The sequence below is a fragment of the Triticum aestivum genome, chromosome 5A (genome assembly GCF_018294505.1).
Source record: "Triticum aestivum cultivar Chinese Spring chromosome 5A, IWGSC CS RefSeq v2.1, whole genome shotgun sequence".
Lineage (NCBI taxonomy): Eukaryota > Viridiplantae > Streptophyta > Magnoliopsida > Poales > Poaceae > Triticum > Triticum aestivum.
In genome coordinates, this window is record NC_057806.1 from 593180765 (window position 1) to 593252853 (window position 72089).

The window sequence follows — 72089 nt, forward strand, 5'->3', positions numbered from 1 at the left end:
CAATGGAAAGCACTTGGAAAGCTCAGGCAGCTTGCTGGGAGCCATCGGTACCAACCCAACCCCTTGTCCAGGCGAAAAGGGCACACCCTCGTGGCACGCCCAATCCAACAGCCAAAAAATATAAACCCATTACGCGTCATGGAACTCTTCTGGAAGGATGGCTTGATGGGCCATGCAAACTTCACACCACGTCGGACACTGTATCAACCCACAGCCTTAGAGCATGCTGGATACTCCGGCAAGTAGCCAAAAGCGGTGAGGATATTCTCACCAAAAACACCGCCGAGCAACACCCTCCAGAAGACGACGACCCCAGAGTATTGACGGTCTTCGAGACATTCGCTTCAAACAATAAGCGTAAAAGGGCACTCCACGGCCTTGCCGAAGTCTGCCAGATCGCCGCGATAGGCCCTTGGAACAACACGACTATAACCTTTAATGCCAGCGACGAACCTATATACAAAACAGTCCGATCTCCAGCCACATTGGTCCTCAGTCCCATCATGGATGGTTTTCGACTTACTAAAGTCCTCATGGACGGCGGCAGCGGGCTAAACCTCATCTATGAGGACACACTCCATAAAATGGAAATAGACAGGAGCCACATTGAGCAAAGCAGCACGACCTTCCGAGGAATCATTCTTAGTTAGGAGACGCGATATGCGGGAAAAATCACACTGGATGTGGTATTCGGCACGCCGGAGAATTATCGGTCCGAAGAAATAACCTTCCAAGTGCCCCCTTTCAATAGTGGATATCACGTCTTGTTGGGGTGAGAGGCCTTTACACGCTTTCAAGTTGTACCTCATTACGGGTATATGAAGCTAAAAATGCCCGGGCCCAACGGAATAATCACTCTCGTCGGCGATCCGGACATAGCACCCCGTGCCGAAAACAAAACTGCATCCCTCGCCCTCGAGGCACTATCCGAAGCCCTCGCGGCCGAGGAATTAACCGCACTACGCTCCACTATGGACAGGGATGATGTGATCCTAGACAAACGACCCAAATCCACCTCCTTCAAACTAGCAGAAGAAATAGTAAAATTTCAGGTCCATCCAACAGACCCCAAGAAGACAGCATCCATTGGAGCGCAACTCAGCCCCATAGTTGACGCCGCGCTACGAGAATTCTTGCGCGAAAACTGGGATATATTTGCCTGGCACCCTTCAGACATGCCAGGAATCCCTCACAAGTTGGTCGAACACAACCTCGGTATACTGAAGGGATACAAACCGTCAAGCAAACACTGCGGTGCTTTTTCGAACCCAAATGACAAGCTATGCGGGAGGAGCCGGCCAAGCTTATTGAGGTCGGATTCATTAGAGAAATAAAACGTCTGGACTGGCTGGCGAACCTGGTGATGGTACCAAAGAAGGACAAATCCTGGCGCCTGTGCGTCGATTTCAAAGACCTCAATAAGGCTTTCCCTAAGGATCCCTTCCCCCTCACTCGCATTGCTCAAATCATTGATGCCACCACAGGAAACGATTCACTGTGCTTTCTTGATGCATATTCCGGATACCATCAAATCAAAATGAAGGAGTCCGATCAAGCCGCAACAGCATTCATCACCCCGTATGGGCCATTTTGCTTCAACACCATGCCTTTCGGGCTCAAGAACGCTGGCGCCACCTACCAACACATGATTCGAACATGCCTAGAGAAACAGATTGGCAAGATAGTTGAGGCTTATGTGGACGACATTGTCATTAAAACTAGGCAAGTCAAAACACTAATAGACGATTTGCGTCTCACATTCGACAACCTCCGCGCGTATGACATCAAGCTCAATCTGGAAAAGTGTGTCTTTGGCGTCCCCGCCGGCAAACAGCTAGGCTTCATCGCTTCCAATAGAGGAATTGAAGCAAATCCAGCCAAAATCCGAGCTCTGTCACAATTGGCTACGCCAACTGACCTCAAACAAGTCCAAAAACTAACGGGTTGTGTGGCAGCTTTAAGCCACTTTATCTCCAGATTGGGGGAAAAGGCGTTGCCACGTTATCGCCTCCTACCGCGCATCGATAACTTCGAGTGGACGGACGTGGCAATGGCCGGATTGGAAGAAATAAAAGCCATGCTAGCAAGCAACCCATTCCTGGCCGCGCCAAGTGTCGGCGAACCAATGATATTATATATATCGGCAACACACCAGGTAGTGAGCGCCGTACTCGTCGTCGAGCGAGAACAGGACAGACATAAATTTCCGCTCCAAAAACCACTATACTATGTATCTACTGTCCTCACACCATGCAAATACCAGTACCCACACTATCAAAAGATAGCATATGCAGTCTTCATGGCATCCCGAAAATTATGACACTACTTCTAGGAGTGTTCGATTACGGTGGCTTCTGAAGTGCCACTCAATGACATAATAAACAATCGTGACGCCACGAGCCAGATTGCCAAATGGGCCATCGAGCTCCTTCCATTTGATATAACATACAAACCACGTCGAGCCATTAAATCCCAAGTATTGGCTAACTTCGTCCCCGAATGGACAGAGGCCGAACTCCCTAAAGAGTACGGCACATATTCCAATTGGGTCATGTATTTTGACGGCTCCAAAATGTTGGTGGGGTTAGGAGCGGGCGTCGCGTTGACGTCCCCTACTGGAGATGTCGTCCAGTACATACTCCAAATTTTATACACAAACTCCAACAACGCGGCCGAATACGAGGCCTTATTGGATGGTCTTCGGATGGCCGTATCCATGGGCATACAACGCCTGGAGGTGCGCGGGGACTCAAACCTCGCAATATGTCAAATAAATGGAGACTTTGATGCCAAAGATCCAAAGATGGCAGCCTATCGCAATGTCGTCTTAAATATGTCGGCCCGGTTCGAGGGGCTTGAATTTCATCACGTCGCCCGAGAAGGTAATCAGGCGGCGGACGTCCTTGCTCGCATTGGCGCTAAGCGCGACCCCGTCCCACCTAACATCTTCCTGGAAAGGCTTTTTAAGCCATCCATGGTGTGGCAAGGGGGAGACAGCAACGACAGTCCCATTCCGAACACACACACAGATGGCGAACACACCGATATCATCGGAGGCTCAGCCACCGAAATAACACCGTCAGCCCACCTCATCATGGCAGTCATTCCCCCATGGACCGAGCCATTCTTGGCCTACCTTAATAGGAAGGAGCTCCTAGAAGATCAGAAGAGGCTCACCGCATTGTCCGGCGTTCGAAGGCCTATAAAGTTCACGAAGGAGAGCTCTACAAGAAAAGTACTACCGGAGTCCTTCAAAGGTGTATCTCCGAGGAGGTGGGGCGGCAAATTTTGGCAGAAATTCACGCCGGTCTCGGCGGGCACCATGACGTAGCCCGGGCACTTGTCAGCAAGGCCTTCCGTATAGGATTTTATTGGCCGATGGCCCGAGCAGACGCACAGGACCTCGTCCAACGCTGCATCGGATGCCAACTCTTCGCCAACCAAAGCCATATGCTCCCAACCGCCCTACAAACAATCCCCATTACATGGCCTTTTGCGGTCTGGGGCTTAGACATGGTTGGACCCCTTAAAGGGGGAAGCCATAAGAAAAAATATTTGCTGGTCATGGTGGACAAATTCACCAAGTGGATAGAGGCTAGACCAGCCAAAACGGCCGAGTCCGGGCTGGTGATAGCATTCATATCCGATGTGGTGCACCGTTATGGTGTCCCGCATAGCATCATCACTGACAACGGCTCCAATTTCACAGCTGGTGAGGTGAAAATATGGTGTGTCAAACTGGGCATTAATCTCGATTACGCCTCTGTCTACCACCCGCAAACAAACAGTCAAGTTGAACGAGCCAATGGTCTTATTATGAGCGGCATCAAACCCAGACTAGTGCGGTCTTTGAAGGAGTTAGACAAGCACTGGGTCGAGGAGCTCGACTCCGTACTCTGGGGGTTGCGAACCACGCCTAACCGCACTACCGGATACACACCCTTTTTCATGGTGTACGGCACAGAGGCTGTGTTACCTTGCGATATTATTCATGACTCACCCAGATTCCGCATGTATGAAGAGAGAGAAGCCGAGTTAGATCGGCAGGACAGCCTAGATGCCTTGGAGGAGGAGCGCGATGTTGCAAAAGCTCGTTCAACATTTTATCAACAGCAGGACCGAAGATATCAAAGCAGAGAAGTACGGGCCAAGACTTACAACGTTGGTGAACTTGTTCTACGCCTACTGGAGAAGAAAAAGGACAAGCTCAAGCCCAAATGGGAGGGTCCCTTCATAATTGACGAAGTTCTTACCGGAGGAGCGTACCGCCTTCGTGATGCATCAGACAATCGCCTCGAGCCGAACCCTTGGAACACAGCCAGACTCCGATTCTATGCCTAGCGCCGAACTCTTTGTGTGTTCCCTTCTCCCCTTTAGTTTCCATTATTTTTCTCTCTTTTTCGGTCATTTTCCCTTTCTTGCTTTAAAGCTCTCATACGGTTAGACCGCACACTACGGACTCATACATCTTCGAATATGTACGTCCATTATGCCTGGGGGCTTCTTCGACAAAAGCTTGTTATTATTCTTTGAGCATCAAGCTCTTCACATATGCGTCCTTTTCCATATGTACCTTTTCTTTGCCATTATATGCATCGACATGACTTAAGTTTTGGCCAAGCTAGGTTGCCTGGCTCCTGTGCTTATGCCCTACGTTCCCGTTAGTTCGGCTAGGGCGGGAGCACCTCTGCGATTGCTACTGCCGGGTCATCCGGATGTGTACCTCAGGCTGGGTGAAGCCGAAATCTCGCGTTCTTAAGGGAATATTCGGTCGGTGAATTGAAGATGCCTTTTGCACTGACTTCATTGTGAACCCCCAGAAGTTGCATATATTGTGATTCTCTCATCACAATTAAGACATGTACACTAATGCATGCACACCCAGGGAAAGGAACCCTTAACGGAACTATTCTCCCTGGAAGATGTTTCTTACAATCCAAATGTAATATAACATAACTAGCTGGATACAACTTGTCTATTGAAGCAACCATGACCCCTACGCCTAGTTTCCACGCAGCCCATGAATGGACAGTTGAAGTTTGCATACATGTTTTAGCATCCTTATGATCAACACAACCTTTTGGTGTACAACTACAACTCTTCCTTAATGTTTCCATTAGGGAACACAGTTTCTTTGTCCATCTAACAATTTCTCAAATTGTAGCAACTGCTAGAACAATCCTAAATGGACTTAAGCTTTGCCACCTGAGATGAAATCTCATTGTGGTCAACTCTTTGAATTTGTCGAAAAACTTTGCGACAAACTAAACTTTATAAACGGTTGCTATTCCGTTAGTGTCTATTTTCTTATAAAATTCCATTTTCTAACAATGACCTGTAGGCCATCGAGGAAAAATTACCCAAGTCACACTTGGTAATCATACATGGATTTTATCTAGGATTATATATAGCTCATAGACATTTATCAGACATAGGTTCACCATCGCTTCTTTGCAGTTCGTAGGTTTTTCATGTTTCACTAACATGACGTCCATCACAAGATTGTCGTACCACACACTGCGGAACGTATTCTCATATGCCCACGATCTTAGTAGGAGCTTGGATCAGAGTTATGATCATAACCATGAACTTTCTTCCAGAGGACGGTTACAGAACGACTTCCGTTGCGCCACACTGATGCCCGGTGAGAAATTTCATGAACTCTGTCTTACTCTACCTTTTCTTTCACTTATACCTTTGCAAGATACGAATTCTTGAGAAAGGTATGCTTCAACAACAATTGCTTTTGTCGTGAAAGATGTATCCAGTTACTTTACCGAATATTCTACAAAGATGAATTTATCCGCTTTAGGTTCGAGAACATCGAAAACCTAAATTATATAAACGACAATCTAGGCCAAAAGCCATGCCATAAAGCATATGGTATTGTCTCCATGGATTAGATGGTTTCCCTATAATTTAAAGTGAATGTTTTGATTCTAACATATAGCTCAAATGATAACAATAATTCGATAAGAGATATTATTGACCACACATTATCCAATGGATTATGGTCACAATGTACAAACACACATAGCACCATGGTTTTCTATGCAACGTAATTAGTGAAAACCCCTTTTCACAAGTCTTCTGATGATATGCCAAAATCATAACTCAAATCATTGTCTCCTCGATCAGCATTACGGGGAATTGATTTTCTTGCTAAGTCTACTTCACTCTGAACTTGTCAAACCCTTCAGACCAACGTTTCATTAAGTTGATATACACATATCAACTCAAATCATCGTTGAAGTTTTACTTTACTCTGAACTTGTTTGAATTCATCAAACCTTTTCAGATCAATGTTTCACTAAGTAGATATACACATATCAACTCAAATCATCGTTGAAAACTAAATAATGATTTCCACTACTTGGTTGAAGTACTCATTGATCCTCGCACATCAACATGCATGTTTCTCAACAAGTTAAAATTCCGTTTTCCTAGACGGAGTCTTTAGTTATCTCTATCCAGGAAGGACAATTTGCACGTGTCAAAAGATCAAAATCTAAAGACTCAAAGGTCCAACATGGTGGAGCCTTTTCATGCATATAATGTTGACTTGACTTACTAAGTTTATGTTTTTGGCATTAATGTTATGGATGCAGGAACTACTACCAAAAATAAGAACAATCCATTCATAACTAGTGCATGATCATTAATAGATATCACTCATAAATATAGGACAATGATTTGTCACTAACACATATGAATAATTGGCTCGCTTGTGGCAAGACACACTTATAACGATCACACTAACAAGTGATTACAAAATATCTTATTCAAATGGTAGATCCAGAGGGAGAGTGTTGACGGTCATCACAACATCTTGCTTGCCATCATTGACACGCATCGTCTCCTCGTCTTTCTATGCTACTCAAGCAGGCAAATTGTTTTCATAAAACATGACCAGTGTCATAACTCAGTCACTACAACCACCATCGGTTTAGGTAAAACATTCACAACGTGTACATCATATATACCATCATCATTGATGACTTCCTGGTAGTCTATTTCATCTTCTTGGTTTTCAACACAACCAAGTATTCATGAAGGTGAACAATTCCCTTTGCATTATATCGTCCATGACAAAATATCTGCAACTAGGGTGGGCGGCAATTGCAGCACCCCTTTGCAAGCAGAACTATATGTCATCCAGTAATTAGGCTCAACGCGGTGTTTCAGTGTCATCAATCATGACTACCACATTTTCTGAGTGTTCTTCTCCATTTTGTTTGAGAAGAAAACCTAACTTACGGTGCATGCAGAGCATTAAGCTCAGTGATCATTCCGAATGTTCACAATGCACTAGCAGCTCATTCTCCATGATAGAGAACATAGCATATTGGACTATGATGAAATTACCCACATAAACTTGATAATCAAATTATCTATTTGTTAGAGGAATCTCCAAGTTTAATTTCCGAATTATCCGCATGAACTTGATAAATCAAATTATCTCTTCATCAGCGGATTCTCCAGACTTATCTCCTAACGGGTATCATATAGAAGTAAAATTTTGAACATGGAGTATCCTCAAGCTACGGTATAAAACTATGAAGTTGGACCCACCTTTTAAGTTTCTCAATCATAGGAATTTGTCTAAGTTTAAGAGGGCTACAGAACATGTTATTGTCTACAAAGGTTTTGCAAAGACATTCAAGACTATGTTCATAATAATGGGTTCGTGTGTTCAAATATAGGACCTTTTGTTCATAAATTTGAATTCATGTTTTCAAATTGAAATATATGACACACATAAACTCCCACTCAAACGAACATCCCTCACTTCGTTAGAGTGATCACACGGCCCCCATCCACCACACCTCCCCCGATCGTCATGGCCATCAGTGTAGCTTCACAAGTGGACAAAACATGTCGGTTGCATCGCACATAAAACTCGTGCTCGACCTTTCGGTCATCCATGTTCCGAGGCCATGTCTGTACATGCTAGACTCACCAAGTTAACCTTAGTGCATCAGGCTGTGCATACATGGCTTACACCCAATGTATGCGAACGCAGAGGAGAGCACCCGGTCGTCACGGCCCACCCTCAACTGCAGACTTTCTTGTCGGTGCCGCACTAAGGGAGAACACCAGCAGTAGAATTTTAAGAGGGATCATCCTATATAGCTACCGCTGAATATAACATATTATATAGCTATACAGATGTATATATATCTATATAGTCACACAATGACATCAAATGAAAAAGTGTAACATGATATGATATGGTTGTTGCTCCTTCATCTCCATCGTGCGCTTCGAAACAGCCCCATGTCCACGATGCCTCCACATGAAAAGGTTAGTCCGAACAATTCCTTGCCCCCTGCAACATAAAGTTAGACGCCTCTACTTTATCTCTATGCAAGTTTTACGTGGCTCATGGGGCTGGCGTGAAAGAACTGCTTCTTACCTACGAACCTGCAGCCACACCATCGATAGAGCATTGGTTTGTTGCAAGTCCCTTTCGGGCCTCCCATTGTAAATACCATGATATCTATTGTATGAGAAACTACACCCTGTTCTGCGTATACAGTACAAGTCGTATGTCAATTACAGGCCGGTCTCGCGCACGAAGTGCGCGTAAAGTTGGCATATAGGGCAGCTAATAATCACACAATGCCGGTAGCATGAATAAGTACACGCGAGGAGGTAACCGCTGCAATATCGATGCCCTCATTCAATATGAGTCTAACCGTACTACTATATCTACGCATAGCTCGGCTCTGATACCACTGAAAGGGTTTTGTAGCGGAAATACAAAAAAATTCCTAGCAACGATAACCGAAAACATGCCAAGATCTATGACTATGCAGATATATAGTAACGGAGAAGGATCGGAAATCATACCCTCGAAGACTGATAGCGTGGATTACCCTCCCGCATGCAAGGGTTGCTGATGAAGACGACAACGCCGACCTCAGGGTCGTGTAGAGGTTCTCACGACTAGTGCTTCAAGTGTAGCACCTCGCGGGATTACACACGTACGGTGTAGTCGATGACTTCCGGTCTCCGGCCCAGTGCAGAGGTGGCGAAAGTAGAGAGATGGGCCGAAGACTATGAACACAACGGTGTATTATAGTGGAGAATTCTCAACTCGTTGCGCAGCTCCGAAGGGAACCACGGTTGGAGAAGAGAAGAGAAGAGAGAGAGAGAGAGAGAGAGAGAGAGAGAGAGAGAAAATTGGATGGAGAAAAGGGGAGGGGTGCCTCACTTTATATAGTGGGAAGGGGGAGGCTTTCCCCTTGGCCAAGGGGAGGCAGCCGCACCCCCACATGGGCCCCAAGTGACCCATGTGGGCTGCCCCCGTTTTTCCTTTTTCTTTTTCCCACTTTTTCCCTAATGGGCCAAATCTGCCCGGAAGGCCCATTAGTGGAATAAATGCATTTTAAAATGAAATAAAATGCTATTTAATTATTAATTACCCTAATTAATAATAAATACACATTACTTATTCTTTTCGAGTCCCGGAAACACTTCCGGCACTCTCCGATCACTATCGGGCATTTCTCCTTTATTCCGATACTCCTTCGGAACTCTCCGATCACCATCAGATAAATCCTGGGACGATTCCGGCTCTCTTTATTCATTCTCTTCAGTACTAAGATCTCTCTCAGCCATCGTCTACCCTTAAGCGTGACACCCAACGGTCCGGAACACACCAGACATGGCGAGACACTTCTCAACTAATGACCATTAAGTGAACTGGAACGCCCTTAATGGCCCCTGGGCATCCATCGAAGTTTTTGCATCGTTTGAACCGTAAACATCAAGTTCCTATGCATCTTGCCTTGGCGATACTCTGTTAGTCCGAGACTTGATCTTCCGGTATCTCATACCCCGTTCTGTCTCGTTACCGACATAACAATTCAGCTCGTTCCCGTGTTGTTGCATCTCCCGTGAGCCGGTCACATGCTTGCAAGCTAATTGATGCAACTCCACTGAGTAGGCCCAGAAGTATCTATTCGTCATTAAGATTGGCAAGGCCTGCTCTTGATGGTTCTCCTTAACATATCCCTCCCATTACCCAAAAGTCACCGTTATAATCATCCTTTTACGGTGTGACGTTTGATGCAATCAAAGTAACTTCCAGGATAGCAACTAGATACCATCTCACAGTCTAAGGCTAAGGTACTACATTTTCCGTTATCATAACTTTGAACTTTAAATGACTCGATCTCGTTATGATAAACATAAAGGGGTGTGTCCATCATATCATTCTCTAATGACATGACTTCGATGTCAATGGTATAAATACCCATGATCAGAAAACCTTGATCATCTGTTGCCCTACGAACTAGTATGACTAGAGGCTACTAGGACCTGGTTTGTTTAAATATCACACGTGCATTAATGTTTCCGCTTAATACAGTTATAGCATGATATAAAACATTATGAACATATGAGTTATGATAATAAAATCTCCTTTATTATTTGCCTCTAGGTCATAACTCCTTCACGTCAGTCGGGCCATGAAGAGCCGCACAACCTTTGTAAGTATTGCGCCACCAAGTAGAGATCATCATCTCTCTCTTTAGCTCTCTAAGAATTGTGTCCTTTACTGTTGTTGTAGATTTTCTTTCCATCAGCTTTACTACCTCTGGTGCATTAACCGTTGGGGTTTGTGAATTGAATTTTCTTTTCATGGGGCCGAGATCATAGGGAAATAGATGCACGCGATCCCCTACAGGGGCAACGGCATTTGGGATGTGTGGATCTGGTCAGTAGAATGTTTCCGCAAATTCCTCATCAGATTAAAATAATTTCAACATATTAATTTCTAAATATCTAGCACAATATTCTTACCAAGGGTTGGTGTGTTTCTGTATGTCGTGAAGTTCTATTTTCTTTTACTGTTTGGCGATGCTTGTATGACCTATTTTTTTACAATTTTTGTAATTGGGTAGAGCCCTCCCTGTTTTTACAGTGATCCATGATTTATTAATAACTAGCAAGCGTGCCTGTGCGTTGCAACGGGAAGAAAAAATCTTTATTAGAGAGACGTACAACTATGTCTTCTGCGGAACCATAATCATGATCAACTTTTACAGAAAACACCATAGTTTAGATTAATTAGTTGCAAATAACACAATTTTTTTATTAACAGTTTTTAGGCAGCAGTACCAACGTGGCATCCCCACTCAAGCTTTGGCCATGAAAACATAGCTGCAAAGTAATCGTGTGCACGGTGCTGTATAATCGTCATAATGTGCAATATCAGAAGCATATTCAAATGGCTCATTTTCAGTAGATTCTGTTCAATAGATTGAAACGTGCTGCCGCTGCTACTTAATTGGTGTGTGTTATCATAGTTGATCAGCAAAGTAACAACCTTACTGGCTGGTCATAGTGAGGAGTAACTTAGACTAGTGTCATGCATATGACACTAGTCTAAGTTACTATCTTTATAATGCAAAGTAATATAATAATAGTATCATAGATGGCTTCATTTATTAGCTTGTAGACTCATCTTGTCTTGGAAAGCGTTGTGTTACAGTAACATATTATATTACCACCTCTCATTAATTACTTGCCACATAAGCAGAATTTTCTCGAAGTGCGTTATGTTACTAGCTAAGTTACTCCCACTATGAGGCTGCTCATAGTAGGGAGTAACTTATACTAGTGTCATGCACATGACACTAGTCTAAGTTATAACCTCCATAGTGCAAAGTAACATAGTAGTAGTGTCATATATGGCTTCATTTGTTAGCTTGTAGACTCATTCTTTTTCGGGAAGCGCTATGTTACAGTAACATATTATGTTACTACCTTCGTCTAGGTGAATAAGTCATTCACGTAGTTCTAGGTAATCGATTTAAGGAATTAAATATGTGTTATATGTCATGAAAAGTATATCACTAGATTTCTATAATGATGTAGTTTCTAAATACATGTTTTTTGTCACATATAATACATATTTAGATAGTTAAATCGTCAACCTAGTACTCGAAACACATCTCTGCTCATTAACTACATGCCACATAAGCAAAATTTTCTTAGGCTGGTCACAATGGGGAGGAACTTAGGAGTAACATCACACACTCCAATACAACTTTGCTTATGTGTCACATATTTAATGAAGAGAGAGGTGCTTGTGGTAACTAGCTAAGTTACCGGAACATCACACACTCCAAGAAACAATGAGTCTATAACCTAATAAATACATTGTTGCATGACACTCCATAGATGTTCCTACCCACTGTGGAGGTAGTAACATAGTCTAGGGAAGTGTGTAAATTACTAGACTATGTTCTTGCCCATTGTGACCAGCTTTAGAATGCGCTATGTTACTACCTAAGTTACTCCCACTATGACTAGCCTGACAAGCCTAACCTGGCCTCCGTTGGAGAAAATGGCAAGAACCGCCCAGCAGCCAGCAGAATTAAATTGCACAGATGGCTATCATCAGCAGCCTAGCATGCATGCGCTTCCCAAAGCACCAACGGGTTGAGAGAAAAAAAAAAGATGCAAGGGAAGGAACCCTTCTCTCATGTGCAGATCAGGCTGCAATCCCTCACTCATATGCAGTAACCCGTACGTATATCAGCAACATAGCTGAGGGAGCCGGCAACGCCGGCGAGCCGACCATCCCAGAGACAGGGCATCATCTATCAAACTTGTGGAGCACTTCAGCGTTCATCTCTTAGCAGAAGATGGACAGAACAAAACGATTCTTCACAGGCATTGCCACCTTGCCTATGTGTGTTATCTTCAGTAGAACGCTTCAGCAACTTCACATTAAGATTGCCCGCTGAAGATTTTCACTCCTCGACGTGGAAGTCAGCTGGGAGCGCCATGGGGTTGCCGCCGCCGGCGACCACTTCGGCGCAAGACTCGATGATACAGAGGCCAACAGGGAGGGACACTGCATCAGGCACCCTGCCAGGCCAGAGGCCGGTCCGCCGCGCGTCCCCAACACTACCCAGCTCTGAGAAGTGTTGATTCGAGAACAGCGGGAAGATCAGATCATCCCGTTCAGGCCCGACTCACTCAACAGATCTGAAATCTACGTACGGCGAATGCCGGAAGGAGGACGACGGGTGCGGGGCGAGCCCGACTTCGTTGACAGGCGTCTTGTCATCGACGGGAACGTCTCCTCCCACTGAAAGCGCATCGCCGGAAATTCTGAAATAAATCCAAAAATAATGCGAGCACCAGGATTTGAACCCTGATGGGTTGGGATACCACTGTCCACCTAACCATGTCAACCACAGGTTGATTCGTAAGGCCTGCTACATAAACTTCCGTCTAATCCATACATGCCCCCCTGATTTTCAGGTGGGGTGGGCCTAATTCTCTTTTTTAATCTAATCAAATAGTCCCACTAGCATTGCTCGGAAAAGGAAAACGTTGCTGTTCCTGCAGAGGATCGTGTCGTTCCATCCTCCGGTTTCCACTCGCACGGGCTGGGAGCCTAGGACCCTGTGCCGCGTGGACACAGCTCTGCCACGTGCAGAACTTTATCTTTTCCTCACTCCCTCACCTCACGCAATCTCTGCTCTCTCTCCTCCCGCCTATGCCCGTCGCGTCTCCTCCTCCCTCCTGCTCCTCTCGCTCTCCTCAGCACGAGCACGGCAGCTGCTCCTCTCGCTCTCCTCAGCGCGGCAGCGCCTCCTCGTGCTCCAGACCACGGGTGAGTCACCTCCGGTCGGCGCCGCCGCCAGCGGTTCGGGCCTCCTTCGCCTCCCACACCGTCGACCTTGGTGGCCATCTCCACCGCCTCCTTGTTCCGCCGGTCCGGCGCGACCACCACCTACCAGCTCTGCCCCGACAAGCTCCGCCACCATGCGCGGGGCGCACCTTCTGCAAGCTTCAACGTCCCGGCTCTGTCCTACTCCTCTCGACCGCGCCGCCAAGCTCAGGTCCGGCCAGCATGGATCTCTGCCATCAGACGTCGCGCGTCCAAATCCATGGCGTTCTCCGCCGTCCTCCTCGTGCAGTGCAACGCTACTCCCCACGCCCACGGTGGTCGGGGCTGCTACCAAGTTGCTACCAGCTTGGATGATTGCTTTTGGATGATTTTTGCTGTTGGCCGCATGATTTGCTACATTGTTATTTTTATTTTGCTATTTTCTGTTTTATAAATGCTGTAATATTGTTAAAACAAAATAACAGTTTGTGGTTTTTTCTCATCTTATGTGCAGGTAACAATGCAATAAAGCGAGGTGGAACGGGGGCAGGAGCCATCACCGGCCACTCTGGTAAGATATTTGTTGATTCAATTTTTTGTCCATTGGATGCCGATTACCGAGGGTCTACATTTTCTTTTGTTTTACTAATTTTGATGATATCAACGGATGAATCTTACTAGTTCCTGTCTGCCCCAAGATAGAGTAATAAGAGCATCTACAGCCCGACTTTGCAAATCCGGTCCCTCAAATGCTTGGGGACGTGATCGAGCGTGTCCGCGGACAGTATCGGTCACGCCTCAAATTAGGCACTTTGCTTCCGAATCTCTCATATTTCATTTTCTAGATCCATACAAACCACGCAATAAAAAAAGAACCTATGTACTACATACTATGTAGGACCCTAGCCAATCTTCATCGTCGGAGGTGTCCATGACGACGGTGCCGAGCAACAGCTGGACGGGTGGGGAGGACGGCTCCGACTCATCCTTCTCCTGCTCGACCTCATTCATGTAGGTGAGCATCTCCGCCTCCTCCGCGGCCTCCATCTCCTGTCGGCGACGGCGTCTGGCCTCGGCAGCCGACTCCGAGCAGAGGAAATCAAAGATGGCCTACTGCTCCGCCTGCAGATCCCCGTCGCCAGCGTCCTCTCATGTCTGCCTCCTCCGACTCATCCTCCTCTACCTCCTCCTCTTCCTCCTCCAGATTCAGTGCATCCAGAGGTAGCCCCGCGTTGATCCGGGCTTGGCGCCTTGCCCGGATATGCTCAAGGAGCTCAAACCGGCGCTTCGGCGTTAGAAATGGGTGACTCCTCACCCAACAGCATGGGGCCATGGCGGAGTGGAAAGTGGCAGCTGCGGCGGAGAGGCGGAGGAAAATGAGGATGGTAGGGTTTTAGTTCCGCCGATCGACTTATATAGCTGGGCTAGGCACTACGTGGCCCGCCGGAGCGACACCACGTGGCGACATCTGTCCAACGGAGGAGACGAGCTTCGGACCGTCGACTTTCCGGGCGTTTCCACGTGGGACCACACCGTTAGTCCAACGTGGCGGGCTTGCCCGGGCGCCCCCATATCGGCCCCATATTTGGGCTGGATATGAGGGGTGCCGGTCATCTCGGGCGTTTATGAGACGCCCGTCTAGATCGAGAGTTCACGACCGGATAGTGACCGGGCGGCCCGCCCGGGCGTATGAGGCGGGTTTGAGATGTTCGGCTGTAGATGCTCTAAACTAGACCTAGCTACCAGATCTCAAGAAAAGTTCATTGCATTTGCAACCATCTTGCTGCCTTACCTAATTATGATGCAAATCAATCGTTATATATTCAAACAAGACTTGCAAGCTAGACAGCAAGCCCTTCTTGTTAATAAGGCAGCAGTTGCATCCACTACAAATTGATTTGTCCAGCTATCGCATCCACTACTAATTGATTTGTCCAGCTATGTAAATAACACGTCACATATCGATGGACTTGATAAATCATTGCTAGTTCATCGAATCTGCGCCCAAGTGCATGTGGTTAGAGTTAGATGGATAAGAATTAGGTGCGTGATTAGTCACCAGCAGGCCAGACAGCTTTAACAACTCAAAACAGACTGGTCACTACACATATGAGTTGTTTTGAGTTGAGTTGCTGCTATTATTCAACTCGATGCGAGTGTGATGGCAAATTATGAAATTAAGCTAGCATGCATCATTGAAGTAGACTTTGTTGAGTTAAGACACTTGGGGTTTGAGTTGCTTTTTTTTAGAAATGGAGGAGGATCCCCGGCCTCTGCATCTGGACGATGCATGCAGCCACTTTATTCATTATTCACACCAAACCTTACAAAGTCATACAATAGTAAGACTAAAGCCACCATCTAGGCAAGATCTGTCGCTACTTCAATCCAGTTGATATAGGGATGTTGATAGTCTGGGCCTAATACCAAACAGACCTCGCAGCCAAACCTAACATCTAAAACGTGAGGTCTCAATCAGGACGCCTGCCAGGTATGGGGCACCCACCAGTCTGGCGCACTCCTCAACCAGGACGCCTGCCGGGTATGAGGCCGCCGCAGCCACCTGCCACCAATCCATCTTCAGAGTTGTACTGTTGCATCTACCGTGCTAGGTCTCTTTGTCATCGACGCCACCACGACGCCAGACAATGTTGTCCTCCTGCGCGAGTTCATCCACACGCGTCCGTCACCGAAACTCCGCAGCGCCATGCCGCCGGGATCCGTCGTCGGCCTTGCGGTAGATGAAACACCGCTCCTCCTCGTCCCCTCCAGCCAGCTCCTGTTTCAAAACGATGCCCTCAGGAGGGGGCACGCCATCGAAGGCGTTGTCATCGTCCGATCCGGTAGACCCAGATCTAGGGTTTCCCCTGGTGATGAAGCTATATACCTAGGATAGGGTCATAGGCCTGGCCTAGACACCCTTCCCTAGGACATCACCCTAAAACCAGAAGCATTTGAGAAGTCATCATCCACTCGAACATGAAGTATTCCACTCGGAAGACTCTAAGTCACTCGACCATGAAGACTATCACTCGACAACCAGAAGACCTAAAATCACTCAGCGCGGCAACGATCGAGCGTTTACTCGTAGACTTAATGATCATTTATGTCACTTTAATACAGACGTTACCTGTAACGCTCTCTCTTTATGAACATTGAACCCTTGGCGTCGTGGGCTGGCTGGGATCCTGGCGCACTCTATATAAGCCACCCCCTCCACAGGCACAAGGGTTCGCACCCCTGTAATATCACACACGCATAATTCAGTCGACCGCCTCCGGGTACCGAGGTCCTGGCGCACTCTATATAAGCCACCCCTCCACAGGCACAAGGGTTCGCACCCCTGTAATATCACACACGCATAATTCAGTCGACCGCCTCCGGGTACCGAGACGTAGGGCTGTTACTTCCTCCGCGAAGGGTCTGAACTCGTAAATCTCGTGTCTACAACTTCGCCGTAGCTAGGACCTTGCCTCTACATACCTACCCCCAATTCTACTGTCAGCTTTAGAACCACAACAGTTGGCGCCCACCTTGGGGCAGGTGTCTTAGCGATTTTTCGGTGAAAGTTGCGTTTTCCTCGATTCCCATGATCATGGTTTCCGGCGGAGGTTTGGCTGAGGGCCGTGAGATCCATCTCGGCGCGCTCATCTTCGTCGTCGACAACTCCGCCTGGCTCCAAGAGGCTCCACTCGACGTTGATGCGCTCCCCGCTCGCGGGGCGACGCACTTTAGCGTGTGCGTCCGTGGCGTTCTCCTCCGGCAGCCGTCGACTCAGTATCGGTCGGTTCCCGTAGCATCCTCGCTCCCCACTGTCCGCCGGCGCAAGCGTTCCGGCCGGTCATGACTCTAGCGGTGGGTGAGGCATGCGGTGGCCCGCTAGTCGGCCACTCCACAGGTCGCGGCAATCGAGCCCGACGAAACTCTCTACGGCATGTTCGACCTGTCGACTCGCTCCGTCGAGACTGCATCCGAGTGCGACAGCAGTGACCCCGCGGCGGAAGTTCTGATGGTCAATGGACCACACAGTTCTCCTGGCTTCACCCGCGAGGATGGTGGTGATGGCGGTGGCGATCCGTTGCGTGTTCATGAAGAGTACCGCCCCGAGCCTTTTTCTTTGCAGCAGAGGGAAGAGCTCCGCTGCCGCAATATGGATGCACTTCACACTCATATCGTTGGAGAGACCCCCGAGGCCCGGGCCTTGGAGGAGGCGCGCCTGACCAACTTGGCTGAGCGCACTCGACTGGAGAACCTTCGGCACGCACTGGACGAGCGTGCTCAGCAGCGGATTCCTGAATCCAGTCGACGACAGCATTTCCCGCCCTCAACTCAGGTATACCGAATTCCGATTCAGAATCTCACAGCTGCAGCCCGAATAGCAGAGTCGATTCAGCCTTCCCAGTCGGAGGCTCGCAGAGGTTTGATGCAGATCCAGGCTTTACTCCGGACAGCTGGAGAACTGAACACAACGGTATCTCAGTCGCGGAATAGGATTCATAGCAGATCTGTGATGGCAGACACTGTTCAGTCGGCTCACAGCCCAAGATCGCCCTCGCGGCGTGAGGGACATGGGGACCGGCGAGATCAGTACAGAAACCGTGAGCAACATGATCACCGAGACCATGACGATCGTCGTCGAGTGCCCACGCCTCCTCTGAGGAGTGGGTCATATGTGCCTCGATAGCACGATGACAGACGCCCTCACAGCGCTGGACGAAGAATTCCGGTCGACCCCAGAGAGCCAGATTTTGATGCGAGATCTATCCTCGTTCAAGGTCTGGTCGACAGGAACAAAGTGTTGGGGAACGTAGCATAAATTCAAAATTTTCCTACGTGTCACCTAGATCTATCTATGGAGTCATCTAGCAACGAGGGAGGAGTGGATCTAAATACCCTTATAGATCGCGCGCGGAAGCGTTCAAGAGAACGGGGTTGATGGAGTCGTACTCATCGTGATCCAAATCACCGATGATCCTAGCGTCGAACGGACGGCACCTCCGCGTTCAACACACGTACGGAGCAGCGACGTCTCCTCCTTCTTGATCCAGCAAGGGGGGAGGAGAGGTTGATGGAGATCCAGCAGCACGACGGCGTGGTGGTGGAAGTAGCGGGATTCCAACAGGGCTTCGCCAAGCGCTGCGGGAGGAGGGAGATGTGTCATGGGAGGGAGAGGGAGGCGCCAGGGCTTAGGTTTGATTGCCCTCCCTTCCCCCCACTATATATAGGGCCAAGGGAGAGGATGGGGGCCGCAGCCTTGGCCCTTCCTCCAAGGAAGGGTGCGGCCAGGGAGGAGTCCATCCTCCCCAAGGCACCTCGGAGGTGCCTTCCCCCTTTAGGACTCTTCCTTTCCTTATCTCTTGGCGCATGGGCCTCTTGGGGCTGGTGCCCTTGGCCCATACAGGCGAAGGCGCACCCCCTACAGCCCATGTGGCCCCCCGGGGCAGGTGGCCCCACCCGGTGGATCCCCGGGACCCTTCCGGCACTCCCGGTACAATACCGATAATGCGCGAAACTTTTCCGACGACCAAAACAAGACTTCCCATATATAAATCTTTACCTCCGGACCATTCCGGGACTCCTCGTGACGTCCGGGATCTTATCCGGGACTTCGAACAACTTTCGGGTTACCGCATACTAATATCTCTATAACCCTAGCGTCACCGAACCTTAAGTGTGTAGACCCTACGGGTTCGGGAGATATGCAGACATGACCGAGATGACTCTCCGGTCAATAACCAACAGCGGGATCTGGATACCCATGTTGGCTCCCACATGTTCCACGATGATCTCATCGGATGAACCACGATGTCAAGGACTTAATCAATTCCGTATACAATTCCCTTTGTCTAGCGGTACGATACTTGCCCGAGATTCGATCGTCGGTATCCCGATACCTTGTTCAATCTCGTTACTGGCAAGTCTCTTTATTAGTTTCATAACACATCATCCCGTGATCAACTCCTTGATCACATTGTGCACATTATGATGATGTCCTACCGAGTGGGCCCAGAGATACCTCTCCGTTTACATGGAGTGACAAATCCCAGTCTCGATTTGTGCCAACTCAACAGACACTTTCGGAGATACCCGTAGTGCACCTCTATAGTCACCCAGTTACGTTGTGACGTTTGGCACATCCAAAGCACTCCTACGGTATCCAGGAGTTGCACAATCTCATGGTCTAAGGAAATGACACTTGACATTAGAAAAGCTTCAGCATACGAACTACATGATCTTGTGCTAGGCTTAGGATTGGGTCTTTGTCCATCACATCATTCTCCTAATGATGTGATCCCGTTGTCAATGACATCCAATGTCCATGGTCAGGAAACCGTAACCATCTATTGATCAACGAGCTAGTCAACTAGAGGCTTACTAGGGACATGGTGTTGTCTATGTATCCACACATGTATCTGAGTTTCCTATCAATACAACTCTAGCATGGATAATAAACGATTATCATGAACAAGGAAATATAATAATAACTAATTTATTATTGCCTCTAGGGCATATTTCCAACAGTCTCCCACTTGCACTAGAGTCAATAATCCAGTTCACATCGATATGTGATTAACACTCAAGGTCACATCCCCATGTGACTAACACCCAAAGATTTTAGTAGAGTCAATAATCTAGTTCACATTACCATGTGATTAACACTCAATGAGTTCTGGGTTTGATCATGTTATGCTTGTGAGAGATGTTATAGTCAACGGGTCTGAATCTTTCAGATCCGTGTGTGCTTTACAAATATCTATGTCATCTCCTAGATGCAGCTACCACGTTCTATTTGGAGCTATTCCAAATAACTGTTCTACTATACGAATCCAGTTTACTACTCAGAATAATCTGGATTAGTGTCAAAGTTTGCATCGGCGTAACCCTTTACGACGAACTCTTTTACCACCTCCATAATCGAGAAAATTCCTTAGTCCACGAGTTACTAAGGATAACTTTGACTGCTGTCCTATGATCCATTCTTAGATCACTCTTGTACCCCTTGACTGACTCATGGCAAGGCACATTTCAGGTGCGGTACACAACATAGCATACTGTAGAGCCTATGTCTTAAGCATAGGGGACGACCTTCGTCCTTTCTCTCTATTCTGCCTTGGTCGAGCTTTAAGTCTTAACTTCATACCTTACAACTCAGGCAAGAACTCCTTCTTTGGCTGATCCATCTTGAACACCTTCAAGATCATGTCAAGGTATATGCTCATTTAAAAGTACCATTAAGCGTTTTTTGATCTATCTTTATAGATCTTGATGCTTAATGTTCAAGTAGCTTAATCCAGGTTTTCCATTGAAAAACACCTTTCAAATGACCCTATATGCTTTCCAGAAATTCTACGTCATTTCTGATCCACAATATGTCAATAACATATACTCATCAGAAATTCTATAGTGCTCCCACTCACTTCTTTGGAAATACAAGTTTCTCATAAACTTTGTATAAACCCAAAATCTTTGATCATCACCAAAGCATATATTTCAACTCCGAGATGCTTACTCCAGTCCCTAGAAGGATTGCTGGAGCTTTGCATACTTATTAGCATCTTTCAGGATTGACAAAACCTTCCGGTTTGTATCACATACAACCTTTCCTCGAAAAAACGTCGAGGAAACAATGTTTTGACATCCTATCTGCAAGATTTCATAAATAATGCAGTAATCGCTAATATAATTCCAACAGACCCTTAGCATCGCTACGAGTGAGAAAGTCTCATCGTAGTCAACTCCTTGAACTTGTCGGAAAACATCTTAACGACAAGTCGAGCTTTCTTAATGGTGACATTTACCATCATTGTCCGTCTTCCTTTTAAAATCCATATGTACCTAACAGCCTTACGACCATCAAGTAGTTCTCCCAAAGTCTACACTTTGTTTATATATGGATCCTCTCTCGGATTATATGGCCTCGAGCCATTTTGGAATCCAGGCCCACCATCGCTTCTTCATAGCTCGTAGGTTCATTGTTGTCTAGCAACATGACTTTCAAGACAGGATTACATACCACTCTAAAGTAGTACGCATCCTTGTCATCCCACGAGGTTTGGTAGTGATTTGATCTGAAGTTTCATGATCACTATCATAAGCTTCCACTTCAATTGGTGTAGGTGCCACAGGAACAACTCCCTGTGCTCTGCCACACACTAGTTGAAGAGACGGTTCAATAACCTCATCAAGTCTTCACCATCCTCCCACTCAATTCTTTTGAGAGAAACTTTTCCTCGAGAAAGGACCTGACTCTAGAAACAATCCCTTATTGCTTTCGAATCTGAGACAGGAGGTATACCCAACTGTTTTTGGGTGTCCTATGAATATGCATTTATCCGCTTTGGGTTCAAGCCTATCAGCCTGAAACTTTTTCACATAAGCGTCGCAGCCCCAAACTTTTAAGAAATGACAGCTTAGGTTTCTCTAAACCATAGTTCATACGGTGTCATCTCATCGGAATTACGTGGTGCCCTATTTAAAGTGAATGTGGTTGTCTCTAATGCCTAACCTATAAAGTATTGTGGTAATTCGATAAGAGACATCATGGTATGCATCATATCCAATAGGGTTCAGTTATGATGTTCGGACACACCATCACACTATGGTGTTCCAGGCTGTATCAGTTGTGAAATAATTTTCACAATGTCTTAATTCTGTGCTAAACTCGTAACTCATCTCTATGATCATATCATAGATATTTTATCCTCTTGTCACGATGAACTTTCAACTTCACCCTGAAATTACTTGAACCTTTCAATAATTCAGACTCGTGATTCATCAAGTAAATATACTCAACATCTACTCAAATCATCTATGAAGTAAGAACATAACGATATCCACTACATGCCTCAGCACTCATTGGACTGCACACATCAAAATGTATTACTTCCAACAAGTTGCTTTCTAGTTCCATTTTACTGAAACCAAGGCTTTCAGTCTTCTTGCCCATGTGGTATGATTTGCATGTCTCAAGTGATTCAAAAATCAAGTGAGTTCAAACGATCCATTTTCATGGGGTTTCTTCATGCATATACACCAATAGACATGGTTCGCATGTCTCAAACCTTTCAAAAATGAGTGAGTCCAAAGATCCATCAACATGGAGCTTCTTCATGTGTTTTATACCAATATGACTCAAATTACAGTGCCACATTTGTGTGGTACTATCATTACTATCTTATACCTTTGGCATGAAAATGTGTATCACTACGATCGGGATGGTATTATTCAAATAAACAGAGTAACCATTATTCTCCTTAAATGAATAAGCGTGTCGCGATAGACATAATCCAATCATGTCTATGCTCAACGCAAACACCAAACAACAATTATTTAGGTTTTAATACCAATCTCGATGGTAGAGGGAGCGTACGATATTTGATCAACCTTGGAAATACTTCCAACACATATCGTCATCTCACCTTTAGCTAGTCTCCGTTTATTCCGTAGCTTTTATTTTGAGTTACTAACACTTAGGAACCGAACCGGTATCTAATACCCTGGTGCTACTAGGAGTACTAGTAAAGTACATATTAACACAATGTATATCCAATATACTTTTATCGACCTTGCCAGCCTTCTCATCTACCAAGTATCTAGGGTAATTCTGCTCCAGTGGCTGTTCCCCTTATTACAGAAGCACTTAGTCTCGGGTTTGGGTTCAACCTTGGGTTTCTTCACTAGAGCAGCAGCTGAATTGCCGTTTCATGAAGTATCCCTTCGTGCCCTTGCCCTTCTTGAAACTAGTGGTTTCACTAATCAACAATTGATGCTCCTTCTTGATTTCTACTTTCATGGTGTCAAACATCGCGAATATCTCAAGGATCATCATATATGTCCCTGATATATTATAGTTCATCACGAAGCTCTAGCAGCTTGGTGGTAATGACTTCGGAGAAACATCAATATCTCATCTGGAAGATCAACTCCCACTCGATTCAAATGATTGTTGTACTCAGACAATCTGAGCACAAGCTCAACAATTGAGCTTTTCTCCTTAGTTTGCAGGCTAAGAAAATCGCCGGAGGTCTCATAACTCTTGACATGGGCACGATCCTGAAATCCCAATTTCAGCCCTCGAAACATCTCATATGTTTCGCGACGTTTCAAAACGTCTTTGGTGCCTCAACTCTAAACCGTTTAACTGAACTATCACGTAGTTATCAAAATTTGTATGTCAGATGTTCCCAACATCTACAGACGACGTTCGAGGTTTAGCACACTGAGCAGTGCATTAAGGACATAATCCTTCTATGAAGCAATGAGGACAAGTCTCAGTTTACGGACCTAGTCCGCATAATTGCTACTATCAACTTTTAACTAAATTTTCTCTAGGAACATAACTAAACAGTAGAACTGAAGCGCGAGCTACGACATAATTTGCGAAGACCTTTTGACTATGTTCAGGATAATTAAGTTCATCTTATGAACTCCCACTCAGATAGACATCCCTCTAGTCATCTAAGTGATTACATGATCCGAGTCAACTAGGCCGTGTCCGATCATCACGTGAGACGGACTAGTCAACATCGGTGAACATCTTCATGTTGATCGTATCTACCATACGACTCATGCTCGACCTTTCGGTCTCTTGTGTTCCGAGGCCATGTCTGTACATGCTAGGCTCGTCAAGTCAACCCAAGTGTTTTGCATGTGTTCCGAGGCCATGTCTGTACATGCTAGGCTCGTCAACACCCGTTGTATTCGAACGTAAGAATCTATCACACCCGATCATCACGTGGTGCTTCGAAACGACGAACTTTCGCAACGGTGCACAGTTAGGGGGAACACTTTCTTGAAATTTTAATGGGGATCATCTTATTTACTACCCTCGTTCTAAGCAAATAAGATGTATAAACATGATAAACATCACATGCAATCAAATAGTGACATGATATGGCCATCATCACTTTGCTCCTTTTGATCTCCATCTTTGGGGCTCCATGATCATCATCGTCACCGGTATGACACCATGATCTCCATCATCATGATCTCCATCATCGTGTCTTCATGAAGTTGTCTCGCCAACTATTACTTCTACTACTACAGCTAACGGTTAGCAATAAAGTAAAGTAATTACATGGCGTTGTTCAATGACACGCATGTCATATAATAAATAAAGACAACTCCTATGGCTCCTGCCGGTTGTCATACTCATCGACATGCAAGTCGTGATTCCTATTACAAGAACATGATCAATCTCATACATCACATATCATTCATCACATTCTTCTTGGCCATATCACATCACATAGCATACCCTGCAAAAACAAGTTAGACGTCCTCTAATTGTTGTTTGCTTGTTTTACGTGGCTGCTATGGGTTTCTAGCAAGAACGTTTCTTACCTACGCAAAAACCACAACATGATATGCCAATTGCTATTTACCCTCATAAGGACCCTTTTCATCGAATCCGATCCGACTAAAGTGGGAGAGACAGACACCCGCTAGCTACCTTATGCAACTAGTGCATGTCAGTCGGTGGAACCAGTCTCACATAAGAGTACGTGTAAGGTCGGTCCGGGCCGCTTCATCTGAAGGAAATATGCCCTAGAGGCAATAATAAAGTTATTATTTATTTCCTTATTTCATGATAAATGTTTATTATTCATGCTAGAATTGTATTAACCGGAAACTTAATACATGTGTGAATACATAGACAAACAGAGTGTCACTAGTATGCCTCTACTTGACTAGCTCGTTAATCAAAGATGGTTATGTTTCCTAACCATAGACAAAGGAGTTGTTATTTGATTAACGGGATCACATCATTAGTTGAATGATCTGATTGACATGACCCATTCCATTAGCTTAGCACCCGATCATTTAGTATGTTGCTATTGCTTTCTTCATGACTTATACATGTTCCTATGACTATGAGATTATGCAACTCTCGTTTGCCGGAGGAACACTTTGGGTGCTACCAAACGTCACAACATAACTGGGTGATTATAAAGGAGCATTACAGGTGTCTCCAAAGGTAGATGTTGGGTTGGCGTATTTCGAGATTAGGATTTGTCACTCCGATTGTCGGAGAGGTATCTCTGGGCCCTCTCGGTAATGCACATCACTTAAGCCTTGCAAGCATTGCAACTAATGAGTTAGTTGCGGGATGATGTATTACGGAACGAGTAAAGAGACTTGCCGGTAACGAGATTGAACTAGGTATTGGATACCGACGATCGGATCTCGGGCAAGTAACATACCGATGACAAAGGGAACAACGTATGTTGTTATGCGGCCTGACCAATAAAGATCTTCGCAGAATATGTAGGAGCCAATATGGGCATCCAGGTCCGCTATTGGTTATTGACCGGAGACATGTCTCGGTCATGTCTACATTGTTCTCGAACCCGTAGGGTACGCACGCTTAAGGTTACGATGACAGTTATATTATGAGTTTATGCATTTTGATGTACCGAAGGTTGTTCGGAGTCCCGGATGTGATCACGGACATGACTAGGAGTCTCGAAATGGTCGAGACATAAAGATTGATATATTGGAAGCCTATGTTTGGATATCGGAAGTGTTCCGGGTGAAATCGGGATTTTACCGGATTACTGGGAGGTTACCGGAACCCCCCGGGAGCCATATGGGCCTTATTGGGCTTTAGTGGAAAGGTGAAAGGGGCTGCCCATGGTGGGCTGCACGCCTCCCCCCTCCCTTAGTCCAACTAGGACTAGGAGAGGTGGCCGGCCACCTCTCTCTCTCTTTCCCCCTTGGGAATTCTATTTGGAATAGGCTTGGGGGGGGGGGAGTCCTACTCCCGGTAGGAGTAGGACTCCTCCTGCGCCTCCATAGGGCTGGCCGCACCCCTCCCCTTGGATCCTTTATATACGGAGGCAGGGGGGCACCTCTAGACACACAAGTTGATCCACGTGATCTATTCCTTAGCCGTGTGCGGTGCCCCCAGCCACCATATTCCTCGATAATACTGTAGCGGAGTTTAGGCGAAACCCTGCTGCTGTAGTGCATCAAGATCGTCACCACGCCGTCGTGCTGACGGAACTCTTCCCCGACACTTTGCTGGATCAGAGTCCGGGGATCGTCATCGAGCTGAACGTGTGCTCGAACTCGGAGGTGCCGTAGTTTCGGTGCTTGATCGGTTGGATCGTGAAGACGTACGACTACTTCCTCTACGTTGCGTCAACGCTTCCGCAGTCGGTCTGCGTGGGTACGTAGACAACACTCTCCCCTCTCGTTGCTATGCATCACATGATCTTGCGTGTGCGTAGGAATTTTTTTAAAATTACTACGAAACCCAACAATGGTATCAGAGCCTAGGTTATTTATGTTGATGTTATATGCACGAGTAGAACACAAGTGAGTTGTGGGCGATATAAGTCATACTGCCTACCAGCATGTCATACTTTGGTTCGGTGGCATTATTGGACGAGACGACCCGGACTAACCTTACGCGTACGCTTACGCGAGACCGGTTCCCCCGACGTGCTTTGCACACAGGTGGCTTGCGGGCGACTGTCTCTCCAACTTTAGTTGAACCATGTGTGGCTACGCCCGGTCCTTGCGAAGGTTAAAACGGAGTCTATTTGACAAACTATCGTTGTGGTTTTGATGCGTAGGTGAGATTGGTTCTTGCTTAAGCCCGTAGCATCCACGTAAAACTTGCAACAACAAAGTAGAGGATGTCTAACTTGTTTTTGTAGGGCATGTTGTGATGTGATATGGTCAAGGCATGATGCTAAATTTTATTGTATGAGATGATCATGTTTTGTAACCGAGTTATCGGCAACTGGCAGGAGCCATATGGTTGTCGCCTTATTGTATGCAATGCAATCACGATGTAATGCTTTACTTTATTACTAAGCGGTAGTGATAGTCGTGGAAGCATAAGATTGGCGAGACGACAACGATGCTACGATGGAGATCAAGGTGTCGCGCCGGTGACGATGGTGATCATGACGATGCTTCGGAGATGGAGATCACAAGCACAAGATGATGATGGCCATGTCATATCACTTATATTGATTGCATGTGATGTTTATCTTTTTATGCATCTTATCTTGCTTTGATTGACGGTGGCATTATAAGATGATCTCTCACTAAATTATCAAGAAGTGTTCTCCCTGAGTATGCACCGTTGCCAAAGTTCGTCGTGCCCAGACACCACGTGATGATTGGGTGTGATAAGCTCTATGTTCAAATACAACGGGTGCAAAACAGTTGCACACGCGGAATACTCAGGTTATACTTGACGAGCCAAGCATATACAGATATGGCCTCGGAACACGGAGACCGAAAGGTTGAGCGTGAATCATATAGTAGATATGATCAACATAACGATGTTCACCGATGAAACTACTCCATTTCACGTGATGATCGGACATGGTTTAGTTGATTTGGATCACGTGATCACTTAGAGGATTAGAGGGATGTCTATCTAAGTGGGAGTTCTTAAGTAATATGATTAATTGAACTAAATTTATCATGAACTTAATACCTGATAGTATCTTGCTTGTTTATGTTAATTGTAGATAGATGGCTCGTGCTGTTGTTCTGTTGAATTTTAATGCGTTCCTTGAGAAAGCAAAGTTGAAAGATGATGGTAACAATTACATGGACTGGGTCTGTAACTTGAGGATTATCCTCATTGCTACTCAGAAGAATTACGTCCTGGAAGCACCGCTGGGTGCCAGGCCTGCTGCTGGAGCAACACCAGATGTTATGAACGTCTGGCAGAGCAAAGCTGATGACTACTCGATAGTTCAGTGTGCCATGCTTTACGGCTTAGAATCGGGACTTCAACGACGTTTTGAACGTCATGGAGCATATGAGATGTTCCAGGAGTTGAAGTTAATATTTCAAGCAAATGCCTGGATTGAGAGATATGAAGTCTCCAATAAGTTCTATAGCTGCAAGATGGAGGAGAACAGTTCTGTCAGTGAGCATATACTCAAAATGTCTGGGTATAATAATCACTTGATTTAATTGGGAGTTAATCTTCCGGATGATTGCGTCATTGACAGAATTCTCCAATCACTGCCACCAAGCTACAAGAGCTTCGTGATGAACTATAACATGCAAGGGATGAACAAGACTATTCCCGAGCTCTTCGCAATGCTGAAAGCTGCGGAGGTAGAAATCAAGAAGGAGCATCAAGTGTTGATGGTCAACAAGACCACTAGTTTCAAGAAAAAGGGCAAAGGGAAGAAGAAGGAGAACTTCAAGAAGAACAGCAAACAAGTTGCTGCTCAGGAGAAGAAACCCAAGTCTGGACCTAAGCCTGAAACTGAGTGCTTCTACTGCAAGCAGACTGGTCACTGGAAGCGGAACTGCCCCAAGTATTTGGCGGATAAGAAGGATGGCAAGGTGAACAAAGGTATATGTGATATACATGTTATTGATGTGTACCTTACTAGAGCTCGCAGTAGCACCTGGGTATTTGATACTGGTTCTGTTGCTAATATTTGCAACTCGAAACAGGGACTACGGAATAAGCGGGCACTGGCAAAGGACGAGGTGACGATGCGCGTGGGAAACGGTTTCAAAGTCGATGTGATCGCGGTCGGCACACTACCTCTACATCTACCTTCGGGATTAATATTAGACCTAAATAATTGTTATTTGGTGCCAGCGTTGAGCATGAACATTATTTCTGGATCTTGTTTAATGCGAGACGGTTATTCATTTAAATCAGAGAATAATGGTTGTTCTATTTATATGAGTAATATCTTTTATGGTCATGCACCCTTGAAGAGTGGTCTATTCTTATTGAATCTCGATAGTAGTAATACACATATTCATAATGTTGAAACCATAAGATGCAGAGTTGATAATGATAGTGCAACTTATTTGTGGCACTGCCGTTTAGGTCATATCGGTGTAAAGCGCATGAAGAAACTCCATACTGATGGACTTTTGGAACCACTTGATTATGAATCACTTGGTACTTGCGAACCGTGCCTCATGGGCAAGATGACCAAAATACCATTCTCCGGTACTATGGAGAGAGCAACAGATTTGTTGGAAATCATACATACAGATGTATGTGGTCCGATGAATATTGAGGCTCGTGGCGGATATCGTTATTTTCTCACCTTCACAGATGATTTAAGCAGATATGGGTATATCTACTTAATGAAACATAAGTCTGAAACATTTGAAAAGTTCAAGGAATTTCAGAGTGAAGTTGAAAATCATCGTAACAAGAAAATAAAGTTTCTACGATCTGATCGTGGAGAAGAATATTTGAGTTACGAGTTTGGTGTATATTTGAAAAATTATGGAATAGTTTCGCAACTCATGCCACCCGGAACACCACAGCGTAATGGTGTGTCCGAACGCCGTAATCATACTTTACTAGATATGGTGCGATCTATGATGTCTCTTACTGATTTACCGCTATCGTTTTGGGGTTATGCTTTAGAGACGGCCGCATTCACGTTAAATAGGGCACCATCAAAATCCGTTGAGACGACACCTTATGAACTGTGGTTTGGCAAGAAACCAAAGTTGTCGTTTCTAAAAGTTTGGGGCTGCGATGCTTATGTGAAAAAGCTTCAACCTGATAAGCTCGAACCCAAATCGGAGAAATGTGTCTTCATAGGATATCCAAAGGAAACTATTGGATACACCTTCTATCACAGATCCGAAGGCAAGACTTTTGTTGCTAAATTCGGAAACTTTCTAGAGAAGGAGTTTCTCTCGATAGAAGTGAGTGGGAGGAAAGTAGAACTTGACGAGGTAACTGTACCTGGTCCCTTATTGAAAAGTAGCACATCACAGAAAACTATTCCTATGACACCTACACCAGTTAGTGCGGAAGTTAATGATAATGATCATGAAACTTCAGAACAAGATACTACTGAACCTCGTAGATCAACTAGAGTAAGATCCGCACCAGAGTGGTACGGTAATCCTGTTCTGGAAGTCATGCTACTAGATCATGATGAACCTACGAACTATGAAGAAGCGATGATGAGCCCAGATTCCGCAAAGTGGCTCGAAGCCATGAAATCTGAGATGGGATCCATGTATGAGAACAAAGTATGGACTTTGGTTGACTTGCCCGATGATCGGCAAGCAACTGAGAATAAATAGATCTTCAAGAAGAAGACTGACGCTGATGGTAATGTTACTGTCTACAAAGCTCGACTTGTCGCAAAAGGTTATCGACAAGTTCAAGGGATTGACTACGATGAGACCTTCTCACCCGTAGCGATGCTTAAGTCTGTCCGAATCATGTTAGCAATTGCCACATTTTATGATTATGAAATTTGGCAGATGGATGTCAAAACTGCATTCCTGAATGGATTTCTGGAAGAAGAATTGTATATGATGCAACCAGAAGGTTTTGTCGATCCAAAGGGAGCTAACAAAGTGTGCAAGCTCCAGCGATCCATTTATGGACTGGTGCAAGCCTCTCGGAGTTGGAATAAACGTTTTGATAGTGTGATCAAAGCATTTGGTTTTATACAGACTTTCGGGGAAGCCTGTATTTACAAGAAAGTGAGTGGGAGCTCTGTAGCATTTCTAATATTATATGTGGATGACATATTACTAATTGGAAATGATATGGAATTTCTGGATAGCATAAAGGGATACTTGAATAAGAGTTTTTCAATGAAAGACCTCGGTGAAGCTGCTTACACATTAGGCATTAAGATCTATAGAGATAGATCAAAACACTTAATTGGACTTTCACAAACAACATACCTTGACAAAATTTTGAAGAAGTTCAAAATGGATCAAGCAAAGAAAGGATTCTTGCCTGTGTTACAAGGTGTGAAATTGAGTAAGACTCAATGCCCGACCACTGCAGAAGATAGAGTGAATATGAAAGATGTTCCCTATGCATCAGCGATAGGATCTATCATGTATGCAATGTTGTGTACCAGACCTGATGTGTGCCTTGCTATAAGTCTAGCAGGGAGGTACCAAAGTAATCCAGGAGTGGATCACTGGACAGCGGTCAAGAACATCCTGAAATACCTGAAAAGGACTAAGGATATGCTTCTCATATATGGAGGTGACAAAGAGCTCATCCTAAATGGTTACGTTGATGCAAGCTTTGACACTGATCCGGATGATTCTAAATCGCAAACCGGATACGTGTTTACATTAAACGGTGGAGCTGTCAGTTGGTGCAGTTCTAAACAAAGCATCGTAGCGGGATCTACATGTGAAGCGGAATACATAGCTGCTTCGGAAGCGGCAAATGAAGGAGTCTGGATGAAGGAGTTCATATCCGATCTAGGTGTCATGCCTAGTGCATCGGGTCCAATGAAAATCTTTTGTGACAATACTGGTGCAATTCCCTTGGCAAAGGAATCCAGATTTCACAAGAGAACCAAGCACATCAAGAGACGCTTCAATTCCATCCGGGATCTAGTCCAGGTGGGAGACATAGAGATTTACAAGATACATACGGATCTGAATGTTGCAGACCCTTTGACTAAGCCTCTTCCACGAGCAAAACATGATGAACACCAAGGCTCCATGGGTGTTAGAATCATTACTGTATAATCTAGATTATTGACTCTAGTGCAAGTGGGAGACTGAAGGAAATATGCCCTAGAGGCAATAATAAAGTTATTATTTATTTCCTTATTTCATGATAAATGTTTATTATTCATGCTAGAATTGTATTAACCGGAAACTTAATACATGTGTGAATACATAGACAAACAGAGTGTCACTAGTATGCTTCTACTTGACTAGCTCGTTAATCAAAGATGGTTATGTTTCCTAACCATAGACAAAGGAGTTGTTATTTGATTAACGGGATCACATCATTAGTTGAATGATCTGATTGACATGACCCATTCCATTAGCTTAGCACCCGATCGTTTAGTATGTTGCTATTGCTTTCTTCATGACTTATACATGTTCCTATGACTATGAGATTATGCAACTCCCGTTTGCCGGAGGAACACTTTGGGTGCTACCAAACGTCACAACGTAAGTGGGTGATTATAAAGGAGCATTACAGGTGTCTCCAAAGGTAGATGTTGGGTTGGCGTATTTCGAGATTAGGATTTGTCGCTCTGATTGTCGGAGAGGTATCTCTGGGCCCTCTCGGTAATGCACATCACTTTCCTTGCAAGCATTGCAACTAATGAGTTAGTTGCGGGATGATGTATTACGGAAGGAGTAAAGAGACTTGCCAGTAACGAGATTGAACTAGGTATTGGATACCGACGATCGAATCTCGGGCAAGTAACATACCGATGACAAAGGGAACAACGTATGTTGTTATGCGGTCTGACCGATAAAGATCTTCGCAGAATATGTAGGAGCCAATATGGGCATCCAGGTCCGCTATTGGTTATTGACCGGAGACATGTCTCGGTCATGTCTACATTGTTCTCGAACCCGTAGGGTCCGCATGCTTAAGGTTACGATGACAGTTATATTATGAGTTTATGCATTTTGATGTACCGAAGGTTGTTCGGAGTCCCCGATGTGATCACGGACATGACGAGGAGTCTCGAAATGGTCGAGACGTAAATATTGATATATTGGAAGCCTATGTTTGGATATCGGAAGTGTTCCGGGTGAAATCGGGATTTTACCGGATTACCGGGAGGTTACCGGAACCCCCCGGGAGCCATATGGGCCTTATTGGGCTTTAGTGGAAAGGTGAAAGGGGCTGCCCATGGTGGGCTGCGCGCCTCCCCCCTCCCCTAGTCCAACTAGGACTAGGAGAGGTGGCCGGCCACCTCTCTCTCTCTCTTTCCCCCTTGGGAATCCTATTTGGAATAGGATTGGGGGGAGTCCTACTCCCGGTAGGAGTAGGACTCCTCCTGCGCCTCCATAGGGCTGGCCGCACCCCTCCCCTTGGCTCCTTTATATACGGAGGCAGGGGGCACCTCTAGACACACAAGTTGATCCACGTGATCTATTCCTTAGCCGTGTGCGGTGCCTCCAGCCACCATATTCCTCGATAATACTGTAGCGGAGTTTAGGCGAAGCCCTGCTGCTGTAGTGCATCAAGATCGTCACCACGCCGTCATGCTGACGGAACTCTTCCCCGACACTTTGCTGGATCGGAGTCTGGGGATCGTCATCGAGCTGAACGTGTGCTCGAACTCGGAGGTGTCGTAGTTTCGGTGCTTGATCGGTTGGATCGTGAAGACGTACGACTACTTCCTCTACGTTGCGTCAATGCTTCCGCAGTCGGTCTGCGTGGGTACGTAGACAACACTCTCCCCTCTCGTTGCTATGCATCACATGATCTTGCGTGTGTGTAGGAATTTTTTTGAAATTACTACGAAACCCAACATCATCCCACAATGCCGCCGAATCAAGATTGGACTAGTAACGGTAAGCATATTGAACAAAATCAACGCCCACAACTACTTTGTGTTCTACTCGTGCATAGTAACTACGCATAGACCTAGCTCATGATGCCACTGTTGGGGAACGTAGCATAAATTCAAAATTTTCCTACGTGTCACCAAGATCTATCTATGGAGTCATCTAGCAACGAGGGAGGAGTGGATCTACATACCCTTGTAGATCGCGCGCAGAAGCATTCAAGAGAACGGGGTTGATGGAGTCGTACTCGTCGTGATCCAAATCACCGATGATCCTAGCGCCGAACGGACGGCACCTCCGCGTTCAACACACATACGGAGCAGCGACGTCTCCTCCTTCTTGATCCAGCAAGGGGGGAGGAGAGGTTGATGGAGATCCAGCAGCACGACGGCGTGGTGGTGGAAGTAGCGGGATTCCAACAGGGCTTCGCCAAGCGCTACGGGAGGAGGGAGATGTGTCATGGGAGGGAGAGGGAGGCGCCAGGGCTTAGGTTTGGTTGCCCTCCCTTCCCCCCACTATATATAGGGCCAAGGGAGAGGGGGGTGCAGCCTTGGCCCTTCCTCCAAGGAAGGGTGCGGCCAGGGAGGAGTCCATCCTCCCCAAGGCACCTCGGAGGTGCCTTCCCCCTTTAGGACTCTTCCTTTTCTTATCTCTTGGCGCATGGGCCTCTTAGGGCTGGTGCCCTTGGCCCATACAGGCCAAGGCGCACCCCCTACAGCCCATGTGCCCCCCCGGGGCAGGTGCCCCCACCCGGTGGACCCCCGGGACCCTTCCGGCACTCCCGGTACAATACCGATAATGCGCGAAACTTTTCTGGCGACCAAAACAAGACTTCCCATATATAAATCTTTACCTCTGAACCATTCCGAAACTCCTCGTGATGTCCGGGATCTCATCCGGGACTCCGAAAAACTTTCGGGTTACCGCATACTAATATCTCTATAACCCTAGCGTCACCGAACCTTAAGTGTGTAGACCCTACGGGTTCGGGAGACATGCAGACATGACCGAGATGACTCTCCGGTCAATAACCAACAGCGGGATCTGGATACCCATGTTGGCTCCCACATGTTCCACGATGATCTCATCGGATGAACCACGATGTCAAGGACTTAATCAATCCCGTATACAATTCCCTTTGTCTAGCGGTACGATACTTGCCCGAGATTCGATCGTCGGTATCCCGATACCTTGTTCAATCTCGTTACTGGAAAGTCTCTTTACTCGTTTCGTAACACATCATCCCGTGATCAACTCCTTGATCACATTGTGCACATTATGATGATGTCCTACCGAGTGGGCCCAGAGATACCTCTCCGTTTACACGGAGTGACAAATCCCAGTCTCGATTCGTGCCAACCCAACAGACACTTTCGGAGATACCCGTAGTGCACCTTTATAGTCACCCAGTTACGTTGTGACATTTGGCACACCCAAAGCACTCCTACGGTATCCGGGAGTTGCACAATCTCATGGTCTAAGGAAATGATACTTGACATTAGAAAAGCTTCAGCATACGAACTACATGATCTTGTGCTAGGCTTAGGATTGGGTCTTTGTCCATCACATCATTCTCCTAATGATGTGATCCCGTTATCAATGACATCCAATGTCCATGGTCAGGAAACCGTAACCATCTATTGATCAACGAGCTAGTCAACTAGAGGCTTACTAGGGACATGGTGTTGTCTATGTATCCACACATGTATCTGAGTTTCCTATCAATACAATTCTAGCATGGATAATAAACTATTATCATGAATAAGGAAATATAATAATAACTAATTTATTATTGCCTCTAGGGCATATTTCCAACACAAAGCACACAAACAAGGCCATGACAGAGATTATCTGACTGGCAGCAGAGTACATGTTTCAGGTCCAGAGTACTTTAGCAGAGCCATCAGGGCAGCAGTGATTCCTCCCAACTACAGATTGGCAACTGGAATCAGTAAGTTTACTAGAGAGTCCAAGCCTGACACTTGGCTTGAGGACTACCGAGTGGCTGTTCAGATTGGTGGTGGCAATGACGAAGTGGCCATGAAGCACCTTCCTCTGATGTTAGAAGTCTCGGCCAGAGCATGGTTGAATCAGTTTGCGCCTGGCAGCATATATAGTTGGGAAGAACTGGCCCGAGTGTTTGTTAGAACCTTTGAAGGTACATGCAAACGACTAGCAGGGTTGACAGAGTTGCAGTCTTGTGTGCAGAAACCGAATGAGACCATGAGAGATTATATCCAGAGATGGATCACATTGCACCACACAGTAGAGAGTGTGTCAGATCATCAAGCAGTCTGTGCCTTCAAGGAGGGCGTTAAGTATCGAGAGTTGAATCTGAAGTTCGGTCAGAAAGGGGATATGTTCCTGAGTCGGATGATGGAGATTGCCACCAAGTACGCTAACGGTGAAGAGGAAGACCGACTTCGGAGTGGCAAGCACAAAACAGTCGCCCAAAAAACTAGAGGAGGGAATTCCAGTCGGAAACAGAAGCGGAAGGCCGAACCAGCAGCTCCTGGTGAAGCTTTAGTGGTGGCTCAAGGGAAGTTCAAGGGGAATCCCAAAGGCCATGGAACCCCAAGAAAGTTAAAGATCAAGATGAAAATGATGTGTTGGATTTACCATGCCACATTCACACCAAAAAAGATGAAGAGGGCAATTTCATTTACCCTAAACACACCACTCTACAGTGTCGGCTCCTGATCCAGCAGTTTCGGGAGAAACAACCCAAAGAGAAGAAAAAGGAGTCGGACAAAGGTGAAGATAGGGATGAAGATGATGATGGTTTTCCCAATGTCAATTCCACTCTGATGATTTTTGCTGATGTTGAAAGCAAAAGTCGACTGAAAGTCATTAACAGAGAGGTGAACATGGTTGCTTCGGCAACACCAAGTTATTTGAAGTGGTCCCAGACTGCCATTACATTCGACCAGTCCGATCACCCAGCACATATAGCCACCCCTAGGAGGCAAGCGCTGGTGATCGACTTAGTTGTTGAAGGCACTCGACTGACTAAAGTGCTGATGGATGGTGGTAGTGGCCTAAATATCCTGTATGCTGAGACCTTGAAGGGGATGGGCATTCCGATGTCCAAGCTTAGTGCGAGCAACATGAGTTTCCATGGCGTTATCCCTGGCAAGAAGGCTGAATCACTCGGTCAGATTGCACTTGATGTGGTTTTCAGTGATTCCAAGAATTACCGCAAAGAAAAGTTGGCATTTGAAATGGTGGATTTCCAGAGTGCTTATCATGCTATTCTGGGTAGGCCTGCCTATGCGCGTTTTATGGCTCGACCATGTTATGTGTAACTCAAGTTAAAAATGTATGATCCCAGAGGAGTGATCACTGTCACTGGCAATCGGCAGAAGGCAGAAGAGTGCTTCCAGAAGGTCTCAAAAATCGCCGATGCACAAATAGCAGCAGTTGAAATGCAAGAATACCGGAAAAATGCAAATCCGAGTGATTTGCTGCGATCCAAGAAGCCTGCAACTAACTCTGCATTTCAGTCGTCCGGTGAAATCAAGCCGATTCATATTCACCCGACCGATCCTGATGCTGCTCCTACTCACATCTCAACTACACTCGACAGCAAATAGGAAGAAGCGCTCATCCAGGTCCTTCGTGAGAACTGGGACATCTTTGCATGGAAACCTTCTGACATGCCGGGTGTACCCAGGGGACTGGCTGAGCACCGTTTGCGAGTCGACCCGAAAGTAAAACCAGTCAAAGAACATCTTCGACAGTCCGCCGTACAGAAGAGGAAAGCAATTGGTGAGGAAGTGGCTTGGCTCCTAGCAGCTGAGTTCATCCGAGAAATCTATCACTCCGAGTGGCTCACCAATGTTGTCATGGTCCTCAAGAAGGACGATTCACTTCGCATGTGCATTGACTTCAAGCATATCAATCGGGCCTGCCCGAAAGATCATTTTCCTCTCCCCCGCATAGACCAAATCGTCGACTCGACTGCGGGGTGTGAGAGATTGTCTTTCCTGGACGCCTATTCCGAGTACCATCAGATCCGACTGTATGGACCCGATGAGATAAAAACGGCTTTCATTACTCCATTCGGATGCTTCTGTTATGTCACCATGCCATTCGGCCTGAAGAACACCGGGGCCACATTCATGAGGATGATTCAGAAGTGTCTGCTCACTCAAATCAGTTGGAATGTGGAAGCATACATGGATGACATTGTGGTCAAGTCACGTAAGGGTTCCAACCTGCTGGCTGACCTTGCAGAAACCTTTGCCAACCTCAGAAGGTATGATATCAACTTTAATGCATCAAAATGTACATTTGAAGTTTCTGGCGGAAAGTTACTCGGCTTCCTCGTGTCCGGATAAGGGATCGACGCTAACCCAGAGAAAGTTGGTGCTATACTCCGGATGAAACGTTCTGTGCGTGCGCATGATCTTTAAAAGCTTACTGGTTGTTTGGCCGCCTTGAGTCGATTCATTTCTCGCCTTCCAAGAGGGGAGCCGTTCGCAGTACTATGTGATGTTTCTGCTATATTTTGGAGAAACATCTGGTTGATCAATATTATTCATTTGTTCTTCACAAGGTTTCTTAGGTACTGAACACTTGCTAAATATCTGTACTTAATATTGCACGTATTACATGATTGATGCTGCCATGAACAACTAAACATAAAAGTAAACTTTTGGGCCCTGCCTGTGATAGTTTTGTTTTCCATTGTATTTTTACTATCACGTACTGTACTTCCTTTTTTGTTCTTCGGTTCGTAACTTGAAAGTATAATCATTTTACCCGTGCAGTTTCCTAGCTTTTCGGGCAGTGTGGCATCAATGGCGTACAACCATAGTGGCCAACTTTTGGTAGTTGCTTCAAACTTTACTCATCAAGGAGCAGATAGAGTGTGAGTGGTTACTAAATCACAACTCTTCTTATTGCTTTATCATTAGTAACATTCTATTCATCTTGAATTTGTTAAGCACAACAACTACCATTGAGATAATGCTGCTAAAAATAATTGACATAGGCACATGCCCTCACCTATATTCAGTTATGCATGAAAAATGACTGCAAATGAGATTAGCATCGACTAGATATGTCTGCACTTGCAAGTTTAATGTGCAGTGTGCACATGTTGACTGGGCCCTACAAAAAAAGTTTCCTCGTCGTTATTGAGCTTGTTGGCAGCCTGAAACTTTATGCTAAACATGGTTCTTGCTACCTCGTCGACAAAATACCCTCTCTTGATTTTGGCTACATAGTTGCCCTAGTCTTAGCCCGGGTGTTCTGCACATTGATCATTGTGGGCTTATGATTGGCATCTGCCTTGGGTTTGGTGTCTGTTGCGCTTCTATCTGGAATATGGCATTTGTCTATTGTAGCACTATGGTCACTGGCGTCCTCCCTTCTCTTCTCGGTTCTACTCCCTCCGTTCCAAATTACTCGTCGTGGTTTTAGTTCAAATTTGGAACGGGGGGAGTATAAGAAAGCACATGCTAGTCCATTTTTTTGTTAAGCAGTTAACACCCTTATGTGTTTTGTTTCTGTTGGTCAAGCTGGAGGTGGAGGGGCACCAGATATTTATCGAAACGATGCGGGATTCCAAAAGGAAGAAGTCTCCCTGAGAGTAGAAGCTCTCTTCTTACCCAGACCGGTCCAGCCGACTACTTGTACAATTAATCGAGCCCTACCACTGTAGTCCCCCCCTAACATTATTGAGCTGGGCAGAGTAGCATTCATGCCATTGTATGTTGTGTTTTGTTTTATGTATGTTTAGGCCTCTTTTTTAGTGAGATGAAACAAGAGAGCAACTTGTTGGAAGTAATACATTTGATGTGTGCAATCCAATGAGTGCTGAGGCACGCAGTGAATATTGTTATGCTCTTACTTCACAGATGATTTGAGTAGATTCTAAGTATATTTACTTGATGAAACACAAGTCTGAATTATTGAAAGGTTCAAGTAATTTCAGAGTGAAGATCGTCGTGACAAGAGGATAAAATGTCTATGATATGATCATAGAGATGAATACCTGAGTTACATGTTTGGTACACAATTAATACATTATGGAAATTGTTTCACAACTAATGCCGCCTGGAACACCATAGTGTGATGGTGTGTCCGAACATCATAGCTGCACCCTATTGGATGTGGTGCATACCATGATGTCTTTTATCGAATTACCACTATCGTTTATGGGTTAGGCATTAGAAACAACCGCATTCGCTTTAAATAGGGCACCACATAATTCCGTTGAGATGACACCGTATGAACTATGGTTTAGAGAAACCTAAGCTGTCATTTCTTAAAAATTTGGGGCTGTGACGCTTATGTGAAAAGGGTTTAGCCTGATAAGCTCGAACCCAAAGCGGATAAATGCATCTTCATAGGACACCCAAAACAGTTGGGTATACCTCCTATTTCGGATCCGGAAGCAAAAGTGATTGTTTCTAGAAACGGTTCCTTTCTCGAGGAAAAGTTTCTCTTGAAAGAATTGGGTGGGAGGATGGTGGAGACTTGATGAGGTTATTGAACCGTCACTTCAACCAGTGTGTACCAGGGCACAGGAAGTTGTTCCTGTAGCGCCTACACCAATTGAAGTGGAAGCTGATGATAGTGATCATGAAACTTAAGATCAAGTCACTACCAAACCTTGTAGGTCGACAAGGATGCGTACTATTTCAGAGTGGTACGTAATCCTATCTTGGAGGTCATGTTGCTAGACAACAATGAACCTACTAGCTATGGAGAAATGATGGTGGGCCCGGATTCCGACAAATGGCTCGAGGCCATAAAATCCGAGAGGATCCATGTGTGAAAACAAAGTATAGACTTTGGAAGAACTACTTGATGGTCGTAAGGCTATTGGGTACAGATGGATTTTAAAAGGAAGACGGACAATGATGGTAAGTATCACCATTAAGAAAGCTCGACTTGTCGTTAAGATGTTTTCCGACAAGTTCAAGGAGTTGACTGCGGTGAGACTTTCTCACTCGTAGCGATGCTATGAGTCTGTTGGAATTGTATTAGCAGTTACTGCATTATTTATGAAATCTTGCAGATAGGATGTCAAAACATTGTTTCCTCGACAATTTTCTTGAGGAAAGGTTGTATGTGATACAACCAGAAGGTTTTTGTCAATCCTAAAAGATGCTAACAAGTATGCACATGTTCATATGCACATGTTCATCATGCCGTAACTCTGCATCCGTAGCTCCGTTTTGGGCATATAGCATATCTAAATGTTCGTCTCAGAGAGCATATCATTTCATCTCATTGCATCATTTTCATTTGAGTTCATCTTGATGCCCGAAATGCTATTAGAAGAGTGCTACTTGAGATAATTGTCAGATCTGCTGCTCCATTTAGATATTCGTCTTTTTTGCCATGATTAATGTGTGCATGATATGCCCCTGAGCTCTACATACGTTTTGTTAAGAGTTTTGCCATCTTTCCAGAGGTGCAATCCATGTATTTTTGTGATGTGTGTGGTGACTAGCACAAGCTTGCAAAGTGAGGCACTTGGTAATGCTGATTTCAGGGACTTAGCAATTCCACTAAGTCCTTGATCTGTTTATATCAATATGCCATATGTTCATGTTGTTTCCTAGTGATCCGTGCCTCTTTTGAGGATGATCAGTAAGGATGTTTTGTTAATCTTGTAGTGCTCTATCCATCCATGTCTTTGTTTGCAATTATGGAGCACCCTAGCTTGAGTCAATCAAGCTCTACTTTTGTCATTTCGTGAATCTGGGCAGATTGTCTACTTGTTAGCGATTTTGCCGATGATGTTGTAGTTGATCCGTGCATGCTATGTTCTTGTTCTTGCCATGTCTAGCTTGTATTTTGTGTATTCTTGATGGGTGTATGCTTAGCTCGTCATGACTTGCTCTGTAGTGAGTGCATCGAGCTCGTAAACATGCCTACTTGATATCTGTTTCAGTATGCTCCAGTTTTCACTAAGTCTGTGATCTAATTATGTTTTTGCCATGTTCACATGCTTGCAATTGTATTTTCTGATCCCTTTTGGCTCAAGGTCACTAAGGGACTTTTGTTAAGCTCTTTGAGTAGCTCCATGCCATGCTTTACTTTGCCATGTTCAGGTCCTGTAGCATATAGTTTGCATGCTCCAAATAGTGCTATCTGATCTGAAATTCCAGACAAGTGTTAATTTCACTAAGTCTGAGATCTGTTTACCAAATGCATTTTTGCCATGCTTGTTTGAACCTGTTAATGTATGAATTGGCCGTAGCTCAGTGTTCATCTTTTGTTAAGCATCATGAATGCATCCCTGCCATGTATTTTGTTGCCATGTTTGAGTGTTGTAGCATGTTCATCTTGTTCCATTTAGATGGCTACTTGCTGTATATCGCAGAACATGGTCATATTTGAATCGCTTGCCATTTCCAAACCGTAACTCCGATTCCGGTGATCTTTATATCGTTTTCAAGCGATTTCATCTAACCTTTCCAGTTGGCACCCTTGGATTTCCAAGTTGAGGCCAGGTTCATGCATTCCTTGTCAAATCTTGCATATGCATCGCATACCGCATCCCGCATATCATATCATGTTGTTGTGTTGGTTGTTTACTATGTTGTGTGCTTCTTTCCAGTGTTTGCTTCTTCGGGTTGGTTCCGGTAACGTCGCGTTTGTGAGGACCCGTTCATCTATGTCCGTTTGTCTTCTTCATGGACTCGTTCTTCTTCCTTGCGGGATCTCAGGCAAGATGATCATACCCTCGAAATCACTTCTATCTTTGCTTGCTAGTTGCTTGCTCTTTTGCTATGCCTATGCTGTGATACCTACCACTTGCTTATCATGCCTCCTATATTGTTGAACCAAGCCCCTAACCCACCTTGTCCTAGCAAACCGTTGCTTGGCTATGTTACCGCTTTGCCCAGCCCCTCTTATAGCGTTGTTAATTGCAGGTGAAGATTGAAGTTTGTTCCTGTTTGGAACATGGAGATGTTGTTCCTTATTGGAACATGTTTACTTGTTGGGATATCACTATATATCTTATTTAATTAATGCATCTATATACTTGGTAAAGGGTGGAAGGCTCGGCCTTATGCCTGGTGTTTTGTTCCACTCTTGCCGCCCTAGTTTCCGTCATATCGGTGTTATGTTCCCGGATTTTGCGTTCCTTACGCGGTTGGGTGATAATGGGAACCCCTTGATAGTTCGCCTTGATTAAAGCTTTTCCAGCAATGCCCAACATTGGTTTTACCATTCGTCGCCTAGCCTTTTTCTTTTCCCTTGGGGGTCGCGCGCCCAAGGGTCATCATTATTTTAACCCCCCCGGGCCAGTGCTCCTCCGAGTGTTGGTCCAACCGGGCGATGTCCGGGGCTACCAGGGGCAACTCTGGGCTGGCCTACCCGATGTCTGGCTCATCTGAGTGTGCCCTGAGAACGAGATATGTGCAGCTCCTATCGGGATTTGTCAGCACATTCGGGCGGTGTTGCTGGATTTGTTTTAACTTGTCGAAGTGTCTTGTAGAACCGGGATACCGAGTCTGATCACAATGTCTCGGGAGAAGGTCTATTCCTTCGTTGACCGTGAGAGCTTGTCATGGGCTAAGTTGGGACACCCCTGCAGGGATTTGAACTTTCGAAAGCCGTGCCCGCGGTTATGGGCAGATGGGAATTTGTTAATGTCCGGTTGTAGATAACTTGAACCTTAACTTAATTAAAATGAATCAACCGCGTGGGTAACCGTGATGGTCTCTTTCCGGCGGAGTCCGGGAAGTGAACACGGTGTTGGAGTTATGTTTGTCGTAGGTTGTTCTAGGATCACTTCTTGATCATAGTTTATCGATCGTGCTTTGCCTTCTCTCCTCGCTCCCATTTGCGTATGTTAGCCACCATATATGCTAGTCGCTTGCTGCAGCTCCACCTTATACCTTTACCTTACCCATAAGCTTAAATAGTCTTGATCGCGAGGGTGCGAGATTGCTGAGTCCCCGTGGCTCACAGATACTTCCAAAACCAACTTGCAGGTGCCGTTGAACCGTGCAGTTGACGCAACCAAGCTCAGGAGGAGCTCGATGAAGATCTCGTCCTTTGTGTTGTTTCGTTCTAGTTGATCAGTGGTGGTGCCCAGTTGGGGTCGATCGGGGACTATGTCGCATTTGGGGTTCTTCTTATTTTGGTTCCGTAGTCGGACCTTGATTGTATCTGGATGATGTAATGCTTTATTCATGTATTTGTGTGAAGTGGCGATTGTAAGCCAACTATGTATCTCTTTCCCTTATGTATTACATGGGTTGTTTGCGAAGATTACCTCACTTGCGACATTACTTTCAATGCGGTTATGCCTCTAAGTCGTGCTTCGACACGTGGGAGATATAGCCGCATCGAGGGTGTTACACCTCTTCAACGGATTGTGCCCCGAAAAAATCAACAAAATCAGCCTTCTTGAGAATGCAAAGGAAATTTGGGATATTTGATTTATATGCACGAAGGTATCGACTCTGTCAAGGAATCCAAGTTGGATGTGCTTCAAAGTCAGCTTGACAAGTTCAAAATGAAGGATGGTGAAGGTGTCGCTAAAATGTACTCTAGGCTTGCTCTTATCACAAATGAGATCGCCGGCTTAGGAAGTAAAGAGATGAGCGACAAATTCATCATCAAGAAGATCCTAAGAGCTTTGGACGGAAAATATGATACCGTATGCACATTGATCCAAATGATGCCCAATTACAAAGATCACAAGCCAACGGAAGTCATTGGAAGAATTGTTGCTCATGAGATGTCACTCAAGGATAAGGAGGAGCTCCATAACAAGTCAAGTGGTGCTTACAAAGCCTCATGTGAAGCTCCCACATTATCAAGTGAGAAACAAACCTTCAATGAAGAATTGAGCCTAATGGTGAAGAACTTCAACAAGTTCTATAAGAGTAGAAGTAAAGAGAGAAGTTCCAAGTCAAGGTCCTACAATGACAAAAGATCTTCTAGTCGAGAGCGAAATTGCTACAATTGTGGAAGACCCGGACACTATTCCAATGAGTGTACGGCACCCTACAAAAGAAGAGAAGATTCTCCAAAAAGAAGAAGTTGAAGAGAAGAATCACCATCAAGAGAGAGAAGGAGTAGAGATGATCATTATGAACGAAGAACATCCCGGAGAAGTAAGGATTCGGAAAGGAAGGACAAGTCATCAAGGAGCTACACAAAACGAAGACATCAAGCTCATGTTGGTGAATGGGTATCCGGCTCCGAATCCGACAATCACTCCGAGAGAAGCTATCACTCCGACTCCGAATATACTCAAGATGAAGGTGTTGCCGGTCTAGCACTTGTATCAACCAACTCCTACGACATATTTGATTCACCAAATGAAGGACTTGGAAGATGCTTCATGGCTAAAGGCCCAAAGGTATCAAACCCCGAGTATGTTGATTTCAATAATGATGAAGATGACTTGTTAGGTGATGGTGATTTACTTGTTGACAACTCTAGTAGTGAATACTATGATGAAATGCCAATTAATCATGCTAATCAAGATAAAACGAATCACAATGATAAGGAGAAGATTGAGTTTCTAACTAAAGAACTAAACACTCTTAAGTTAGCTCATGAAACTGTCTTAGGAGATCATCGAGAACTTTTAAGGACTCATGAGAAATTACGTTTTGAAAAGCTCAACCTTGAGTAAGAGCATGAGTTCTTAAAGGCAATCAATGATGATCTTCGCAAGAAAAGTTCTTCTTACATTGCCAAATGTTTACTCTTATCCACTTACATGCCTCAAGTAAAGTCTAGCAACAAGAATAAGAAATATTCTTCCTCTAGTAGTAACAATAATCATGCTAAATCTAATGTTGTTGCTTCTAGTAGTTCTCTTGATTCCACTAATGATTCTCTTAGCCAAGTTACACTTGAGTAAGAAAATAGCTTATTTAAGGGAATTATAGAGAAAGGTGTTTACAAGAGCCTTGCCGGGAGTAAGCAATTCGAGGAAATTTTACGCAAGCAAGGAAGGCACCAAAAGAACCAAGGTGTTGGTTTTGAACGAAAGTTCAATGCCAATGGAGTTGAGTGGGAAGAAGATCAATACACCAAGACGAAGTTTGTTCCTCAACAAGAGAAGTATGATCCTACTTCCTTCAAAGGGACACAAGCTCAAGATGATCTTCCACCACAAGACCACAAGCAAAAAGGCAAGGATAAGCTTCAAGAGGAAATTGATGCATTTGAAGAAGCACCCAAGGCCCTGGTCAAGTGGGTTCCCAAGACTACAGACTACATCAAGTTCTACTTCATCAAGTACGACTACAACTCCAAGGATTCCCATCAAGATGATGTGGATCCCGAAGAAGAATAACTAGAGAGTTCTTGAGGGTGACTCCGCCAACATACTTCACTCTTATCATTTTGGCAAGAACAAGCAATCAACTTCCACATCTTGCACTAATTCAAGAAGTCACAAACCCTCTTGTTGGTAAGACAAGGGACAAGGTAACCTAATGCTATCATAGACATCATCTTGTGTGTGCATCACTCTATGTCTATGGATATCCTTGTTTGTTCCTTGTGGGACTAACCCGTGTAGGTATTGAAAGTGCAACTCACTCCAAAGGATTGCTCCAAATGATCTACATCAACATTGAGCATCCACATCTTCAACACCTACATGAAGTCATCATCGACAAAACCCAAGGTTAGTTCATCCCTCTTAGGGGGGATCTCACATCTAGGGGAGCTTTACTCTAAGAATTGAGCTAAAGCAACTCTAATGGTGTGAACACAACAACGCTTTATATAAAAGTGGTAACCCCACTTGTGCTTAAACGATGAGTATGACATATGATCAAATATTCTCATTTGACTCCTAAGTCAATATACTACTAGGAAAAGGGCTATAGCTGATATGGACATTAATGGCGCATCATGTATGTGGTCCGCCACTGCTATATAGCAGTGGCGCACCAGATACAGGTGCGCCATTAGTGTCCTCATTACTAATGGCGCACCAGACACACGGTGCGCCATTACTAGCAAATTTTTCTCTAAAACTATTAATGGCGCACCACACGCTCGGTGCGCCACTACTGACATTTTTTTACTTTTTTAAAAAAAGTAGTAATGGCGCACCTGGGCGAAGTGCGCCATTACTAGCTCAAACTAGTAATGGCGCACCACACCCATGGGGCACCACTACTGAGAATTATATATATTTTTTGCAAAACTAGTAATGGCGCACCCCTGGCAGGTGCGCCATTAGTAACCAGGGTTACTAATGGCGCATTTGTAGGTGGTGCGTCATTAGTAACCTGAGACGAGCTAGATATTTTGGACAACCACCTACCACACTCACTTTCCCCACTTTATTCTCTCCTCCTCCTCCTCCCCCTCCTCCAAGCTTGTCTCGGCTGCCTACTCCTCCTCACCTCATTTGCACCATAGATTTACCCAAATTAAGTGGTTAAATTACCTTTTTTGATAGGTAAGTACGGGGAAAGCGTTATTTATGTTGTAAATCTACTTTTTTCTCCCTCCAACAACGTGCACATGCACTTTTTATGGCCTAGCTAGATCTACGTATGTTTGTGGTGTTGCATATGTTTGTGGTGTTGCATATATGTTTGTGTTTGCAGGTACCGGTATTTGAAATGCGATAGTTGCCAATATTTTGCCAGAATATTGATTCATTTCCGTTTCTGTGAGAATTTGGCACTATGCATTCTTTTTTGTCCTATTTTTAGGCAAAGTCATGCCAAATTTTTTCTTGGTTCTAAAATATCGTTTTGCTCTACCCCGCAGACTACCATGGTCCGCACGATGACCGAAAGCATCGTGAATAGGTTTTTGAGCTCCGTGAAGGCCGAGATGCTTTAAAAGAACGAGACGGAGATAAGATGTCCGTGTCGAAGATGCAAGCTGAAGAGCCTTATTGCGGACCCGGATTCCGGGCAGGTGCGGGACCACCTGCTCTTGCGTGGTTTCATGGATGGCTATCGGTGGCAAGGTGATGAAGATGACTATGAAGTCGTCCATGGGGGGCGGGCAAGAAATGAGGAAGGGCAGCAAGACAACCACCGCGGCGAGGGCGGGCGAGAAGACAAAGAATCTCCAGGACATGATCACAACGGTGATGTCGGACATGATGATGAGGAAGATCAAGACGAAGGGCATGATCATGAAGATGAAGATGCCGGAGCAGACGACGATGGACCATCAATGGGCTGGGTGCAGGACCCTCAAATTCAAGAGATGCTTCTCAAGAAGACGGATAACACAAGAGCTGTCGCCTGAGAGAAAGCCAAGCTGGATCAACTGGAGATAGACGCGGTTACTCCATTGTATGAAGGATGCAGGCCCGAGGATACCCGCTTGAAAGTAACGCTCATGGCTTTGGAGATGAAGGTAAAACACAAAATGACCGACGCATGCTTCGACGAGAACATGTCATTCTGGCACGAACGTCTTCCCAAGGGGAACAAGTGCCCGACCAGTTTTGAGGAGGCGAAGAAAATCGTGTGTCCTCTGGATTTACCGCACGTGAAATACCATGTGTGCATGAACAATTGCATCATTTATCGGGACGAGCACGCGGAGTCTACCATATGTCCAATGTGCGGTGTCACTCGATACAAGAAGAGGAAGAAAGCTCCTCGAAAAGTGGTGTGGTACTTTCCGATCACTCCTCATCTGCAGCGGTATTTCACGGACCCTAAGCTAGCAAAACTCCTGCGTTGGCACGCGGATAGGGAGGAGAAGAAGCGAGAATATGACGGAAATGATCCGGAGATAAATAAAAAAGACAAGATGCTGAGTCACCCTAAGGATGCGAGCCAGTGGCAAGCGTTGGACTTCGAATACCCAGAATTTGGGGACGATCCAAGGAATATCGTGCTGGGCGCGAGCACCGATGGAGTCAATCCGTTTGGCAACCAGAGAAGCACACATAGCACCTGGCCTGTGTTTGTGTGGATGTACAACCTTCCCCTGGTTGTGCATGAAGAGGAAGTACATTCACATGAGTATGCTAATTGAAGGGCCGAAACAACCAGGGAGCGACATCAATCTGTATCTGGGGCTGCTGAAAGAGGAGCTAGACACGCTGTGGAAAACGTCAGCCAATACGTGGGACGCTGTAGAGAAAGAATATTTCCCTATGAGAGCCGCACTGCTCACGACGGTGCACGACTATCTCGGTTACGGATATCTCGTGGGGCAGGTGGTCCACGGATTTTCTGGATGCGTCAGGTGCATGGATGACACAACGTATCGCCAGCTACATAGAGATCCCGGGTCTTCGAAAACCATGTTCATGGGACATCGAAGGTGGCTTCGCGACGATGACCCATGGAGAAAACGCAAGGATCTGTTCGATGGTGAAACCGAACCCCGAACACGCCAGCGTACAAGGAGCGGCGAGGAAATAGACGAGCTATTGAAAAATTGGAAAGATTGCCCACTGCCGGGAAAGAAGCAAAAGGCGCTAGAGCCAGGAAAGAAGCAAAAGGCGCCAGAGCTGGGAAAGAAGCGAAAGGCGCCAGAGCCGCTGTTGAAGGTATGGAAAACGAGGTTTGTTTTCTGGGACTTGCCGTACTGGAAGATCCACCGTGTGCTCACAGCCTTGATGTCATGCATATCACGAAGAACGTGTGCGAGAGTCTACTTGGTACCCTGCTCAACATGCCAGAGAGGACCAAAGATGGGCCGAAAGCAAGGGCAGACTTGAAATCAATGGGCATCCGGGAGGAGCTTCACGCTAATGATGATGATGAGGCGAAGCAGGACACGGAAAGTTGTCACAAAGGCAAAACTGCCAAGAAGACCGGAAATGACTACCCTCTTGTGTGCTTCACTCTAAGTCAGGAGGAGATCGAGAAGTTTTTCACCTGCCTCATAGGAGTAAAACTTCCTTACGGTTACACAGGGAAAATAAGCAAATACCTAGACTCAGCGAAGCAGAAGTTCAGCAGGATGAAGTCTCACGACTGTCACGTGCTGATGATGCAGATACTTCCAGTTGCAATCCATGGGATCATGGACGCGCACCTCTGTGAAACGCTATTTGGCCTATGCAAATTTTTTCGACGCTATCTCTCAGAAGTCGGTTGGCGTGAGGCATCTCAGAAGGCTACAGGAAGAGATCGTGGTGATACTATGCGACCTTGAGATGTACTTCCCGCCCGCATTCTTCGATGTTATGGTGCATCTGCTGGTCCATATCGTGGAGGATATCATCCAACTCGGGCCGACGTTCCTGCACAGCATGATGCCGTTCGAAAGGATGAATGGTGTCATCAAAGGATACGTTCGCAACATGTCACGTCCAGAGGGAAGCATAGCCAGGGGCTTTCTGACCAAAGAGTGCATCTCCTACTGCACGAATTATCTAGGCATCGAGAACCCCGTTGGTCTGCCCGTCAACAGGCACCTCGGCAGGCTCACTTGATGGGGTCACCGCGAGGGTCGCCGCGAAATGCATCTCGACTTCGAGGGTTGACTCGCCGACTTTGAAAGAGCAAACCTAGCCGCGCTACAACACATAGATGTGGTTGATCCTTGGGTGGTAGAGCACAAAACCTTTATTGAGAAGACGTACAATGACCGGGGCCAACAGAGGACGGATGGAGATATAATCAAAGAGCACAACTCATGTTTCATGCGTTGGTTCAAGGAGAAGCTTCTGTCGTACCCTTTACATGAGGATTCTTCCGCGGAAGAAAAACTCATATTCGCTTTGTCACAGGGCGCCGAGCACAACCTGATGACCTATGAGGTGTACGATATCAACGGCTACACATTCTACACCGAGGACAAGGACATGAAGAGTGATGGTTATCAGAACTCCGGGGTAACGATGGAATCCTACACCGGTAAAGACAAGGACAGATACTACGGAAGGATCAAGGAGATCTGGGAGCTGAGCTACTGTAACGCCCGGATAATTAAGCTACAGTGAATCTCCGCTAATGATGACACGTCACCTCGGTTACTGTTGATAAACCCACATAGTTCGAAACCCAGTTCAAAATTCAAATTTAAAATAAAGGCAAACAATAAAAGTTTTCAAATATTAAAACTAAATGTTCGGGTGGATTCAAATAAATCATGGATAGTTATGATGGAGAAACCACACTTATATAAAATCTTTAAATACTCTAAAATGAATAAAACAGTAGTCAAAACAATTATTGAAATGCATTTTATAATTAATAAAATGTTAAACTATTCTATTTAGGTGTTAAACTTTTTATTGCAGTGGGTTTAGTGGTAGTACTAAGTTAGGGATCATTCTTGTATTTTAACAAACTAAAATAAAATGAGGAACAAGATAAAACAGAAAAGATATAAGTAAAAGAAAAGAAAATACAAAACAGAAAACAAATAAAAAAGAACTCCCCCCACTGGGCTCCGGCCCAGCAGGCCACAGCCCCACTGGGCCAACCCCGAGGCCCAGCCGGCCGCCCCCCCCCCCCTACTCTCTCCATAACCCCCGCCTGAAACCCTAGACGTTTCCCCCGTCGCCCCACTCGCCCCACGACTCCCTCTCGTTCCCCTCCTCCTCTCTCGCTGGATCTGGATCGGGAGGGCTCGATCCCATTCCCGTCGCCGCCGCCCGGATCGAACCCCGCCATCGCCGCCGCCCGGAGCTCCCCCACTGGACTGCCTCCTCTTCGGCGCATTGTCTCCAACCTCCTCCCCGTGCCCCACTGCCACGCTCCCTGCATCTATGGTGAGGCTTGGCCTCCACCCCCGTCTCTTCCGTGCCTCACGCCCCGCTCCGGCCACAGCCTTGCCCGCACCGCTCCCCAGCCTCGCCTACAGCCTTGCGCGCTGCTCCTGCGGCTGCTTGCTGTGCTTGCGCGCCGCCGCCTGGCAGCGCCCGCCTGGGCCGTCCCGTGCCACCGCATGCCCCAGCTCCCCTCGCCCTGCTTGCCGGCCCCGCAGTCGCCGTCCACGCCATGCTCGCGCCGTCCGCCGTCCCGCTCCGCCCCTGCCCCTTGCCCTGGCCGACGCCCTCCTCCGCCCTAGCCGGCGCCAGGGACCAGTCGGGCTGCGCGCGCCCTATCGCCACGGTGGCCTCGCCCTGCTGCGCCGCATGGAGGCCCCCGCGCCCTGCCTAGCTCGCCGTGGCCACCGGCCTCTCCCTGCTCCGGCGCCCTGCCGGGCTTGCCCGCCCGCTCGGGCTGCGCCCCACGCCCGTGCCCGCTAAGGCCACAGGGGCCTTTTGACAGGTGGGCCCCAAACCCCCTCTGTGTCTATGACGAAGGGGGGCCCCACCCCCCCAGAACGGATTTAAAAAAATAAAATTATTAATTAATTAATTAACCTAATTAATCTTAATTAATTAATTAACTTAATTAATTAATTAAAGAATTAATTAAACTAATTAATCCTGATTAGATTAGCCTAAGCAGATAACTAAACCCTATTTAAACTAACAGAGTATGACAGGTGGGTCCCATTGGACCCACGCATCAGTTGACCCAGTCAACCCCTGTTGACTGGTGACGTCAGCATGACATCATGCTAGTGTCATAAATCCAAATTTCGAATTAAATTAAATAATTAATTAAATTCCAGAAATTAGTAAAATCTTTAGAAAATCATATATTTTAATCCGTAACTCGGATTAAATTATTTTCAACATGAAAGTTGCTCAGAACGACGAGACGAATCCGGATGCGCAGCCCGTTCGTCCGCCACGCATCCCTACCATAGCGAACACGCAACTTTTCCCCTCCGACTCCTCTGCCCGAAAACGCGAAACACCGGGGATAATTTCCCGGAGGTTCCTCCCCTTCACAGGTACCACCTCGTACCGCGTTAGGGCACACCTAGCATCACGCCTTGTCATGTCATGCATCGTCATGCTTTTGTTTGCATTATATTTATTGTTTCTTCCCCCTCTTCTCTCGCTAGACATCGAGACCGACGCCGCTGCTACCCAGTACGACTACGGTGTTGACGACCCCTCTCTCTTGCCAGAGCAACCAGGCAAGCCCCCCCCCCTTGATCACCAGATATCGCCTACTCTTTTCTCTACTGCTTGCATTAGAGTAGTGTAGCATGTTACTGCTTTCCGTTAATCCTATTCTGATGCATAGCCTGTCCTTGCTACTATTGTTGTTACCTTTACCTGCAATCCTAATGGTTAGTATAGGATGCTAGTTTATCATCAGTGGCCCTACATTCTTGTCCGTCTGCCATGCTATACTATCGGGCCGTGATCACTCGGGAGGTGATCACGAGTATATACTATATACTTTATACATGATACATGTGATGACTAAAAGACGGGTCGGCTCGTAGGAGTACCCACGAGTGGATCTTTGTGGCGAAGCGACAGGGCAGGTTGAGACCACCTAGGAGAGAGGTGGGCCTGGCCCTGGTCGGTGTTCGCGGATACTTAACACGTTTAACAAGATCTTGGTATTTGATCTGAGTCTGGCTACTGGCCTATACGCACTAACCATCTACGCGGGGACAGTTATGGGCACTCGACGTCGTGGTATCAGCCGAAGCCTTCGTGACGTCAGCGACTGAGTGGCGCGCGCCGTATTGGACCGTAAGCCTGCTCTTGTATTAAGGGGGCTAGTTCTGCTTCCGGCCGCGTTCGCAACGTGCAGGTGTGTAAAGGGCGATGGGCCCAGACCCCTGCGCCATAGGATTTAGACCAGCGTGCTGACCTCTCTGTTGTGCCTAGGTAGGGTTGTGACGTGTTGATCTTTCGAGGCCGGGCATGACCCAGAAAAGTGTGTCCGGCCAAATGGGATCGAGCGTGTTGGGTTATGTGGTGCACCCCTGCAGGGAAGTTAATCTATTCGAATAGCCGTGATCTTTGGTAATAGGACGACTTGGAGTTGTACCTTGACCTTATGACAACTAGAACCGGATACTTAATAAAACACACCCTTCCAAGTGCCAGATACAACCGGTGAGCGCTCTCTAACAGGGCGACGAGGAGAGGATCGCCGGGTAGGATTATGCTATGCGATGCTACTTGGAGGACTTCAGTCTACTCTCTTCTACATGCTGCAAGATGGAGGCTGCCAGAAGCGTAGTCTTCGAAAGGACTAGCTATCCCCCCTTATCCCGGCTTTCTGCAGTTCAGTCCACATATAATAGCCTTATTCCAGTTGATACCAATGCATACATACGTAGTATAGCTCCTTGCTTGCGAGTACTTTGGATGAGTACTCACGGTTGCTTTCTCCCTCTTTTCCCCCTATCCCTTCTACCTGGTTGTCGCAACCAGATGTTGGAGCCCAGGAGCCAGACGCCACCTTCGACGACGACTCCTACTACACCGGAGGTGCCTACTACTACGTGACGACGACCAGGAGTAGTTAGGAGGATCTCAGGCAGGAGGCCTGCGCCTCCTTCGATCTATATCCCAGTTTGTGCTAGCCTTCTTAAGGCAAACTTGTTTAACTTATGTCTGTACTCAGATATTGTTGCTTCCGCTGACTCGTCTATGATCGAGCTCTTGTATTCGAGCCCTCGAGGCCCCTGGCTTGTAATATGATGCTTGTATGACTTATTTTATTTGTAGAGTTGTGTTGTGATATCTTCCCGTGAGTCCTTGATCTTGATCGTACATATTTGCGTGCATGATTAGTATACGGTCAAATCGGGGGCGTCACAAGTTGGTATCAGAGCCGACTGCCTGTAGGAATCACCCTTCCACACTCCTTGGCCGAAGTTGAGTCTAGACATTACAAAAACTTTTACTAACATGGCTGTGTGCCTTACGGGCCCACATCGCCATCTGGGTGGTATTAGGCTCTTTTACTCCTCGATCCTTACTCTGGGACACTGAACTCTCTCCTACTCGGGTTAATCGATTTTACTAACTCTAACACTAGGATCCCGTGACCACGTTCACCCCAAAGTTGGATAAGCCCTAGTTATTCTTTAGAGTAGTATTTGAACATTATCCACATTGTCATTTGACTCCTGTGAAAACATCTTTGTTTTCAGATGGAACCCACGAGGCAGGTCGTGCGCCACACGACGGCCATTGGTGCCTCAGGATCACCTGCTGTGTTGGTTGAGATGATGACCTATCTGGGTTATCGCTGGCACCTTGAGTACACCGTCTATGAGGAGTATCAGGACTTCAACCAGGAGCAGTACCGTGCCATCGTCCACCTCTACTCTCGGGAGTATGACTCCACTACCGTGCTGCACACTGCTCATGGAGTTGGAGTGACTATCCATATGACGGTCCACGATGCTGCTTATGCTGCTCTGACACGTCTTCGTGGAGAGTATCGGGAGTTGGATACCTCCCCCTTCAGGCACATTGCTATCGCATCCGATGTTGGTGCGGAGGGATACTACACTGCTGCCTACTCCACTGTCACCCGAGAGCCCTTCTACCATCAGAACCTGGTTCTGCATGCTGATGGGCTGGATAGAGCTAACCGAGCTCTTCGCCACGAGTTGTACACCACCCGTCAGCACCTGTATCGTGCTCTGACGCTGTTGCACCCCTCTGTCCGCTCTGGGGATCTGTCGCGTTCTGCGATCTACCCTGCCCGGACCATGATGCCCCAGGGCGTCGGCTGGCCAGATGTGGGACGCTACTCTCCTGCATTGTGTCCTCTCCTGCCACCTGCGCATCGGGTTCCGCACCAGAGTATCCGCGGACCCCAGGCTACTCGCGTGGAGGTCTTCCCTTCGCGTCACTACCAGTTGTCAGGCTACACCTACCTCCGCAGTACCGCATGGGACTGATGTAGACTTGCTTGTTAGTGTTAGATGCATTCGCCGCGAGCCTGTGTGTCGCCTATGATGTCTTAGCCTGTGTACTGAACTCTGTGTAACGAACTCTATGCATGATCTCTTTTGTAAGATATGCCGACTACTATGTAGTATCTATCGTGCTGCTTTCGTTGTGCATGTTTCATCATGAATGATTCTTGTCCTTGCAAATTTCTCAATGCTGAACTACCCCTGTTATATATTAGCAGGATGGTTAGACTAGGTGGTCGTGGTCGTGGTGGCAACGCCCCACCACCGCCTGGGTACATGGTTGGGATGATGCAACAGTTTGAGTTGAATCGTCAGTTCATGGAGAATATTATGGCTCAGTTTCCTCGCCCCAATATGAACCAGCAGCCAACCCAAGTGACTCTGCAAGATTTCATGCGCCTCAACCCAACCGTGTACCGCAGCTCAACTCAGCCTCTGGATGCTGATGACTAGCTCCATGACATCACCTATGAGATGGAGTCTGCTGATGTAGCCCCTGCCAGCTATGTCACCTTTGCTTCCTTCTTTCTGAAAGGACCCGCAGCTCAATGGTGGGACAGCCACAGGCGTACTCTGCCAGCTGGAACAATCATCACCTGGCCAGACTTCCAAGCTGCCTTCCGTGCTTGCTTCATTCCTCAGGGAGTCATGGCCCGGAAGAAGCGTGAGTTCCACAACCTCACCCAAGGCAACAAAACTGTGGAAGCTTACCAGCGGGAGTTTCTTGACTTGTCCCGCTATGCTGAAGAAGACATTGCAACTGATGCACGCAGACAGGAGAAGTTCTGTGATGGCCTTCAAGCTGACACCAAGCTCGCACTTCTGGTGCATGACTTTGCTAATTTCGCCACTCTGGTGAACAAAGCCATCAATGTCGAAACTGGTCTGCAGGAATACCAGAGCTCTCACAGGCGCAACCGTGACACGAGCTCATCTTCGGGCCCGTCTTCGCAGAAGCGTAAGATATGGATTCCCAACAGTATGTACCAGCCAAATGCACCTGCCCCAAGGTAGACCTATGCTGCACCTCGTCTGCCTGCTCCTCCAACTAGGCAGCCAAGACTTCCAGTTCCACCACCACAAGCTCCTGTTCCCACTCCCAATAATGGTCTCTGCTACAAGTGTGGTCAGCCAGGTCACCGTGCTAGGGATTGCAATCAGAACCAGAATCAACTGGCCCTCCCAGCAACTGGCCGTGGAAGCAACCAGCCTCGCAACAACAGTGCCAAGTCTTATGGTCGTGTTCATGCCAACCATGTTGATCTCAATGAAGTTCTAGACCAGCCTGCTACCATGATGGGTACACTCCTCGTAAATTCAGTACCAGCTTCTATTTTATTTGATACGGGAGCATCGCATTCATTCATATCAGCTGAGTTTGCTTTCATGCATGGCATTAAATACGAAGAGATGAACACTGCGATTGTGGTACACACTCCTGTGGGCCAGTGTCAAACCTCTATGGTTAGTCATGATGTTCCCGTTGAAATTGAAGGACTGGAATTCCTTGCCTCTCCCATCATACCAAAGTCCTGTAGCATCGACCTCATTCTGGGAATGGATTGGTTGAAAGCGCATACTGCTTCTATAGTTTGCGCCACTAAGGTCGTCCATCTGCTACACCCTACTGATGAAATAATTGCTTACCAAGCTCATCTAGTTCAGAACGCCGAGGCACGTCTTTATGCCTTGAATGCATTGAACGCTGCACCACTCGAGGGCATTGGAAACATTCCCATCGCTCGTGAATTCCAAGATGTCTTCCCAGAAGAACTTCCAGGGATTCCCCCTGCTAGAGCTGTCGAATTCATCATCGACTTGAAACCCGGCACTACCCCTATAGCTAAACGACCCTACAAGATGCCGCCGCATGAACTCATTGAGCTTAAGGAGGAAATCGACAAATCTCTTGTCAAAGGTTTCATTCGCCCAAGTTGCTCTCCTTGGGGAGCACCTTATCTCTTTGTTAAGAAGAAGAATGGGACAAACCGATTAGTCCAAGACTACCATCCTATAAACCAAGCTACCATTCAGAATAAATATCCTCTTCCCCGGATCAATGATCTTTATGATCAACTGGCTCGCTCATCAGTGTTCTCCAAACTCGACTTGAGGTTGGGTTACCACCAGATCCGTGTTCGTGAGGAGGACATCCCAAAAACCGCCTTCGTGACTCGGTATGGATCATACGAGTACACCGTCATGTCATTCGGCTTAACGAATGCTCCCGCCACCTTCTCTCGTCTGATGAACTATATATTCATGGATTACGTCGACAAGTTTGTCGTGGTTTATCTGGACGATATCCTTGTATTTTCCAAGAACGAAGAAGAACATGCTGCACATCTTCGTCTTGTGCTGGAAAAACTTCGAGAGCATCAACTGTATGCTAAGTATTCCAAGTGTGAATTCTGGCTCCCCGAAGTAACCTATCTTGGGCATGTCATCTCCAAGAATGGTATTGCCGTCAACCCTGAACGAGTTCAGGCTATTCTCGATTGGACTCCTCCGAAGAATGTGAAGCAAGTCCGAAGTTTTCTCGGCCTCGCCAGCTATTGTCGTCGATTCGTCGAGAACTTCTCCAAGATTGCCATGCCTCTGACTAATCTGTTGCATAAGGGTGTCAAGTTTGAATGGACAGACAAGTGTCAGGAAAGTTTTCAGGCGCTCAAAGACAAGTTGACCTCTGCCCCCGTGCTTGCTCCACCTGATACTAAGAAGGACTTCGTCATTTACTGCGACGCTTCCCGTCAAGGATTAGGCTGTGTCCTAATGCAAGAGTGCAGAGTGATTGCTTATGCCTCTCATCAACTGCACCCTCACGAAGAAAACTACCCAGTTCACGACCTCGAGCTTGCTGCTGTCATTCATGCACTAAAGCAGTGGCGACATTACCTTCTCGGTAATCGTTGCGAGATCTTCACTGACCATCAGAGTCTGAAGTATCTGTTTACTCAGCCAGACCTGAACCTCCGTCAGCAGAGATGGATGGAGACTGTTGCAGACTTTGACGTGGGTATATCCTATACCCCCGGCAAGGCTAATGTAATGGCTGATGCCTTGAGCCGCAAGTCTTACTGCAACCACCTCCAGGTTCACAAAGTTCAGCCCTCGCTTGTCGAAGAATTTAGAAAGCTGAACCTCCATATTGTTCCTCCTGGAGCACTCGCTCCCCCTCCCCCGGAGTTCCGCAAGATGAATCTTCTTGTTGTTACTAAGGGTTCTCTAAATACCCTGGCTGTCGTACTAGATCTCGTAGCTGGTATAAAGACTATTCAAGGTTATGACTCTGAAGTCCATAAGATTAAATGCCATCTAGCAGAAGGAAAGCCCTCATTCTTCACTATCGCCGATGATGGCGCCTTGTATTTCAAGGGCCGCCTAGTGGTACCATGTTCGAAGAAAAACCTGGATAAGACTAAAAGGGTTATGCAAGAAGCCCATGATACGCCTCTGTCCATCCATCCTGGTAGTACAAAGATGTACCAGGATATTCGTCAAAGATTCTGGTGGTCTAATATGAAGCAGGACATTGCTCGTTATGTTGCTGAGTGTGACGTTTGTCGCCGAATCAAAGCAGAGCATCAAAGGCCTGCTGGAACTCTGCAACCTATCTCTATTCCTGAATGGAAATGGGACCATGTTGAAATGGACTTCATCACTGGATTTCCCAAATCGCAGAAAGGTAATGATGCTATTCTTGTTGTCATTGACCGGTTTTCCAAAGCTGCCCATTTTCTGGCGGTCAAAGAGACAATCACTGCTAGTCAGCTTGCTACTCTCTACATGGCCAGAATTGTTTCACTTCACGGTATTCCACTAGTTATCAGTTCACACCGTGGCAGCTTATTCACTTCAAGGTTTTGGGCGAGTTTCCGAGAAGCTATGGGAACTCATCTGTCGTTCAGTACTGCGTTTCATCCTCAGTCGCAAGGACAGGTTGAACGTGTCAACCAAGTTCTCAAAGACATGCTTCGAGCTTGTGTAATATCATTCGGCAAGAAATGGGAGGAATCTCTTCCATATGCCGAGTTCTCTTATAATAATAGCTATCAAGCTAGTCTGAAGATGTCCCCCTTCGAAGTGCTATATGGACGAAAGTGTCGAACCCCTCTGAACTGGTCAGAAACGGGGGAACGTCCACTCTTTGGTCCGGATATTATCCAACAGGCCGAAGAACAAGTTCGCGTTATTCGCGAGAATCTCAAGACTGCTCAGTCACGTCAGAAAAGTCAGTATGACCGTCATCACCAAGACATGGTCTATCAACCCGGCGAAAAGGCTTATCTTCGAGTTACACCAATGAAGGGTGCACACCGCTTCGGGATCAAAGGAAAGCTAGCTCCCCGCTATATTGGTCCTTTCACTATTCTCGAAAGGCGTGGAAAGGTGGCATATCAACTGGAGCTTCCGCCGAACCTTTCTCAGGTTCACGATGTGTTCCATGTGTCACAACTCCGACGCTGCTTCAAGGACCCAATCCGAGCAGTGGATCATGAAGTGCTTGAATTGAAACAAGACCTCTCCTATAAAGAGCATCCGGTCCACATTCTCGACCAAGCTGAACGCCGCACACGTCAGAAGGCGATCAAGTTCCTCAAGATCTAGTGGTCGAATCACTCTGAAGACGAAGCTACCTGGGAACGCGAGGATCGCCTTCGTGATAAATACCCCGCACTGTTTCCTTCTACCTCCTAAATCTCGGGACGAGATTTCTTGTAGTGGAGGAGAATTGTAACGCCGGATAATTAAGCTACAGTGAATCTCTGCTAATGATGCCATGTCACCTCGGTTACTGTTGATAAACCCACGTAGTTCGAAACCCAGTTCAAAATTCAAATTTAAAATAAAGGCAAACAATAAAAGTTTTCAAATATTAAAACTAAATGTTGGGTGGATTCAAATAAATCATGGATAGTTATGATGGAGAAACCACACTTATATAAAATCTTTAAATACTCTAAAATGAATAAAACAGTAGTCAAAACAATTATTGAAATGCATTTTATAATTAATAAAATGTTAAACTATTCTATTTAGGTGTTAAACTTTTTATTGCAGTGGGTTTAGTGGTAGTACTAAGTTAGGGATCATTCTTGTATTTTAACAAACTAAAATAAAATGAGGAACAAGATAAAACAGAAAAGATATAAGTAAAAGAAAAGAAAATACAAAACAGAAAACAAATAAAAAAAGAACTCCCCCCCACTGGGCTCCGGCTCAGCAGGCCACAGCCCCACTGGGCCAACCCCCAGGCCCAGCCGGCCACCCCCCCTACTCTCTCCATAACCCCCCCCCCCCGAAACCCTAGACATTTCCCCCGTCGCCCCACTCGCCCCACGACTCCCTCTCGTTCCCCTCCTTCTCTCTCGCTGGATCTGGATCGGGAGGGCTCGATCCCGTCCCTGTCGCCGTCGCCCAGATCGAACCCCGCCATCGCCACCGCCCGGAGCTCCCCCACTGGGCTGCCTCCTCTTCGGCGCATCGTCTCCAACCTCCTCCCCGTGCCCCACCGCCACGCTCCCTGCATCTACGGTGAGGCTCGGCCTCCCCCCCTCTCTTCCGTGCCTCACGCCCCGCTCCGGCCACAGCCTTGCCCGCACCGCTCCCCAGCCTCGCCTACAGCCTTGCGCGCTGCTCCTGCGGCTGCTTGCTGTGCTTGCGCGCCGCCGCCTGGCAGCGCCCGCCTGGGCCGTCCCGTGCCACCGCATGCCCCAGCTCCCCTCGCCCTGCTCGCCGGCCCCGCAGTCGTCGTCCATGCCATGCTTGCGCCGTCCGCCGTCCCGCTCCGCCCCTGCCCCTTGCCCTGGCCGGCGCCCTCCTCCGCCCTAGCCAGCGCCAGGGACCAGTCGGGCTGCGCGCGCCCTATCGCCACGGTGGCCTCGCCCTGCTGCGCCGCATGGAGGCCCCCGCACCCTGCCTAGCTCGCCGTGGCCACCGGCCTCTCCCTGCTCCGGCGCCCTGCCGGGCTTGCCCGCCCGCTCGGGCTGCGCCCCACGCTCGTGCCCGCTAAGGCCACAGGGGCCTTTTGACAGGTGGGCCCCAAACCCCCTCTGTGTCTATGACGAAGGGGGCCCCCACCCCCCAGAATGGATTTAAAAAAATAAAATTATTAATTAATTAATTAACCTAATTAATCTTAATTAATTAATTAACTTAATTAACTTAATTAATTAATTAAAGAATTAATTAAACTAATTAATCCTGATTAGATTAGCCTAAGCAGATAACTAAACCCTATTTAAACTAACAGAGTATGACAGGTGGGTCCCACTGGACCCACGCATCAGTTGACCCAGTCAACCCCTGTTGACTGGTGACGTCAGCATGACATCATGCTGATGTCATAAATCCAAATTTCGAATTAAATTAAATAATTAATTAAATTCCAGAAATTAGTAAAATCTTTAGAAAATCATATATTTTAATCCGTAACTCGGATTAAATTATTTTCAACATGAAAGTTGCTCAGAACGACGAGACGAATCCGGATGCGCAGCCCGTTCATCCGCCACGCATCCCTAGCATAGCGAACACGCAACTTTTCCCCTCCGACTCCTCTGCCCGAAAACGCGAAACACCGGGGATAATTTCCCGGAGGTTCCTCCCCTTCACCAGTACTGCCTCGTACCGCCTTAGGGCACACCTAGCATCACGCCTTGTCATGTCATGCATCGTCATGCTTTTGTTTGCATTATATTTATTGTTTCTTCCCCCTCTTCTCTCGCTAGACATCGAGATCGACGCCGCTGCTACCCAGTACGACTACGGTGTTGACGACCCCTCTCTCTTGCCAGAGCAACCAGGCAAGCCCCCCCCCCTTGATCACCAGATATCGCCTACTCTTTTCTCTACTGCTTGCATTAGAGTAGTGTAGCATGTTACTACTTTCCGTTAATCCTATTCTGATGCATAGCCTGTCCTTGCTACTACTGTTGTTACCTTTACCTGCAATCCTAATGGTTAGTATAGGATGCTAGTTTATCATCAGTGGCCCTACATTCTTGTCCGTCTGCCATGCTATACTATCAGGCCGTGATCACTCGGGAGGTGATCACGGGTATATACTATATACTTTATACATGATACATGTGATGACTAAAAGACGGGTCGGCTCGTAGGAGTACCCGCGAGTGGATCTTTGTGGCGAAGCAACAGGGCAGGTTGAGACCACCTAGGAGAGAGGTGGGCCTGGCCCTGGTCGGTGTTCGCGGATACTTAACACGTTTAACGAGATCTTGGTATTTGATCTGAGTCTGGCTACTGGCCTATACGCACTAACCATCTACGCGGGGACAGTTATGGGCACTCGACGTCGTGGTATCAGCCGAAGCCTTCGTGACGTCAGCGACTGAGTGGCGCGTGCCGGATTGGAACGTAAGCCTGCTCTTGTATTAAGGGGGCTAGTTCTGCTTCCGGCCGTGTTCGCAATGTGCAGGTGTGTAAAGGGCGATGGGCCCAGACCCCTGCGCCATAGGATTTAGACCGGCGTGCTGACCTCTCTGTTGTGCCTAGGTAGGGCTGCGACGTGTTGATCTTCCGAGGCCGGGCATGACCCAGAAAAGTGTGTGCGGCCAAATGGGATCGAGTGTGTTGGGTTATGTGGTGCACCCCTGCAGGGAAGTTAATCTATTCGAATAGCCTTGATCTTCGGTAACAGGACGACTTGGAGTTGTACCTTGACCTTATGACAACTAGAACCGGATACTTAATAAAACACACCCTTCCAAGTGCCAGATACAACCGGTGATCGCTCTCTAACAGGGCGACGAGGAGAGGATCGCCGGGTAGGATTATGCTATGCGATGCTACTTGGAGGACTTCAGTCTACTCTCTTCTACATGCTGCAAGACGGAGGCTGCCAGAAGCATAGTCTTCGAAAGGACTAGCTATCCCCCCTTATCCCGGCTTTCTGCAGTTCAGTCCACATATAATAGCCTTATTCCAGTTGATACCAATGCATACATATGTAGTATAGCTCCTTGCTTGCGAGTACTTTGGATGAGTACTCACGGTTGCTTTCTCCCTCTTTTCCCCCTATCCCTTCTACCTGGTTGTTGCAACCAGATGTTGGAGCCCGGGAGCCAGACGCCACCTTCGACGACGACTCCTACTACACCGGAGGTGCCTACTACTACGTGCTGCCCGCTGACGACGACCAGGAGTAGTTAGGAGGATCCCAGGCAGGAGGCCTGCGCCTCCTTCGATCTGTATCCCAGTTTGTACTAGCCTTCTTAAGGCAAACTTGTTTAACTTATGTCTGTACTCAGATATTGTTGCTTCCGCTGACTCGTCTATGATCGAGCTCTTGTATTCGAGCCCTCGAGGCCCCTGGCTTGTAATATGATGCTTGTATGACTTATTTTATTTGTAGAGTTGTGTTGTGATATCTTCCCATGAGTCCTTGATCTTGATCGTACACATTTGCGTGCATGATTAGTGTACGGTCAAATCGGGGGCGTCACAGCTACGCTGGAGAGAAGGTCCCGATGTTCCGTGTCAGATGGGCCAAGAGCGTCATAAAAGAAGACCGGTATTTCACCACCATGGTTATACCCGAAGCCAAATCCAAGACCGCGGGCGCAAACGTCACCGCGAAAAATGAGCCATGGGTACTGGCTTCCCAAGTGGACCAATGCTTCTTCATTACCGACCCGTCAAAGCCCATTCGTGTTGTCATGAGGAGAGGCAAAAGGAAGATCATCAGAATGGATGGAGTCGCCAATGAGCAAGACTTCGACAAGTATGGCGACCCGAAGATGGAACATGACGATGATGATGAAGTGCCATACACCACAAGAAGAAGCATGACCACCCTACCTAAAGGACGTCCATTCAACAGAAGAACTCCATTTACGAAAAAGAAGGGCAAGAAGATTGTGAAAAGATAGCTAGCTAAGATCGATTGTATTTAAATCGTAGTCTTCATTTCTCGATTATATTTTGACATTTTGAAATGATATTTCTTCTGTTCTAGTCCTCATGAATATTGAATTTGTTAATATTTTTTGAACTCATGAATATTTTTCAATTTCATGGGCACTTTTTGAATTCATGAATATTCTTCAAATTTGATGATATTTTTTCATATTCATAAATGTTTTACCAATTCACAAATGAATGCAACTAAAAATCCAAAAAAATATTGATGATATTTTTAAATAACAAATTTGATGATATTTTCAATTAAAAATAAAAAACAAATTTGATGATATTTTCCAAAAAAAATTTGATGATATTTGATGATATCTTCTGTTCTAGTCCTCATGAAAATAACAAATTTGATAAAAATAAATTATTAGATGCAACAAAAAATAATGAAAAAAAAGTTACTAATGGCGCACCACAGGAGGGTGCGCCATTTCTATCAGAAAAAAATTACTAATGGCGCACCAGAGGATGGTGCGCCATTGCTATCAGTGTTTTTATGGCGCACCCCTAGATGGTGCGCCATTACTAACATTCCCCCCTCTAGCTGGATACCCCTTCGCCCGATCCCCCTTCCCTCTCCCTCGCCAGATCCCCTTCCCTCCCTCGCCTCACCCGCTCCGACGACCCCTGCGCCCACTCTGATGACCCCCGCGCCCGCTCCGGCTCCCCTGTTGGATAAGGCCGAGCCAGACCCCTGTGCAAACCCTAGCACCTCCCCACTTCCCCTTCCCTCACGCTGCTTCACCCGACTAGGTCGTCGCCGGCCGTCACCGCATCGTCCCCGCGACCACCATCCTCCCCGCACCCCACCAAGGAGTCCAGGAGCTCTGCAGTGGTCTTCTACGTCATCTACGGCCACCCGTTCGAGCTCGACGACTCTGCATCATGCGGATCGAGGTCTTCTTCCACCTCCGGCCATCGCGGCCTCACCGTCGATCCGCGTCACCTCGTCAACCTTGACCCCGCACGAGCTCGCCATCGTCTTCCTCTCGGTGAGCTACACCGGTTCCCCTCCCCCCCTTCGATTTCGTCGCCGTATACTGTCGCACCACCACGCCCCAGCTCCTGGTTGCCGCCCCCCGTGGCCGTGCTCCCCTCAGGGATTAGGAACTTAATAGTTGAATGTTGAATTGCTAATGCTATCTGAGCTTCACCATGCAGTATCATGGATTTGCAGTTCATGCCATATAAGCTTATGGGTTTGCAATCAATCCAGTACTAGTACTTGTTGCCAAGATTATGAAACGCAAGTTCCTATTCTTGTAGTGGAATAATTATATTGCCCATTTGCATATTAGTAGAGCTAAATCCATATTTTAATGCTTCGTTGCATTTAAGGAGGAAATCATTATCTGCCATCTTCTTGGAGAGTGGATCAGTTATTCTGACCATCAGTATGAGTAGTCATTACCTTATAGTTATCCGGCTGGGCTTTTTTCTTCTTAAAAGCTTCAACTTCATAGTGTAGTTTTACAAGCTGCAGCAACTTTAGGAATTTGGGCCAGCTCCAGCTATACATTTTATCACTTATTCTTTTCTCAGAATATGGAACCTATTTGTGTAATCTGACCTATCTCTCCTTGATTTTGATGTTGTTGCTAGAACTGCCATGAATGCTCAGTATATATAAATTTAGATGTTTATATGGTCGCTGGGTGCTCCTAGTATACCGTTTGAGGGGTTCATAGTGCTGTAGTAGCTCTACGCAGAGGATGGCCAAGCTGGCATGTTACTACCATAAAGGTACCTAAATCTATAGGTGTAATTTGTGTTTTTGTTCCAGATTTGAGGTTGTGGCTTTGGCATTGTTCTGCTTCTTAGATCTATCACTATCGTATATGTTAAACTTGAGATTAACCAAATAACTATTCTGAATACTCATGTTTACTCAGTTCAGGATACTCTCTACTTATTTTGTCTTGAGGAATCAGGAAACCTAAAAGTGTTGGTGTGTTGGACTGTACTATGTTCGACAGAATTTTATGTTTGGACTTGGGTGAATGTAACCAGACTTATACTCTCAGATTTTGTCATAGTTGATGGTGTGAGGACTTATAATGTGATAAAGTATTTTCGTTGTTGCAACACCTCCATATGAAAGTAGAGGTACATTGTGGTGCTAGTTTGTTGGGTTTTGTCTCCGACCATCGTGTCGTGATGATTTTGCAGGTACTCCGAGAGGCCCTTGAGTTTGCCGGAATGTCAATTAACTTCCGTTCCAGCAAATTCGGGTAGTCCATATGTCCTATTTTCAGCAAAGGTCATGCTGAAATTTTCCGTCAATTTTAGCATGACTTTGCTAAAAATAGGACATATGGGGTACTTGCGACTAATGCATGGGCCGGGGTATCTTAGTACTTAATTAAGTAGGATCAACTGCCTCTTGTGTTATGCATGGGCCTCAGTGTCGACAAACCCTAAATGATAAAACCTTGGCTTTTAGGGTGCCTCGGTGTCGATAAAAACCTAAATGATGAAAGCTTAGGCTTTTAGGGTGCCTCGGCGTCGACAAACCCTAAGTGATAAAAGCTTAGCTTTTAGGATGCCTCGGTGTCGACAAACCCTAAATGATGAGACCATGATTTTGTTCCTTGGCAATAACCAACTTTTTGACCAACATTTTTTCCTATTTAGAGCGAAACATGGCCCACAACGATGAGGCCGGCGGTTCAGGCATGGCATTCTGGGAGCTGTCCCAGGAGATGGAGGAAGAACCTCACCGCTATGAGGACGCTGCGGAAGACACTGATCCCGACTACACAACCCCTAGTGGCGTCGGGGATGACACCACTGATGGTGCCGCCGAGGATGCCACCACTGATGATGGCGGCGCATGCATAGATGGCAGCTAACCGAAGAGGGAACGGAAGGACCGGCGCTCGAACGTGCTCGGCACCGTCAAGGAGGAATTTACTGAAGTGTCCTCCGAGGGGCATCCAACGGAGCCCAAAGAAATAGTCAAGGGGTACGCGGGACAGCTCGGGTGCATTCTCCGGAGCACCGTCTCGATCAACACCGAGAACCTAAGGCATCGTGACCGAGGGAATTTGCGCAACCTCCTCTTCGCGAAGCTGCACGAACAATACAAGTTCCCCGGTGACTTCGCAAACACACACCTCTCAGGAAATAAAGTGAACAGTGCCGCCCTCACGAAGATGAGCACGGCCCTGGCTACTTGGAGAGACTCGGTGAAGAGCATGATTGAAAAAGGTGATAGTTATGAGAAGATCAAGGAGAAAAATCCTTCGATCAGCGAAGATGACTACCGGGAGTTCAAGATCAAGTGCGAGAGCAACACATCAGCGGAATCAAGTCAGTGGGGGAAAGAGATGTGGGACTTGAACTTAGGGGTCCACAAACTCGGTCCCGGCGGTTACAGAGTGGCGGAACCTATATGGGACAAGGAGGACGCGGAGCGTGCCGAGCAAGGCCTACCGCCCCTCTTCGAGAAATACCGTGACAAGGAGACCAGGAACTATGTCAGGGCCCGGTACAATATTGACCCGGTAACCAAGGAGCTTACCACGGATCCGAAGACCAAGGCGCTTGAGCATGTTCTAGTAAGGAATACACCCCCGCGTAATTAGCTCCATATGGTTGCATTCTAATTAATGAAGCCAAATTTCTAAATGGTCCATGTTCCTTCCACAGGACATTGAAAGCAGTAGTGCGGGGTCGTCTCAGAGCTCCTCTTTCGACACCCCTTTAATTAGGGCGTTGAACGTAATGAAAAACAAGGATAAGCTCAGTAAGCCGACGTCAGCTGGTCGTGTGGCCGGCAAAGGCTTGTCCATGAAATGGTCGGAGTACTATACCGCTGGGCGAAAGGAGAGAAAGACCAGCTCGGAAAGCCAGGAGCGCGAGGTTCAACAACTCAAGGCACAAGTGGCACGGATTCCGGAGATCATCGAAGAGCAAGTGCGAGACCAACTGGGAGCGACGATCACCGCCATTATGCCTACCTTGGTTTCTGGGCTGCAGGCATGGATTGCGGGTGGCCAACAGGGGCCGCCCCCGATTCCCAGCTTCACAGGCAGCAACTCGCGCAACACGCTGATGGCGCCATTGGTGTCTCCGGCGGAGGTGGCATTGGTGTCTCCCGCGGCGGCACCGACATTGCAGCTTAATACACCCGGGTGTGGGAAGAATATGTCGGCCGACACCTCGGTAGCAAGCGGCCCCTCCGTCACTTGCACGCCCGCCGTTGGCGATGCCTCGACATTAGCCGAGCTCGACGCCATCACGGTAACTAATTAAGCCTCTCGGCCGATGACTTCGTCTCCTTGCCTTTGACTGGGCATCCCTGACGCCCTACATGTTTTCGCAGGGCGCCGCCGACGTTCCGTGCACTCTCCTGCACTTCCTGAACGACGAGTTGGTCGATGTCGCCAAGGGCAGAATCGTTCAACCGGGCAGCCGCGTGCAGATGCCACCCACCGTTTATAGGGTTCAACTGGTTCGGGTGCTGCCGGGCTTCGACGACATGTTACCTTCGTATCGACCCCATGGGGCCGACGAAGATGATGTGATGACCCTCAGCGCCTGCATAAACTGACCCATGCTTTGTCCGAAGAGCCAGATTCGTTTGGGGGCGGGGAACACCATCCCACAGACAACACCGCCAGTCGTGCCGGTGCCAAGCCATGGCAAGACCCCCGCAACGCTACCGGACATGTCGGACATGGATATGGCACAGGATCCGGACATGCATATGGCACAGGATCCGGACGACGCCGACGACGACAATGACGGTACATTTACCAACGTCGATAAGTACTTCAACGAACATGGGTACAGTGACGAATTCTTGGGGCCTCCTTCTCAAGAACCCAACCCTGCAAAAGACGATCTAGCTGGTACCGTGGAGAAACCCAGTTGCAACAGGCGTCGTCTGGCGTTTAGTTCTCAGGAGACGCCTCCAGCTGCCGCCTTCACCGAGCCTCAGATAGTCGAGGTGCCAAATATTATCAGCCCCAACACACTCAAGAAGGTTGTCTGTGAGCAAAACTCGATCCCATTACAGCAGAAGAAGAAGGGACGGAAAAGAAAGAATAACAAGGGTGTGAGCCAGCCGGCACCGAGTAGGATCCGTGCTCAGGACAGGCCACCTACATCTAAGGATATCTCGAGGAGGGTGCATGTGGCGGGTAGGCCAATGCTACCGACTAATCTGCTCAATGCTGCAACCGGTGCTATGCGGAGTCTGCATGACAGTGTTCTTTCTTTGGAGAAGCGGCGTCTCTCCGAGAATGATCTGGCATACCCGGTTTTCGTGGCCAAGGTGCCAGAGGGCAAGGGCTTTGTCGATAGCGCCATCGGGGGTATGATCGTCCTGCGGTTTGATGACATCTTCGCTATGTTTAACCTTCATCTGCTGCACTACACCTTCGTTCGGCTATTTTCGCTGAGTATGGAGATGCGGATCATTAGAGACAAGACCCTGGACATCATGATAGTCGACCCCTTCGACATGCGTGCCAAGATCTTGGGCAGCGCTGGGGACCGGCAAGTCGCGAGTTCATACCTCGAAGGCGTCATTCTGGCAAACCCAGATAATGATAACTTCCTCGTGCCTTACTTTCCCGAGTAAGTCATCCCCTCACCGCCCGTAACATATGATTTCTTAGATTTCGATCGTTCTTTTTTTTCTAACATTCCGTGTTTTGTGCAGTGACACACATTGCACACTCATCCTCTTAAGCCCAAAATATTCCATGGCCACGTATTTCGACTCGGACCGTCAGTCAAAGAAAGACTACACAAATATCAAGAAAGTTCTTGATGATGTTCTCCTCGGCTACGCCAGATCTAGAGGCACCTTCAGCAGGCCAATTCGTAGGTACGGCAAGCACGTGTTCGCCCACAAAACGATGTTCCCCTGTGTCAAGCAGTCACCTGGATGTCAGAAGGATGCCTACTACGCCCTCCATCACATGCGGGCGATCGTACGGGACCATAATCACCTTCTGCTACCAAATAATCTCAAAGATTGGGCCGCAAGCTTGTCGGCAATCCAGGACGCGGACATCAGACAAGAATTCTTTCGCATTTAGTCGGAGTTTGCGGAAATCATCCATCAAGATGTCCTTCATACCTCGGGGCAGTTCTACCTCAGATATCAGCCGTCGAACAGTGAGATAGAAACAACGCTACAAATGCAGGCTGACAACGCCCGCGAGTTCAAGACCATCACGACAGACGGCGGCTTCATCCACGCTCCGGTCCCTGAGTCGAGTCAAAAGTAGTGATGCTATGTGTAGTTCTGAAATATCGATTAGCCCATGTTGTAATTAAACTTTAATGAACTTGTATGTCTCTTTGGTTTGGACAGTCGCTCAACTTATATGTAATCGATACTATTTATTAGTAGGACCATGAATCGTGCTATTAATGTCTTGCTTTTCTCTTTCGATCCTTTTGTTGCATACTTATATATTGCTTATGTATTGTCTGTGAATTGCTACTAACGTTTTGTTTGGCTAGTGCATCGAGATGCCGTCGTATGTCGTGTACAAGGGTAAGGTTCCCGGAGTCTACGATGACTGGGAGGAGTGTCAGAGACAGGTTCACCGTTTCAGCGGTAACAGTTACAAAGGGTACACCACTAGGGCGGAGGCGGAAGCTAGATACACGCGATATCTAGCAGGAGAGAGGAGGGAGCGGAGGAGGAACCGGATGAAGACCAGTTTCATCGCGATGATGCTCATCATGATGACCGGAGCTCTCTTCTATGTGATGGTAGTTTAGATGATCGATATCGACTTGTAATGTGAAGACAAACTCGCTACTCGCGGTCCCGAGACTTGTAATGTTTTAACTTTGTTCGGTATTTTGAATCCGGAGACTAGCCAATATGATGAATTGTATTCAGAGACTAATCTTCTATTGTATTCGATAAATTTGTTGTTGTTGTGTGGTGCTATCTATATTCTGTGCAGTAATATTTTTTGTAACCTGTGCAAATATCAGAAAAGAAAAAAATTCTAATATTCATACTAGTGGCGCACCATACAACACATTAGTGGCGCACTGCTGTAAAAATACTAGTGGCGCATTATCTGTTAGTGCGCCATTAGTAACCCGGAGCAGAAGGTAAATATGCCCCCCTGGGAGGCATACTAATGGCGCACCATGGGACATACTAATGGCACACTGCCTAGTGCGCCACTACTGTCTGATATACTAATGGCGCACGAGGGGTTTGCCTGGTGCGCCATTAGTATTAGTTACTAATGGTGTGATGATAGTGGCGCACCTGTAGTGCGCCATTAATGCCCAAAATAGGTGCGCCACTAACAAGCCTTTTCCTAGTAGTGATATACTCATATATAGATGACCTAGTCATCGCCAAATGCGTGATAGATGCTAGAATTGGTTGTGCATGCTCTGCCACATATTTCATTTGCCATTTTATTGTGTGAGCATGTTGGTTGCATAATTTACTCATTCGAGGACATCCACTTGTTGTTTTGATTGTTTGGTTCCTTTTTCTTTTGCCAAGTGGATGGACAAGAATGCCTAAGAACCTTCTCTAGCTATCTATGCTTTTCTTGTATCA

The 72089-nt window shown here is 46.7% G+C and overlaps 1 protein-coding gene across 2 annotated transcripts; it reads left to right on the plus strand.

Annotated features, from left to right (window-relative positions):
* The first annotated feature begins 13499 nt into the window (after nucleotides 1-13499).
* LOC123105094 (uncharacterized) lies at nucleotides 13500-39740 on the plus strand. Of its 2 annotated transcripts, XR_006450698.1 has the most exons (4): nucleotides 13500-13868; nucleotides 14151-14207; nucleotides 38686-38786; nucleotides 39439-39740. XR_006450698.1 is itself a non-coding variant. In XM_044527082.1 (3 exons), exons 1-3 carry the CDS (start codon nucleotides 13523-13525, stop codon nucleotides 38691-38693), a joined length of 411 nt encoding a protein of 136 aa, XP_044383017.1. In that variant the 5' UTR covers nucleotides 13500-13522; the 3' UTR covers nucleotides 38694-39740. The 2 variants fall into 2 exon arrangements, 1 of the variants encoding a protein (XP_044383017.1); XM_044527082.1 differs by having other exon boundaries at nucleotides 38686-39740.
* The last annotated feature ends 32349 nt before the right edge of the window (nucleotides 39741-72089 follow it).

Bases quoted from the DNA above. Each gene is read 5' to 3' on its own strand.
- LOC123105094 (XM_044527082.1), top strand. From the start codon at position 13,523: ATGCCCGTCGCGTCTCCTCCTCCCTCCTGCTCCTCTCGCTCTCCTCAG. The intron at 13,869-14,150 runs GTCCGGCCAGCA...TCTTATGTGCAG, and splicing joins GACCGCGCCGCCAAGCTCAG to GTAACAATGCAATAAAGCGA.